General features: G+C 32.0%; 3 protein-coding genes across 3 annotated transcripts; 2 read left to right on the top strand and 1 right to left on the bottom strand.

The window, feature by feature from the left end:
* Nucleotides 1–17,810: 17,810 nt before the first annotated feature.
* On the bottom strand, nucleotides 17,811–20,243 carry LOC123205676 (putative disease resistance RPP13-like protein 3). Its single transcript, XM_044622694.1, has one exon. It carries the CDS (start codon nucleotides 20,241–20,243, stop codon nucleotides 17,811–17,813), a length of 2,433 nt encoding a protein of 810 aa, XP_044478629.1.
* Nucleotides 20,244–46,379: 26,136 nt separating this feature from the next.
* On the top strand, nucleotides 46,380–52,704 carry LOC123205671. Its single transcript, XM_044622688.1, has 7 exons — nucleotides 46,380–46,654; nucleotides 49,578–50,075; nucleotides 50,152–50,304; nucleotides 50,400–50,501; nucleotides 51,149–51,196; nucleotides 51,295–51,734; nucleotides 51,872–52,704. The coding sequence occupies exons 1-7, from the start codon at nucleotides 46,441–46,443 to the stop codon at nucleotides 52,157–52,159; spliced, it is 1,743 nt and encodes a 580-aa protein (XP_044478623.1). The 5' UTR covers nucleotides 46,380–46,440; the 3' UTR covers nucleotides 52,160–52,704.
* Nucleotides 52,705–66,908: 14,204 nt separating this feature from the next.
* On the top strand, nucleotides 66,909–68,141 carry LOC123205689 (ankyrin repeat-containing protein NPR4-like). Its single transcript, XM_044622707.1, has 2 exons — nucleotides 66,909–67,254; nucleotides 67,376–68,141. The coding sequence occupies exons 1-2, from the start codon at nucleotides 67,228–67,230 to the stop codon at nucleotides 67,979–67,981; spliced, it is 633 nt and encodes a 210-aa protein (XP_044478642.1). The 5' UTR covers nucleotides 66,909–67,227; the 3' UTR covers nucleotides 67,982–68,141.
* Nucleotides 68,142–72,089: the final 3,948 nt, after the last annotated feature.

Below are 72,089 nucleotides of genomic sequence, written 5' to 3'. Positions count from 1 at the left end.
AGCATGTTCTACACATGATAAGTGGCATTTTGTTGGGATAAGTTATCTTTAGACATCATAAGTTTATACCATCCTCACTTTGTGTGATTATTGCTTAATACGTGTAGGTTGGATTGTCCTTAGAGCCAATTATACTTTGTATAATGCATATTGATGTAACTCACTAGATGTGGAATAAATTTTGAATGTCAAAGGTTGATAGCTCCAACCTGTAACATGCCAATTATCAGTTTTTTGGTATACTAAATGTCAATCCTTGACCTTTATACATGAGTTATACCTGTAACATGCCAAAATATGACATTAAATAGATGTTGTGTATCTCTTGACCATTAAACATTAATGCCTTGATCATCTAGTCATAGAGTGCACTCTACTTAACCGATACTACATATATGCGAAACATGCACGACACGTCAAAGGATAAAACCTACATTGACGCAAGTTATAATCTAACATGATAAAACTGATTCCTAGGGATGCATTAAAGTGGTCATGTAGGGCATCAAACAGATGTCATTTCATAACTAGAGACTTGTTTTCTATGTTAAGAGGGCTATCCAATTATTGTCATTTTGTGCTTTAGCTTTGATAACACAAATCACCTCGCTTTTTGTAGTTGAACATTGAATCACTGTGTTTGACAAGAGTTTGGTCCTTGGGATCATAAAGTTGAGGTTGTTTCACTTGTTAAGGGCAATTATATGTTTTAGGTAGAGGTTTAGACAAGGTAATCTAAAAAAGAGATGAACTTTTTATGTCAAAAATGGTATTCATAAGTTAATACTCTAATCACGAGTTTAATAAGTTTGGTTGCCTAGTTAGTTGATTAAGGTATCAATACACATGGTATTGAGTAGATAGTATCTCTTAACAAAGAGTTATCATTGCCACTATAACCATGAGTTCGGTAAGCTTGGTTGCCTAATCAGTTGATAACGGTATCAATGCACATGATATTGAGTAGATAGTATTTCTCAACAAAGAGAGAGATATCATTCCTGTTACCTAATATTTTCCTTGATGAATAATTGTATATCCATGCATATCGCATACCAAATAGGACTATAAGATCTATTGCTTGAAGATACCTTGTTATCTTTGTTGGGAAAGGTCTTGGTGGAGGCGACAAGATTAGAATGTGTTAAACCTCTAGGTATTTTGATGATAATAAAAATATAAGTTAAAATTGCTAACAAATCCAAAGAATGTGTTTAAAACATTACAAATTGAACAAAGTATGAAAAATACAAGAATAGACACAGGAATGATTGGTAGTTAAGAACACATGATCAATACAAGTGAAAATTGACTCATTTGTCAATTGTTCATTTGCACGTTCACACTTTTGGAATTTTTGAGAAATTTCAATTTGTTAAGAATGATCATTCCAAATGGCATACCGCTTATTTGGTACCATTTCCAAGCCAAGAATGAAGAAATATATTCGATACTATGCTTACTCATATGAAGTCAATACGGTCAAAGTCAAAAGTTAAGAAAATTAACGTCAAACATTTGACTGACCATTCAAAGGAGCATACCACTTATTCCTAATGTAAAATTCAATTGGTATAAAGCTCGCTCCTCTACTAGTCACTTTTCTCGTTCATGCTTCTGTGATTTTGAAGACTTAAAGCTTAAAGAAATGAATGCCTGTTAATTCAAAGCATACCAAACGTTCCTTAATGGCACAAACATTTAAAGTCAACTATTGGGAGCTCTGACCAACGTTGACCTTTTTTAAAAAATAGTGGTATCGATCATTGCAACTAATGGTACTGCCTTTCCTTCACAGTTTCAAGAGTAAAAGGTCATTTTCAAAAGTCAATGTCTAGTTTTTCAAACCAAACAAAACTATTGCATTTTCCAACCACTCATGCCTATAAATTAAGGTCATTTGAAGTGAAGAAAGGTTATATAACATGTTGCTATATTTTCAAGGTAATTTCTTCATAACTCTAGCTCATTTTCTTTCATTCACTAAGCCTTACCCAAATCATTGAGAGAACTTCTTGTACTCATATTGTGTAATAGTCTTTTAAAAGACATTCAGTCACAAAAACTCTTGTATTTAAACATTTGTATGCAAAATTTCGTATCAACTAATGTATTGGGTGCAATCCTAAATAAACTAAGTTTGAAAACTTTGTTTAAGTGATAGTGGAACTCCAAGGCAATTTGCTTGAAGAAGTGGACATAAGAGACTAACAAAAGAAAACTCCGAACCATTCTAAATATTGAGCTTTTCTTATCTCTAATCTTTTAATTTGTGTTTGCATTTATTATTGGTTGTTTGCGTTATAATTTGTGCGTTAAATTTTCAAAAAACCTATTCATCTCCCTTTAGGTTCCTTTTAGCCAATTTAAGGGTTTTTCAAAACGTTATACACCCAAGATAGGATTCGAGATCCCCTACTCAGGAGCACCTTTCATGCATTGGTAATATGATTTATAAAACTTGAGAAGTTGGGGTTCTTTAATGCGACTTACCATTTAGAGGTGTTAGTTTCCTAATCTTGTTATATGGGTGTTGTATTTGATTTTATCTAGTTTTTTTAGGACTACATATTGTAATTATCATTGTGAGTTGTCAGCTTGTGGTGTGAGTTGTACTTTCTGAATTAACATCATGATGTGAGTAGGCTCATGTTGGAAAATGGCGTGTGAAGAAAGAAAGGATGCTACTCTAGATTGAAAGACCTCTTCACTCTAAAAAATTAGAAGCATGTTGCAATTAAACATTTCTATAGCGTATTTTTCCTAGATTTGGCATGTTAAACTCCAAACCTTGAGAGATATCTGTAGATTAAGGTTTGACCTTTTTATGACATGAGTAGTTTGGAAGCTGTATTAGTATCTGTATGAGAATATGACTGTTTAAGGCCTTCCTTAGTATATGTCTAGGAAGAGTTCTGGAAAGGATACTATGCCTAAGATTAGCACATCAAGGAATTCATTCACCTTTTAGAGGACTTTAAGGGAGCAATTTTTCTTTGATTAACGATCTAATAACATGTTTATTTAGGGCCCTCCTAGTGCTAAATTATAGATTAAATTTTTTTTTTACCAACTAATATATGATATTAAGAGCCTTGGACATGATAGACTATGGTCGTGGCAATGAATTTCGATAAATAAATCCTAATATCCACAAAGTGATAGATAAATGAAATGCAAAGAAAATATAATAAAAAAAATTTTAAAGTGGTTCAATCCATTGTTAGGAGACTATGTCAACAGTTATGTTACTAATAACTCTATAAAAGTGTTCAACAAAGAATTAAGAAAAAATAAGGGTCCTAATGTAAAATCCCTAGAGAAATCCCACATAAACAAAAAACAACAGAGATATTGGTATGTATAGGTATCCTAAGATTGGTTAAATAGCATGTGAGCTTCTAAACTATCAAGATGATGTTTAGGTTGCAAAGCCCAAAAGGAAAATTGTGATAGATTATGTGTCTAAAGTAAACAATATTTTCATAGTAAGTCAAACTATTGGACCAACATGTTAGAAATGATATCAAAGGTACTTCATGTGTCCTCTTGAAAAATGGTGAAAAAAATCTCAATAAGGACATTGAGTCCTATAAGGGAGGTGAATGTAACATTTCTAAAAAATCTTATATCAATAAAACCATGGAAAAATTAATGTTCGGTATGTTTAGGCATCTTAAGAGTGGTTAAATAGTCAATGAGCTACTAAATTGTAAAAAATATTTAGGGCTGTAAAGCCCACAAAGAAAACTATGATAAACTTTGTGTCCAACACAAATAATATTTTAACAATAGGTCAAGCTATTGAACTAGGATGTAACACCTAAGGGGATAGATTGATTTATATGAAAGACTCGTCGTTTGTCTTAGTATGATGGTGATCTAATCCTCCATGTCGGATGTTAGCTATGTAGAGTTGCATATTTGATTTGCTATTTATCTCTTTCCTTTCCCCATTTTTTCCTCTCCTCTTCTCTGCTTTTACTCTAAATAATCCTTTATAATTATAAGATAAAAGTAAGGGATTATAATTTCATCAGCTACATTTCAAATTCAAATTTAAAAATTAACTTACTAATTCATTACATATTGAGATAAGACAATGGGCCAATCTTCATAAGGTAGGAATTTATTATTTTCCATTGTGTAAGAGTGACACTAAAGGAATGCAAACTGATAAATTACTTTTCCTAGATGAGGGATTCTTATCTATAAATCAAAGTGGGGGTAGTTGTTTCTGTAACTATTTTTTTTTTTTAAGTTCAAAGGTTTGGAGTTAACCGTACAACATTTGTGAAGGGCATATGGTAAGATATTTTATGTGATATAAGCAGCATCATTAGAGCTTTTATTGGACAAAAGCAATTGGTATCCCTAACATTTGTGAATTCTACAAGATGCTCCAAAGATTTGGGACATCACAAAACAAGAATACTTGCTGGCAGCTTTCGTTTTTAAAGTAAGATGCTTACTTGATTTGAATGAAAAGAAAAGACGATAGATAGTTTATTTCACTTTACGAAGAGCATATAGTAAGATATTCTATTGATATAAGTAGCATCATTAGAGCTTTTACTGGACAAAAGCAATTGGTATCCCTAACATTTGTGAATTCTACAAGATGCTCCAAAGATTTGGGACATCACAAAACAAGAATACTTGCTGGCAGCTTTTGTTTTTAAAGTAGGATGCTTACCTGATTTGAATGAAAAGAAAAGACGATAGATAGTTTATTTCCAAGCAGGAATATATATATATATATATATATATATATAGAGAGAGAGAGAGAGAGAGAGAGAGAGAGAGAGAGAGAGAGAGTCCAACCGATTTATGCCTTGACAAGATCTTCATGTGTTCAAGGACTAACTTCATTGTGTCATTTATTTTTGGATTATGATGCTTTGTATTACTGTTACAGTTAAACAAAAATGAAAAATAATTCAATTTCTCAATTGACAGTTGATAAAATATTCTAATAATCATTGTACGGGGAAATTCGATATTTAGTTTATTTGAGACAAAAGACAGGTTATGTACAGTTGTTGATTCGAAACAAATCAATCAAAGAGATATATGCTTTAATTGATTTTGAGTAAGATTCGAAGCTTTAAATGATTTTGGGTAAGATTTGATGCCTAAATCAATTCGAAGGCAAAGAAAGACTAGATGCCAAGGGTAGTTGATTTCCAGCCAAGAAAGTAAGCATGGAAGGATACCTCGTGTTACACGACAAATAATTTTAATGTAAGAATTTTGATACACTTACTATTATTGTGTGAATTATTGTGATTATTGGATCCTTTTCTTCTTTCTTAAAAAATTATAATTTAATTATAATGTTGATAAAAGATTTTGTTCTAGACTAGATATATACGTTTTTTTTTAAATCTTTTGAACTCAGTTGTTTTGCTAATTCATAACATTTGCTTTTGTTAATTTGGATTTTCGTATATCAACCAAATACACCGGAGGCTAAGCCAAGTGCAAAAATAAGATATTGGTGGAGGGAATTAGAAGGATAATTTGGTGTGATAAGTAGATAATTATGAGTACATAAAACAATAAAATTATTAGTATACACTTTTAAATATATAATTAAGATCATAAATGTATGATATTATATGATTAAATATTATTTTATCTCTTAAAATTATATGATTGGGTGATTTTAAATTATCAATAAAATAATATTAAATTACACAATAATACATTATTTATGTACTCAAAAGTGTAGACATACAATATCGTTCAACCTAAAATTATATAGGTGAGAAATAAACACAAAAAAGCTTTTGAAGTAGTTTGACCCACTACTTGGGAGCCTACGTCAACAATCATTGTATTTACAACTTTGGGAAGATTTTTGATAGAGTATCTCGATTATTTAATACACGAATGGTTGTTCTCTTTATAAGGGTGTGCAAAAAATGATTCAAAATGTAGAACCTATTAAAAACCAAACATTGCAAACGGGGTGGAAAGTTTAATGAAATGATGTTTATTGGTTCTCAATGGAACAGTGCGTATGAGAGAGTTAATGAAATGGTGAGGAGAAGGGTTGGTGTTGTTTGGTTTTTGAATACAGAATAATGAATAGAAGATGAGGAAGGTTATTCAACAAAAACATTGTTCTATTGCTTTAAGAAATGCAGAGGACTAGAGTCAAGATTGGATGATAAATATGGTTTAGATGGTCATTGTCAGGTCAGTCAGTGAACGGCGGAGATGCTACAGTACAACTGACAACAATTGTAAGGTCTTAGTTTGTCTTTATAAACAAGAAGAAGTCATGTAAAATGTATGAGTTTTCTGGAAATAAAAATTGAGGTATTATTCAGTTGAAAGTTCTTGTGTAAGATCTTCTATTGTTTTTATTCTCTTTCACGGACCAAACTGTTCAAAATTTGTAGTTTGATCTACAGTTTGTGTTGTTGTTTGAGTGGTTTTCAAATCAAGCCAAATCCTAAAACCATTTTTATAGTTTTAAATAACATTTTTAATATGTGAAAATTATAGGTTTCCTATCTCATTGTCTTATTTTACATTTTAAATATAATAATGTTATGCTATTATTGTGGTTTTGTCTATATCGTAATATGATTTTACTTGTTACGAACTCCAAAACTTCATAGTTGGCATACATGGCATGTTATCCACTTAGTTGATGTGGTATCGGATGAATGAGTGTGTACCCTTCATATATAGTCGTTCATCAGCTTAAATATTCATATTAAACAATTAAATTAATTCCTTATTTATGCCATACATAAACATGATCATTAACGCATATGAAAAAATCAATTAGCTTGGAGATGTATATATGGGTATTACACATTGGATAAGGGCAACCCAAAATAACAAACACATGTTCATGCACCATGCACAACTATTCATATGATGTGGCATTTATCTAATTTTCAACCCATCTTTATTCATTTTGGATAAAGTCAACTTCTTATAATTCCATTCTAGTTTGTTCATTTCTAAGTTACTTCCTTTTAATTCTTCAAGTATACATAGTTATACTTTAAGTGTAATAATTTTGCGAGACTTAAAATCAATGATTTGGATACTTGACCTAATTCATCTCAAATAGCCTTCTCTAAAAGTTTGATATATCCTTATTGTGTATGACCCATAAACTCTTTACCTTGTTAGTAATGAATGGATTTGTGTTAAATCTACAATCTGATAGTTATTTATACATGGATCAAGACTGATCTTTAGAAAGACATCATGACCCACCTAACCAATAAAGTATCAGGGATTGACTTTTGCATGTTAACAATACAGTTATCATATAATTCGATCATTTAACATACAATATCTTTTTCTACCTTATGGAATTCTTGATATACGTTGACTAATGTGTGTATCAGTGACAAGACAATATTGGATTGATCAATGACTCATTCCTACTATGGTCACAAATTTCAATGGTCATTGATATTCATCAATAGTTCTATCAAAATTATTATTTCTTGTATTAGAGGGTGATGAATTCTCTATTGATTCACTATAACTTTCGTACATTTCTCAATATAACCAATTATCACAATTTTGGCAACTTTTTCTTTAGGATTACATTAGGCTACTATCAAACCATATCTATCATTAGACAAGATTTTCTGATAATCTCAAATTGAAGGATGCCATTTATCACCTTTTATTAAAGGATATATTTCATAACACTAGGGTAACCATCCATATGAAATCTTCGTGGTGGTTAGTCCGATGGACATGTCTACACAAAGTGCACTCATATGTTGCATTAAGCCATTGGCAAACAACTTCGATATATGAGGTCTGTTGCCACCTTTTGATAGAGTTATTCAACACTATGATAGTCTAAACCATATTAAATATGTCCTTGGTTATGATAATATTAGAACAGTTGACATTTCTAAAATGCCTACATATGTGAACATAGGATCCTCATGAACAATTGACATGCATTGATCCCCTTGTCATGGTTCAACCATACTAAGGATATTCATATACTTTTAAAGTAAAAGGAACTTGATGAAAATATTGCTATTTTATTAACAAAAAAGTTGATTACATTATGAATACATAGATGTAATGATAAATTTGAGGGCACCTACTCTAAAATTACTCTCTTATAAAATTACAAGAGATACTATAACAGCTCTTAAGGATCAGTAAGGGTGGACTCGAATTGAGTCAAGCTAGAACAAAAGGCTGACTCTAACTTGGCTTAAATATGGAATAGTTAGCTCAAGATCAAGCTTATGACTTGATCGATAATAAGTTCATCAGCAAAGTAGTTGACAAGTTATTAGAGAAGAAGAAGGGTCATCATAGATGAAAGAAAAAAAGAATTGCTAGAGAAAAGCCAAAGAAGAAGAGAATCCACTGAAAAAGATGTAAATGTTAAAGTAGGTGATTTAAAGCCACTCATAATTTTGTATGTATTATGGTGTATCATATTTATATTAATAAAATGGGATTATTTGATCTATTTGTGTATATGTTTATTATATATGTTGAGATGAACATGTATAGAATGGTAAACCCGTGATGAAATGATCAAATTATTAGGCTTTTAGGTATTTTCCTATATGGAGAAACCCATATTTATTTTATGTAAAAAGTTTAGCCCACTATATTCATGAAGTAAGGCAAAATAAGGTTCAATATAGCAAAAAAGAAAAACATATAAATAACACACAAAAGTCAGAATACAAGAGAGAAAAGGAGAAAAAAGTTGTCTTGGTTTTTTAGTGCCCATCCTTAGGAGACTTTTGTTTTCTCTCAATTCCACAGTTGGATCGCTTTGACATTTGGACTACATGTAGAAGACTCATTGCTATTTATTTTAAATGGTAAAGATCGTGTTTGGTTCATCAAGTAAGTTGCTATCTATGTTAGAACATGACTCATTGTATGTTACAATTTAGTTTAGACAACTCTTAGAAAAATGTTTCTTTCTTCTTTCTCTACCATTGGATTGCTCATAAACTTTGATAGTGTCTTAGGCACGTCTGGTGCTATGTGTTGGATGGTGGAGATATTTTTTTAAAGCCTCTAACTTGATATATAGGCTTACAAATTTTGCTATGACATTCTTTAATTTTTGCAATTGTGTTATTTCTTTGTTTTATCGTTTTAAAGAGTTGTGTGCTTATTCGTAGGCTGAAATCTATGTAGAATTATTTTGGATATAGTGGATTGGTTTATTATAGGTGATGCCTTGTGGTTTTTCTTTTTATATAAGACAAGTTTTTACATTAAAGTGTCATGTTCCTTTCTGTTATAATTGTTTTTGATTGTTTGGTGTGATAGAATTAATTTTAGTTGATTATTTATTGCCAAATAATTCAAACAAGAAAGGAAGAGTTTGATTGTGGTCTTGTTAGTTTAATCACTTTCTTCCCAACAAGTGGTATAAGAACTTTTGTTGTTATATTGATTAATTGAATTAACTAAATGATGAAGTTGAACTTCAACAAGATGATTTGTTTGAATGACACCAATTATCATATATGAAAGAATAAGATGAAAGATCTTTTATTTGTGAAAATGTTAGATCTTCCAATATTTATTTTTGAGAAATCTAAGTCTAGGAGTGATTTGGAATGGGCATTTAAGCATGAACAAATATGTAGTTTTATTAGACAATGTGTTGATGATAATGTTTACAACCATATTTGCAATAAGACACATGCTCGTTCTTTGTGGAGTAAATTTGAATTATTGTATGTTTCAAAATCAGGTAACAACAAGTTATTCTTTCTAAAGAAGATGATACATTTGAAATATAATGAAGGAACCACTATGGCATATTACTTGAATGAGTTTTAAAGGATTGTTGATCAGTTGTTTGGAATGAATATTAAGTTTGGTATTGAAGTTCTTAGGTTGTGGCTACTTATGGCTTTTCTAGATACTTGAGAAAATTTTTATGTCTCGCTCACTAATTCAACTCCAAGTGGGGTAGTATTTATGGAACCTATCATGAGTGTTATTTTAAATGAGGAGGTGAGAAGAAAGTCTCAAGGTTCATCATTGTAATTTGATGTTCTAGTTTATGAAAATAAAGGGAGAAACAAATAAAAAGATTAGACTTCTAAAGATAAAAGTCGAAGCAAGTTAATATCAAAATGTAAGAATCTTGAGTGTCATCATTGTGGTAAAAAGGGATATATTAAGAAATTTTGACACAAGTGAAAAAGAGAAAACAAAGGCAACAAAAGTGATGATAAATAAGAAAAAAAAAGTACAGAAAATAATGACCACCTAGCCACTGCTAGGTTTGATGATCTCATTACTGTTTATGATGAGAATGTAGTTAATGTTGCTTTCCAAGAGACTACTTGGAGTGATAGACGAAGGTGTTTTTCTTCATGTTACAACCAGAAAGGAATTTTTAAAATCTTATACTTTCAGTGACTATGCCACTTTAAGGATAGGTAATGACGACCAACCACATGTTGTTAGTATAGGAGATATTTACTTGGAAACTAGCATATAGACACAGTTGATAGTTAGGGATTTGTGACATATACCAAAGATTCATTTGAATTTGATTTTAAGTAGCAAGCTTGATGATGGGGGTTATTCTAACACTTTTAGGGAAAGTTAGTGAAAGTTTAGCAAAGGTTATCTTGTTATGGGTCAAGGTAAGAAATCTTCCAGTTTGCACTTGATATAAGCTTTTATTGCTAAAAACAGGTAAATGTGACAAAAGGTGAAATTTTATTAATACTATGACATCAGAGACTTAGTTATATGAGTGAAAAGGAGCTAAACTATTTGACACAGAAGAATCTACTACTTGAAGTGAAAGGTGTAAGGCTAGATTGGTGTGCACATTATTTGGTTGAGAAACAAAAAAGAGTCTCACTAAAGAGTCATTCACCTTCTAGGAAATTTGATTTGCTTAATTTAGTACATTCAAATATGATTTTATCATATTGTTACTATATGTTGATGACATGTTAATTATTAGCTATAATGCTTCTCGTATTGATAGGTTGAAGCTTGAGTTGAGTAAGCTTTTTGCCATAAAGGACATAAGGTCAGCAAAGCAAATTCTTGGCATATAGATAATTTGTGATAAAAAAAACAAGAAGTTACAACTATCACAAGAGAAGTATGTTGATAAAATACGTTACATATTTAAAATGGACATGTTGAAGCTTGTAAGCATTGCTTTTGCTACTTATTAGAAGTTGAGTACTGTGAAATCAGACAGAAGAAAAAAAATAGAGAGAAGGAATTCAAAATATTTTTTTTTTTTTTTTTTTATAGAGAACAAAACATTGCATTATATGCAGTTACAACGAAGTTATAGGGGAAACAAATTAAATCAAATCCCTAAAATATAGATTTTATCCTATATGGCTTGATAGCCTTCCTAATATAACAAAATACAACTCAACACTCCCTATCAAGCTAGAGAATGTAAATCATATGAAACTAATTCGAGGACCTTGAAGAGATTTAGTAAGTATGTCAGTTAGCTGATTATTTGAACTAACATGACTTGTGGAGGTACAACTTGATAGAATCTTTTCTCGAACAAAATGACAATCGATTTCTATATATTTTGTTCTTTCATGAAACACTGGATTTGAGGAAATGTGAAGAACAATTTGATTATCACAAAGTAATGACATCTGTGATAGTTCTGTAAATTTTAATTTTTGAATCAATTGTTTTAACTAGATAAGCTCGCAAGTGACTAAGGCCATAGAACGATATTCTGCTTCTACGCTAAACCTAGCAATGACATCTTGCTTTTTACTTTTCCATGAAACTAGATTTCCTCTAACCAATACACAATACCTAGAAGTGGAATATTTGTCTGATGGAGAACTTGCCCAATCAACATTTGAATACCCAACGATCTGAGTATGTCTTTTATTCTCATATAACAACCCTTTTTTAGGTGCCCTTTTAATATACTTTAAAATTCAAACAATTGCCTCCCAATGACTGTCACATGGAGATTGAAAGAATAGACTAACAACATTAATGGAAAAAGAAATATCTAGTCATGTGATAATGAGATAATTGAGTTTACTAACCAGTCTCTGATATATCCCAGGATCTGTAAGAGACTCCTCCTTTATTAAGGTCCATAGAAGAGTCTATAGATTTGCAATTTGACATTTATGTTTCATTTAGAATATCTAATGTATACTTCCTTTGAGAGATGATAATTTTAGATTTAGATTGAGTGACTTCTATACCAAGAAAGTATCTAAATAGACCCAAATCTTTGGTTTGAAAGCGACTAAACATATGCTTCTTTACTAAAGGTAATTGTACAATTTAGAGAATGAGTAAGTTTGCTAACAGAAAAAAGATTAAATGGGCAATCAAAGAGATAAAAGACATACTTCAAAGGCAAGAGTGGGAGAGGGTAGGCATGATTTACTACCTTTGCATTAACGATAAATCCATTGACTAATGTTACAATAGACAATGAAGTAGAATTAGTAGATTAAAAAAATAGATGAGGGTTATTAGAGATGTGATCGGAGGCACTGGAATTGAGGACCCATGACCCAAAAGAAGAAAAGTAAATAAGATACATAACTAAATTACCCGAATGAGTAATTGAAGTAGTAGAAGATGAAGACTGTCTTACTGTTTAATACTGAAGATAATCTTCAAGATTAGCACTTATGAGTATCAAAGACAGTTGAGGCTATACTCTAGAGGTGTCAATAGGAGAAGCAAATGTACTAGTTTGAACAATATTGGCAGTTCAAGATGCATGACCATATAGCTTATAACACTTGTCCCTAGTGTAACCCCATCTGTTACAATAACTGCATTTTGGTCGATTTCCCTAGCTACCACAATCGCCTAGTTGTTGATTTTGGGAGACAAGGATAAATGAGTCAAAATTGATAATACTAGAAGATCTAGTCATAACACCTGGTAAAGACACATGAAATCGATGAGAAACTACTTCATCAAAAGTTAGGATGATTGTACTAGCAAGAATTTGATCTAAAAAATGAGTAAGGTCAAGAATAATGATAGTCAATATGTGAACCACAAAAAATTTGTCTCCTTAGGCTAAGTCTTTTGTTGTAGTTTTATAAGTAGGTAATAATAAATTGAATTTTGTTTTTAGGGATGCCATCCAATCAAGAAAGTCAGACATGCTCATTCCTTGTTGTTTTAATGTAATAAAGGTCGATACAACAAAGTATAATTGTTGAATATCATTAGTGTATAAGAGTTTGGTTTGAGTCCATATGTCATTACATGTCCTTTAAGCTTTAAAAATAGAATGGAGTTGAGGATCAATGGTATTCCATAACATGTTACATAATAATGCATTAGTCTTAGTCTAGACAATTTTATCAGATATAATATTCTTAGCCTTCTTAGTAGGATGGTTTTCAAGGCCCTATCCTATGCACCATAATTCAACAGATGCAGCCCATGAGGTATAATTATTGCTCTTTATTAATTTTTTCATAGTAATTACTAGAAGAGAATTAAAGGGAAAGATAAAACCTGATTTGGAGCTCTCAATAGATATGTTGAATTAAAAATTAGAGAACGAAAGAAGCTTCTAGAGAAAAGTGAAACTCGAAGCAACTAGAGGCTAACAAACACTGATCAAAGGTCTGTTGGATAGTAAGAGACAACTTCTAGACATGGCTAGTAATGTGAACAATGGAGGAAGTTTCTGGCAGTGCATTTAACAATTAGTAGAGGTGGGCCTATCAACAAAAATGATCATCGACTTCTTCTAAGTCGATTGATGATGACGGTGTAGTCCTATATGAACTGGAATAATAGATCGGAGATCACAATCTGAAGAGAAAAATAACTGACATGTGTAACAAATTTTGGTGTCTGATGATGACAAAGTTACCACAGAAAGACTTGCTAGCATCGTTTGAGTCCAATGGGAGAGACAGTGTCGTCGTATAGTTGCCAGAATAGGAGATCAGCAATAAAATATATTAAGGGAATGGGCAACATGTGGAGGTGCATGAAGTTGTGAACAGCAATGATCTTTCGATAATTTGACAGCGAGATAATCCCGGTCACACTAGTATAAGTACGATAATCGAAAAATGACAAAGGCACAATGGTTGAAGAAATAGTTAGAAAAAGGACTTGGATTCGTTGGAAAAAGAGTTAAGAACATCAAAAAAATTTTAAAGGCCTTATATAGGCCTTGATACCACGTGAAATCAGAGAGAAGAAGAAAAAATAAAGAGAAGAAATTCAAAATATTTTTTTCTTTTTTTTTTAATTAACAAAGAACAAAACATTGCAATAGATATAGTTACAATGAAGTTATATAAGGAAACAAATTAAATCAAATCCCTAAAATATAGATTATATCATAATATGGCTTGATAACCTTCCTAGTATAACAAAATATAGCTTAACAAGTACTAGTTAGAATCCTTCCACCAAAAAAAAAAAAAAAGGAAGATATGTATATAATTCCTCATGTTTCAATGGTTGGTACTTTGATGTGTGCAATGGTTTTCACACATCTAGACATAGCTTATATTGTTGGTATAGTTAGTCGGTTCCTCTCCGATCTTGATAAGGAACATTGTAATGTAGTAAAGTGGATCATGAGATATCTCTGACACTTCTTATTTGAAGCTTTTCTTTGAGAGTTAAAAGCTTATTCTTGTTGGGTGTACATATTCAAATATAGCAGGGGATATTGATTTTAAGAAGTCTCCTTATGGTTATTTGATTACTTCTATAGAGGGAGCAATACGATGGCAATCGAGATTACAAAAATGCATTGCATTGTTTATTATTGAGTAAAAGTTTATTGTTATAATCGAAGCATGTAAGGAGATGTTATGGATATGGAGATTCTTGCAAGAGCTTAGCTTCACATAGAAGTGATATGTGTTGCTTTGGTAAGAATTCACTTTTCATGCAAAGTCGAAACACATCAGTGTAAGGTATCATTGGATACTTAGTGTCCTTAATGACAAGTTGATTGAACTTGAGAAGATTCACATCAATTATAATGGTTTTGATATCAAGAACAAAGTTTGAGATTTGTTGCGTGATCACCGAATTGGTGTCTTCCTCAACATAGTTAGGAAGGAGAGAATTGTTAGGCTTTTGGGCCCTTTCTTATATGGAGAAATCCAAATTTATTTTATGTAAAAAGACCATCCCACTATATTCATGAATTAGGGAAAAATATGATTCATTATAGCAAAACAACATATAAATAACACATAAAAATTGAAATACAAAAGAGAGAAGAGGAGAAAAAATGTTGTCTTGGTTTTTCAGTATGCATTCGTGAGAGATTTTTGTTTTCTTTCCATTTCCAACAACAAGGTATCATTTTGATTTTTGGATTGCTGGTAGAAGACTTATTGTTCTTTATTCTAGATGGTGGAAAGTGCGTTTCGTTTCTCCTATAAGTTATTATCTATGTTGGAACTTAACTGGTTATATGTTGTCGTTTAATTTAGACAATTCTTAAAAAAATGTCACTTTCTCCTTTGTCTACTGTTGGATTGCTCTCAAAATTTGATAGTTTTTTAAGCATGGCTGGTGCTATATTTAAGACAGTGGAGATTCTTTTTTGAAGTCTATAACATGAGATATAGGCTTACGAGTTTTGCTGTGACATTCTCTAATTTCCGTAGTTGTGTTATTTTTTTGTTTTGTTACTTTGGAGGGTTGTGTACTCATTCGTAGGCTAAAAACTGTGTACCATTATTTTGGATATAGTGGATCAGTTTATTTTAGGTGATACCTTGTAGTTTTACTTTACATATCAAAGAGGTTTCTATATTAAATTATGGTGTTTTTTTTTTTTCTGTTATACTTACTTTTTATTGTTTGGTGTGATAAAATTGTATTTTAGTTGATTGTTTGCTACCACATAGTTCAATCAAGAAGGGGAGAGTTTGATTTTGGTCTTGTTAGTTTAATTGCTTTCTTTCCAACATAAACATGTTTTCATCATGAGGGCCCCATAACACATTAGGTGATCTAACTAAAAATATTTGTGGCCTTCATATTATTTTGATCAAGGACACATATTACGATAAGACTATTATTTTGTTGCATGACTCTACTATGAAATAATGACAAATCTCATATGTCAAGTTGTTTGTTGATAGTCTGATGTAACACATAGATGTTGTCTACAAGTTCATCGAACTAACTCATAGAGGATTTTACATAGATAATAACCAATGACTTAGAGTAATTCTATAACCAACGGTGATTTATATGATTCTTAGAATTGAGATCACTAATGTATCTTGTGCACCACTTCGTGTAGCATGATTCTACTTATTGTTGTCGTTAAGGACTATTTGAATGATAGTTATTATCTATTTTAAATAACTTTGGTGATCAGTCTTTGGAAGTTATGGCTGATTGATAAGGAATAGTTGTTGCAGAATATTCTACTTGGGGTTGGTAAGGATAACTAGCTGTTGGGTTTCTTTGTTGTGTTGTTATTTGCACCGTGAGTTTTTTTTTTAATTTTTTTGGTTAGGTTAACTCTTATTGGTTTAGCTGGCTGTGTAATGTTGTGGTGTTTGTTGGAGTAGTTGGCTGCATACTGTCGTGTTGTTGTTGTAGTTATTGGGAAATTTTTGTAACTTTTTTTTCCCCGGTGTTGTAGTTACTCTGGGTGATTGTTTAAAGCAGGAAATATGCGAGGACACTTGAATCATCAAGTAAGACTGATTGTCAAAGTAGCACATTGAGGTAGGAGTAGAAGAATAAAAGAATTGTTAGTAGATGAAGTAATTCAGATGTTCAATACATAATTGTTTGTCTTTGGTTGTGGTTTTTTTGGTATAGAGTTTTATTTTCCTTACCTTTTCAGCAAAGATGGGTGTACGTTGTTCCTTGAGATTTTTCGTTTTGAGTATAGTCTTGTTTCTTCTTTTATACATACATATACAGTAAAAAAATGAATTTTTTATGTATATATAAACAGGTTCAATTTGATTATCGTGGATTTAAACTTGAACTCATATAGGTTGAGTTTGACTCTTAAATTTAGTGTTAGTTAACTCAATAAATTTGTCAGCTCATGACTTGACTTGAGTAATAGATTAATAACCTTTAAAATTATAAATCTTTTATTCACATTTTTTAAATTTTATTTTTTAACTTTGAAAATAAAGGATAATTAATATATAAGTTTTAAGTTTTTAATATAATTTTTTAAAATTAAGGGCTTTAAAGTAATTTTATTAGTCGATTAAGCTTAAATTAACAGAATTTGTCTTAAGTTCAAATTCAAACTTTGCTTTAAAAGCCTTCATGGATTACTTTGCTCATATTTCTTTTATAAAATTATAAATATCAGACATCATCAGAGCACAAAATGTAGTTAAAAGAGAGAAATATCTGACGGAAGCAGAGCCCATGCCAATGAAAGTTATTCTCATGGGAAGCATCACCATATCAAATTAGGGTAAGAAATTGAATAAAATCACGTAAACTATTTATTTTATTGTTTCTTTTAAATATGAAAATCATCAATAAATCAACACATACAAAACAATCCAATGACATGATACAATTTATAAATCAAAGTTTATTCCAACTACATGAGCAATTCTATATGTGTATAGTTTTGAGTATGTATTTAATTATATAGAAGATATATCACTATATAATTAAATATTATTTTATCTTTGATTTAAAATCACTCAATTACATAATGATATATCATTTATGTATTATATTGTATACTATTGTATACTTAAATATGTCTGTACATAATTTTACATATATATATATATATATATATATATATATATATATATATGAATAAAAGAAGAGGAGACTCACTCACTATCATATGTGAGGGACCTGCATTTCTTAATTTGGACTGGCAGACCTTTGTTATGCACAAAGTAAGAAAAACGTGACGGCATGTTTGTAAATCCGATCTCTTTCAAAGCGGTCAAATTCTCCAACCCAGAAATGAATAAATTACGATTGCAGCTTCTAATTTCTAGTTCTCTAAGGCAAGGCATGGAGTTTTTCTCGAAGGTCAAAAACCCCATGTTTAACTTCCAAAGTTTTAAGACCCTAAGGTGGGGGAACTTCTTGTCAGGGTTCGGTGTCACACAAACCAAATTATCCTCCCCCACATAAGAGTCAGCAAAAAGCCTAAGTATTTTGAGATTAGGCAAGTCCCCCAGCACCGGCATTGGATTCTGACTTAGTCTTGAGAAAGACAACGTTAAGGTCTTGAGATTTGGAGGGAAAAAAGAAACCTCAAGTTTAGATTGATCTGAAAGCTGTAGTTGACCCCGCAAATAAAGATCCTGCAGCATTTTATGTCCTTCGAAGTGTTTACTCTGAAAATTCAGGCTTGGTGTAGTATGTTGATCATCTCCAACGTATTTCAACTTCAAAGATTGAAGTTGACTAAGTGAACCAACCCAGCCGGTTATACTTTTTTGGGAACTTGGATCCCATACCAGTAGTCCCAAGTTTCTGAGCCTCAGCCTCTCCAATTTCCGGAGAAAATTTTCCACAAAGAAATCTTTTCTCAAGCATAATCCCCATAACGTACGCAGGCTTATTACTGATGTTGGAGGAAGATATTTAACCACCGCATCATCATCGTCGTTAATCCAGTTCAAATACAGATGTTGCAAAGCCTTTGCACTCCATATACTACTACAAATATCGGTTACGCGAGTGTGCTTCACATCCAAAGTCTCCAGAAACGGCAGCTCTCCCAGGGAATGTGGAAGTTGTTCAATAAAAGTTGCTCTCAAGCCTAGGTATCTCAAATGTAACAGTTTAGTTAAAACATTATGTATATTCCTAGGCTTGTATACTCCCTCAAGATCAAGAACCTTCACCATTCTCAAGCCTCCTTTAGCTATAATTTTTTTGAACATACTTGTTTCTATCGTGGCTGTGCCTCGCATACGCGTATCAAAAGCAACAAAAGAGCGTAGGTGCTCAACATGATGAAATGATTTCGATGTGAAGGTCCCGGCGCCAAAGTGGGTTGCGAATCGTCGAAAAGCCAATCGGGATTTTTCTGGGGTGGTGATAGAACACTTATCAGAAAACTGGTGATTTAGGAATCTTACATTCGCTGCTTTTTGACAAAAAAAATCATACAAAGAATTCGCCATTCGACATGTTTTCGGGCTTCCATCTAACTTCCATCTCACTTGAATCATGTTTCGACAGGCTAGTTCTTTGAGGTACATTTCTCCAAGATCTTCAGGATCCGAGGATGTCACAAATCCCTCAGCACACCATAAATGAATCAACCTCCTCACAGGGATCTCAAATCCTTTGGGGAATAGCATCATATAAAGAAAACATGGCTTCACCTCTGAAGGTAGATCTTGATAGCTCAAGGCCATAATATTACCACCAGTATTATCTGCACAATCGATCACTTTTGACCAATTCTGGTGGTTTCTATATTTCACAGATAATAAGCCTCCAAGCAAGACTATTTGTGAGGGTAAACCACCACATAGTTCCAGGATTTTCTCCCTGCTTTTTATCAACTCTTCTTTTGAGATTCGTGCCTTTTTTACAAACAATTTCCAGGACTCCTCATTGCTTAATCTCCGGACTCGTAGAACCGAATGAGCATCCTCCCTTAGTACGCCCCATCTCTTTCGCGTAATTACAATTATTTTGTTTTCAGGAGAATTGGAGGAACGAAGGACATCTCGGAGAGCTAACCAAACTGGAGGTGTCTCTAAATCTTCAATGACAATAAGATACTTCTTATTTTTATCATTTAAGAGTTTGGTGAGCCTTGACTTGAGTTCCACTTCAGAAAGTGTTGCTTCCACCACCAACTCGGCTGGGTTAACTTGTTTCAGTAGGCTAATCAAGAAATCTCTAGTTTTGAACAAACTAGAAACCTGAATCCAGGCACGGTGGGTGAAATAAAGCCTGACGTCGACGTTATTGTATATACTTCTTGCCAAAGTTGTTACGCCAATGCCTCCCTCTCCAACCACAACTATGACTTGATGAATTGATTTATCTCGATCATCTGTTCTAGAGACCTTCTTAGAGAAATTAGGTACCGAGTGCTTACGACAAGTTCTAGGAATTACTCGATCTAACAACTCCGTTTCCTGTTCAAAAACAATGACTTTTTCCTCTTCTAAACAGGACTCAGGAAAATTTTCATTTTTGAAGCTATCCTTCGGGTCATTATTGACGGGAGAATAATCTTGTCTATCTATTCTGAAAGCAGTGATTTCATCCTGCAATTTCTTCATCTCGTTGGTAAAAACCGTTTGGTCATAGAAAGGCAAGAAGCTCCCGAAAGGCTGCCTGAACTCCTTAAAATTTTTCTCTCTCTCTCTCAGTGAAATTTCGCTCGCTCTCAGTTCTTTTTCTCTCTTTTCTTCTTCCTTGAATTGCTTTTTTCCCTTATTTTTCCTCTGAAACTCTTCTTTTTTTTTCTGCAATTCTTTTCTTTCGTTTTTCAACTCACTGCTTTTCCTCTGCAGTTCCCTTCTCACAAGCAAGGTGTCCATGGCATCATCCACCGAGTAAACTGCCTGCAGAAGCCGGGCGATTTTCTGCTCACTCACTGAATTAACCAGGAAGCTTTGATTATCTGCATGTCGTAAGCATTGTTTGAACGACTTGAGAATGTTGATATGTTTTTTTAATTTTGATTCATCCTGCAGTTTCTGAATCAAACTCGAAGCAATAATTCCAGCATCCATGGATTAAGTATTTCTTAAAGAAACGAAATGAGAGGGATTTTTTTTTTGAATGTTTCTGCTCTTCCTTTAATGTTTTTTGTTTGCCGGATAGATAGAAATGGTTAATTAAAGTGCTAATGTTGTTTTGACTACGATTCTTTACCATTTCTTTTTCCTTTGACATAGAGAGAGGTAAAGAATTTCTTTCTCACTTCTTCATTGTCATTCTTATGATGAAATCCAAAATATAAAATAGTTTAAAATTATAAAATCCTTTCATTAAATTTATTTTTATGTGACTAAGACGGAGAATGAGAGCAAGAATAATTTTTTTTAGCGTTATTTTACCTACATATGTCATCTTTTTATTATTATTTTAAAAAAAGAAAGAAGAAAACCAGTATACCATTTTGTTTAAGAAGTCTAAGGAATATAACAAAAACAATACTAAAAATTAATATAATCGGAAATACAATTATTTGAATTTAATGAGCATAATTAAGTGGTTGTTTGTCAAAATAACAAAAAACCTCCTGTTGGTGTGAGAAATGCGTAAGGTTGTTTGAAATATGGTGCCTTTTGTTGATAAGAACAAAACGCAACGTATTGGTTTTGGTTTAAGTGGTGGATGCTTCTCGAATATAATTAAAAATCCAACAAATTATCTCACCATCTGTCTGTGCTGTTCTTTTCAACTCTTTCTCTAAAACTAATGTATTTTTCTAGGTTTGATTAATAAGAAAAGATCATAATAATTATATGAATATTACAGTCAACACTTTTTTATTTAGTCTTATCATAATTCTGATTTGCTATAATTTCATGTAATTTTGATTCGATGTAATTATGATTTGATTTTAAATTGATCTAATTCTAACTTGATATGAACCTAATTTGATATGATTTATTATATATTGTTTTTCCCAAGGTTTTAAAAACCGGACCGGACCGGCCAGTCTAACCGGTTGGTCCGTGAACTGGTACTGTAGACGGGTTCGGTTGAAGGTAAAACCGTTTTGGAATAAAAATCAGATTGGACCGCGGTTGAACCTCCGATTCTCTCCTAAACCGCGGTCCATGCAGAAACTGGTTCAAGGCTGCATATAAAATTTTTTTTGCATAAAACACTGTTTTTTGTTTTACGCCTCTTCCTTGCAGTGCATGCAGACGCAGTCCTCAGTTGCTGCAGCCGACGACTTCTTCCGACGAATTTTCTGTTCCTTGCCAATGACAATTTAAATACGGTTGCCGACGACGACGCTGCCGCCGAGGGGTGTCGGTTTGCAGGCTTACAAGGTAGCAGTTTCACGGCTATATTTACAAGTTTCACGGTGACTTCCCAGGCTTAGACGTTGGCTGACGACGGCGATTTTCGTTGCTGTTGTGACCGACGACTTCTTGGGCAACGACGAAAAGCTGGTGTTTTGTAAGGCCTTGTAAACTCTTTGGTGGATCAATTGCTTAAGGGTGTGAAAACGTTTGAAAGTTTCAAATTAAAAGTTTTAAATAATGTTGTATGTTATGAATTTGTAACATGCAGCAACTGATCCACCAAAGAGTTTACAAACGTTTTCAAACATGCAGCAACAACATACACATGTAAATTTTATGACCAAATTGTAATTCGACCGGTTCAAACGGTTCAAACAGTTCAACCGGTCCTACCGAAACCAGTACTTAAAATGGTTTTTATCCCGGTCTGGTTTTGAAAACCTTGGTTTTTCCTACTTGATAGAATTAGAATTTTATTTTAAATTATATTGTAATATTATATATTATATAATATTTTATTAATAATATTATTTCAATTCACAAATTTTTTATGATATTAGAGCCCACTAATCAAAAAAGTATTTAATAATTCTTGAATGGCTGATACATTATTAACAACCAATACCTCTTCAACATCCTCTACTTCTCTATCAATTATTATTACTCTTTAAAACGCCTCATCTCTTTACTTTATCAATGTTTTTACTAAAATTATCATTAAACTTGTATTATCCAACTACACCTTTTGGTGAATTTAGTTTCACATTATTTTCGCAGGTTATGATTTAATGGTATTTATTAATGATTCACAACTATGTTCACCACCCACAGATATAGTTAGTTACTCTTTTTGGGCTTAACAAGATCAGATCAGTTAATTTTGAGTGCTATTATTGATTTTATCTCTCCTAATGTTATTTTGTTCATCACATTAGCAACGATATAACATGATGCTTGGACATCTCTCCCTAATACCTATGTCAAACCATCTCATGGGATACTTAATCAATTCAAAGAAGAACTTTTTCATCTTAAAAAAGGCATTAGATCAGTTACCATATATATGCAACAAATCAAGATCTATAATAATGGGCTTGCAACGATAAACACACTAATAGACAATAAGGATTTTTTACTAAAAATCCTTGCTAGTCTTGTTGATGATTACAAGGACCTGTGCTCTGTCATGCCTATTTGAGAAATTCCAGTCACTTTTGATGAGTTTCATGAAAAGCTTATCAACCATGAAACACACATCAAGATTGAAGCGCAAAAGAATAAAAGCTCTATCAACATGTCGGTCTTTGCTAACCTTATCCAAAAATCTCAATCCGAAAATTCATATCAACACTGCCAACATCAATCTCCTCATTGTAGCGAAATTTGCCTATCCTTTAAAGCTGCAAACAACTTATCTTTTGAAAATCCGCTAAACCACCAAAACAACAATTCAAGACCCTACCTTGGAAAATGTCAACTTCGTGGAACTCAAGGACACTCTGCCAAAAATTGCTCAACCTGCAAATATATTCCTTGTAATCAGGCTTCACAATGCAATAACTAGCCTCCTCGAGCCAATCTTGCTACTTCTTCCTTAACAAAATGGCTTCTTCACTTTGGTGCCTCTCATCACATCACCATTGACCTTCAGAATCTTTTTCTCCATACTAACTATCTTGACAATGATAATGTCATGATCAGTGATGGTATAAACCTCTCAATCAATCACATTGGTTTTGCAACACTTTCCTTAAAGTCAAAACTCTTTCATTTGGATAATATTTTTTGTGTTCCTTCCGTGAAACGTAATCTTATTTCTATTTTTCAGTTATGTTCAACTAATAATGTTTTAGTCAAATTCTCACTTCTTTTTTTGTGAAAGATTTTTGCACAATGGCAATACTCTTGCAAGGGGCACCTAAAAATTATGTTTACAAGTGGTCATATCCATCGGCAAATCAAACACTAGTTATAACTTTTTCCTCTATCAATGTGTGTGTTGATCAATGTCATCATTGTCTTGGTCATCCTTCATCCATAATTCTAAGTCATTTTATTTCAAATAAAAGGTTACTTATATTGCCTTGTGATTTATGTAAGTTTTCCCATAATTCCTATCATTGTAATAAAACTCATAAGTTGCCTTTCATTTCACTATTGCGAATTAAAGTAGCAAAGCTATATAACTTTTTCATTGTAATAGAGTCAATTTATAAAAATTGAAGTACCCAAATTCATTTTATTCCTTAAATGTAAGTGTCTATAAGTAGTCTTACAATCAATACTAAAAATGCTAGAAAATCTTAACAAACACCAATTTTTATTGGTACTAATAGTATTAAATAAAAACTAGAAAATCAAAGAGCAAGGATATGATAGTAGAAGCAATATCAAAGACAAAGTCCAATATAGTCATTCAGCTAGTAATTCTTGAATTAACCTTCAACACTTCCCTTTGATTCAAAATTGTACACACCAAGGTTTGATCTAAAGTAGAATTAACCTTTAACACTCCCCTTTGATTCAAAATTCCCCTAAGCTTTCGTGAATATATCTACCATTTGTTCATTTGTGTCATAGAACTTTAAGATAATCAAACCTTTTACCACCAATTCATAAATGAAATGAAAATGAATGTCAATATGCTTTGTCCTTCGAGGGAATGCATGGTTTTTTGTCATTGCTATTATGGCTTTATTGTCATAAAAAATTTCAGTTGCCTCTTCTTACTTCTGATGAAGATCAATAAAAAGTTTCCTTAGTCATGCTTTAGAAGAAGACAATGTTGTTGTAGCTTGTTTCTTTGAAATCCATGTGACAGCTCTTGACCCAAAACTAAAAACACATCCTAAAATACTCTTTCAATCATCCAAGGACCTTGCTTAGTCACTATCAATATAGCTAACCAACTTAAATTTTGGAACTTGTGTGTACTGAATTCCATAATCCAAGTTTCTAGCAACATAACACCAAATCCTTTTAATAGCTCCATAATGATGCTTTATAGGACTATTCATAAATCTTAAAATTATACTGACAGAGAATGAAATATTTGGTCTAGTAAAAGCTAAATAAATCAAACCTCCAACTAAATATTTGAACCTTTTTGCATTAGTTGTTTCAATACCATCTTAATGCTATAATTTTTATTTACATTCATAGTTGTTGCCACAATCTAGCAATTAAACATGTTAAATTTTTTAAAAGATCTCTTGCATATTTTCTTTGTGAAATAAACACCGTCTTTTGCTTGCTTTACCTCAAGCCAAGAAAATAATGCAGCAAACTCATATCTAACATTTCAAAATTTCCTATCATACAATACTTGAATTTAACTATAAGAGAATGTGATGAACCCATATAGATTACATCATCCACATACTAGCAAACTATAAAAAGGTTATCACCTTGATTCTTCAAATAAAGAGTGGGCTCATTCTCACTTCTTTCAAACCCATTTTGCAAAAAATATTAATCTATCTTGTTGTACCATGCTCGTGAAGCATGCTTCAATCCATAAAGTGCTTTCAGCAATTTGTACACTTTCTCTTTTTAGCATTCTACCATGAATCCTTTGAGCTAAGTAACATACACCTCTTCATGCAACTTACCATTAAAAAAAAGCTAATTTAACATCAATTATCATTGTTTCTAATCAAGGGACAGGAGAAATTGTTTCTTCAAAATTGATACCCTACTATTATAAGTATCCCTTTGCCACTAGTCAAACCTTGTGCTTTTATATACTTCCATATGCATGGTACTTTTATATACTTCCATATGCATACTTTAAAATTTGTAAATGGTTCACTGGAGGCTTGGTGCGTCTCTAAGCTTCAAATGGTGTTTGATTCAATATAGTTTTTGTAGGTGAAATATTCAATAGGTACACTAAAATAGCAATTGCTTCTGCTTAATAATGATATGGAAGTGTTTGGCTTTGAGTAGACTTCTTATCATTTCAACAACTGTTCAATTTTGACATTCAACTACCTCATTCTGCTCCAGTGTGTATGGTGCAGCCAATTATTTGCAAATCCCATTTTCTTCACAAAAGTGGTTAAATTCATTAGACAAGAATTAACCACCTTTATTCGTGTAGAGAACTTTTATGCAAGACTCATTTTGCTTTTCAACAAAAGCTTAGAATTTTCTTAAATTCTCAAAAGCTTTTGACTTATGTTTAAAAAAACACACCTAACTCATATGACAATTCCCTCCAATTGATTCAATGTTCATAAGCCCACATAAATTAGAGTGAATAAATTCAAGGCCACTAGAAGCCCTCCAAGCATTTCCAATTGGACATGACTTCCTTTTTGTTTCCTTTATATGCACCATTCATATAAATCAAAAGAACTAATTTTTCATAATCCAATAACTAAACCATTTTGACTTAACAACTTCAGGCCCTTGAAATTGAGATGTCCATACTACAAATGCCACATTTTAGAGTCACTCTTTTCACTAGCAACAAAAGCAAAATAAAAAAAGAGGTTAGCAAAGTTGTTGAAACATTAGAACTTCTAAAAACAAATATGGGTTCAAGTCTCTATTGTGCTTTTGAAACCTTCTAATTAATTACTTATCAAAAACAAAGAAAAAAGTAAAACTCTCCATATTCAAGACTTCAAGTGGAAACATTTTATTTTTGGTTATGTGAATAGCAACCATTGTATGGCCTTTTTTTAATCTTTAATAACACAAGCTCCATCATCCAATAATACTGACTATCCACTAGCCGTTAGTTGCCCCACACTTAACAAATTATGCGCCAAGTAGGAACAAACTGAACATTGTGAATAAGTTTTATGTTACCAAAGCTAGTCTTGATTGCTACTGTCCCTTTTTCTTTAACCTAAATCTACTTATTATTACCAAGCTTGACCTTCAATTTTCATGTCTCATCAAGCTCTCTAAACATTTATCTTATGCCTAAATTATGATTGGAGTAGTTGTTATCTACAAACCACACATCACATGTAACATCATTAGTGTTAAAAAAGGCCATGAACAACTTACTTTCTTCATCATCGTTGTACCAACAATATGTTTTTACATGCCTATACTTCTTGCAATTATGGCATTGAATGCCACTTTTGTTACCTCTATCTCTGCCATTAGAAGATGCAATTCCACCACGTCCTCTTCCTATTATCCTTTCGGTCTCCCTTAGATTAGATGCCTCCCCCTTCACTTGAAAGGCTTTTTCTTCAGTTGTTTCAGTTGGTCCTTTCATCCTTGCCTCATAAGATTGCAAGGATCCTATCAGCTCATGAAATAAGTATATAGATAAATTCTTGGACGTCTTAATAATTGCAACTACATGATCAAACTTTGGAGTTAAACTTCTTAACACTTTTTTGACTATAGTTTGATCAAAAATTTCTTTTTTGTAAAACCTCAATAGATTAACAATTGTAACTACTCTAGTAAGAAAATCTTGCACTAATTTGCCAGTCTTCAAATGCAACATTTCAAATTCACAAGGAACAGTTTGAAGTTGCACTGTTATCACCTTTAAGTATCCTTGTAATTTCTTCTATAATGTTGTCCAAGCTTCTTTTGTTGTAGATGCTCTTGCAATCTTATAAAAAAATTGACTCATGACCTGCTTGTCAAATAAAGAATAATGTCTTGGAATCCTTTTTCTTGTTCTCTTTTAGCCTTGCTTCTTTATCTGGATTAGGATATCCATTTTCAACTAAGTGCAACAAATCTTATGATCTAAACAAAGTCTTCATCTTAATGCTCTAGAATTCATAGCTTTCAACTTTAAAGACTAGTATTGCTGGTTAAGAAATACTCACAATGTTATCTTTAGTTGCCATAGTGTTTTTCTCTCACTCAAGATAGTGCTGAAATTACTCACTAGACCCAGATGAATTTGAACTTGGCTCTGATACCAGAAATGTTAGAAATTAAAGTAGTAGAGTTATATAACTTATTCACTATAGTAGAATAGATGACTAAAAATTGAGAGAAATACTTAAACACCCTGATAACTTTTTTTCCTTAAATATAAGTGCCTATAAGTAGTAGAGTTATATAAATTATTAACTGCAGTATAATAGATGCCTCAAAATTGAGAGAAATACTTAAACACCTTGACAACTTTTTTCCCTTAATATAAGTGCCTATAATTAGGCTTACAATTAATACTGAAAATGCTAGAAAATTTTAACAAAAATCATATTTTATTAGTACTAATCCTACTAAATAAAAACCAGAAAATGAAGGAGTAAGAATCTAATAGTGGAAGCAATATCAAAGACCAAGTCCAACAAAGTCATTAAGCTAGCAATTCTTAAATCAACCTTCAACATTTACAAAGCCTTTGAGAGTTTCCAAATTTAAGGAAATGAGACGAAGGTTTAATAAAGTTGAATGGCTTGCTTTTACATAGTGTGAGGAGATTTATTTTTACAAATCCCACAAACCTTGATATGTGTTACAAAATCTTGATGTCTATCTCTATTGATTTAGTTCTTACTCTCACTCTTAGTGGTGGAGATTGCAACTCTAAAGAAATGGTTGTTTCAATGATTTTAGTGATGTTGAGTTATTTTCAATGATGATTTTAGTATGGAATATGGTGCATCTTGTTTAAAAAAAAAAACAAATCAAAATACAACGTATTGGCTTTGGTTTAAATGGTGGATGCTTCTCGAATACACTTGATAAGTCAAAGAAAAATACATCTCTCTCTACTTCTTCTTTTCTCCAATTCTTTTTCTTAAACTGATGTATTTTTTTGTGTTTGATTCATCAATCGAATAGTGCAAAAAGGTAAGAGATTTGTGTTTCTTTTGTTCATAAGCAACTATTGTAACTGTTTGTTACAAATATTAACAGCCAGAGAGGTCTACTTGTATAAATAGTTTACAAACCCCAATCTGTGACGGTATTTGTTTACTATTGTACAAGATAATGTGAAAATCATGCTTGCAATAAGTTTTGACAAACATACAAAAATTGAAAGAAACATAAACTAATTGACATATTATAATTTATTTCCTTTTTATAATTTTAAAAGTTGAGGACCCATATTGGTTGTCCTAATGCTTTTATTGTTTATTGGGTACAACAGAATATATTTTTATTTTCCTTGACTATATCATCACAGGCTTACTTGCTCCGTCATGGCAAGTATGGTATTAGATTATTTAAATGGAATACTTTTTTCAACCCATTATCCATCCTAATTAACAATCCAAATTACATTTGACCTTTTCTTTACTTCTATTGTATGTCAATATATGTAATGCTTCTTATTGGCTAGGAAAAGTTATATTATTCTTACCTTCTCTTAGTTTCTTAGCAACAGACTGCTTGTGCTTCTTTGTTTAAAGATTCCAACTCAATGTATGGGACAATTACTTTTTAGAGTTGAAAGTATTCTTTGCTCCTATGACAAGGTTATGCTTTACAAGACATGAGGCATCTGCTTTCTAAAAGATGTAACAACATGGCCAAGTTGATCAGGATAAACTTCATCTCATTAACTATTTTTGCATCAATGGGTTAGAAATTACCGCCCATTTTCAATTGATTTCCATCAAATTCATCATATCCCTCACTTTTATTCTTTTCTTTTTGACAAGGATAGACTTAATAGAAATTATTAGAAGTAACATAATAACTTTTAATACACCTACATTCAATTATACTAATCACACAATCAATCAAATTATTGAGAAACAAATGTATCTTTGGAATTTGAAATTCAGAAATGAAACCTTAATCAAGTTTGAAACTAAAGAAGTTTATGTAAATAAATTGTTAGATTAATCGCACAAATTCATGCACAATATTTCATGTTATTTAATCTATTGAATCATAACATAAAACTTAATTCAAACACATACATGTTATAAGCACATATATGTTATAAATTATTTAAAATTAAAAGTTCTGTTAATTTAGACAAATTAACCTGATGCGTTATGGTTGATAGAAAATCAATTCCAAGTCCTATCAATTGTTGGTATAATGAAGTTTACCTATAAAACTCAATTCACTAGACTATATATTTACCTAGGTTTTATTAAATGAAACAATATCAAAATTTTCTAATAACACTTTGTTCAACAATTCAGTCAATATGACAACTAATGACAAATGAAAGCAGTCCATATATCTATAATTTACACAAGAAGTTCATGATCATAATCACTTACGACTATATCTTATAAGTCTCTAATCTAGAGTGTGGCAAATATAATATCTAAAAGTGATCACAAAAAATATACTATATCTATTGGTCATTTTTATGATTTTTTTTTAACCTTTATGTTTATAAAAAAACAAAACAAATCACACAACTTCTAAAAAAGCAAGTGACACACACACACACACACATATATATCATAATCATCATGATCAAAATAAAATTGTCAACTTAATAATAAGGGAACTGTCATTGAGTCAACAAATTACAATACTCTCACTATCACTTAATATTGAAAGACCTTAAACACTATCATGTTTTCGACATAACTTTATGGACTATGGTGGCTTGAGGTTGCTTTGAGAGGAATAAACTTGTCATAGCCAAGTTGATACAAATTTACTAAAAGTTCATCTTGTTAGTCTTCCTTGAACTTTGCTTGATTTCCATGGAGGTCGAATGGTATTGATGGAGTAATCACATAAGAAATGATGAGGGTTGGGTCCAAGCTCTAAGGTCTAAGTCTCATGGATAAGAAGACCTAGGACTAGGCTTATGGACCAATGGTATAAGGCTCAATCCCAAGACTCAAGCCTAATGATAAAGAAGAATAATACTTAAAATTTATAATATTACCACTTATGGTGAAATGTTTTAAATAATATTCATTTATATTCTTTTTTAAAAATAATATTAAAATAATTAACATGCCTAAGGAGTCCAAACCCCTATCTACAACATGAACCAAAGATTGATTTAGGGGAAACAACGGTTGGATCAATCCTTGTCTTAGAAGGCTTGGCCCTCTATAGATAAGTTTTGAGGGCCTAGGTCATGCTCCCATTTTCCCATCTCTGGTAACCTTAGTGTTTATGATACCAAATTTTTAACGGATGATGGTATATGTGATCCTCATAGTTGAAACCATTAGAGCACCTTGTGCATTAATCTTTGTAGTTTGATACTACTTAACGTAGTCCTTAAGGCTATAAAAACAATAGTTATTGGACACGTTGAGATGTGTACTAAGGATATGGTAGGTCAATATAATATTCATTAGTTTCAAGTGTGGGAGAAGATATATCATCATTTGATGGATAACAATGATCATTTAAATATATGGTAATTATAGGATTGAGTTCTTGCTTTATCCATAATATCGGGTCATTATTCCCAAATCATATAAGTAATTCAAATGGACATTCTTAAGTTGATATTACTTTTGTGCTTCAGCTTTGATGAGATATTGACTAATAGAAGGATTCATTGAAACATTCATGTCTTGTACTAACTCTTTGTCATATGAGTTGCCATGATGTCTATCTAGAGACCAATCTTGGTCTATGAATTGATATATGTGACCTATGTGTGTGTGTGTGTGTACTAGCTAGTATACTAGATCATATCAAGTAATAAATTAAGGAAACGTTCAAATATCAGTCCTATAGAGACTAATCGATCTAGATATTGGAATTTACATCTATTATCTAATTCAAAAAAATAAAAAAATCTAAATGAATTGAGACCACACTATTTCAAATGTAAACGATGGGTTTGAATCACTAAGATACAAGTGTAAACCAACTATGTAGCGCAAGCTATTGATTTCCCATAATTGAATGCATTATTTGTTTAATATGTAATGGTGTAACTTATTAATACATTCGTAATCTTATCTCTAGAGTGTAATAAGTCTATTCCTATTTAAAAACCTCCTTTATCTCTATGAGATAGTAGAAAACAAAAGACTTTAGGATTTTTCAAATCTCTAGCTTACACTAAAACTTATGGGTCACTTTATCGATCGCTAAAGGTCACACAAAGAAATTGGATTACGGTGCATGTTAAAAATGATATTAAATATAGTCTATCTCCTTTAAATATTAAAACTAGACATCAAATTATGTGAGTGATGACTAAATGCCCACACATGCATTATAATCATTATCATACAATTTAATCATATTCAAATTATTCAATTAACATAATATCAACATAATAGATCGATCCATCAATTGATATCTCTCAAGATTGAGACATAAATGCATGTCTATCTTAGTTACTCTTCGATATGAATTGATACACATCAATAACCAAATGATTTAGATCAGGCTACAACGCAATCCTACTTTGGCTATAGATCCAAGTGATTATTATATCTTTCAGTATTCTCATGTGAGATATAATTTCTTATGCTCAGTGAGTGATGAATCTTCAATTGATCCACCGTAGTCTCTATATAGATCTTGATATGACCAATCATTATCTTTATGACACTTTTTTTACAATGGCATATTAGATAACAATGAACTATGCTAATTCTTGTATAAGATGGTTCGATGACCTCAAGTCTAATGATCATATGTACCCATGAAGTTGGAGGATTTACTTCCATAAATATAGGAGCAACTATACATCTATAATGTGCACCTATGTGTTACACCAAAATGTTAACTAAAAGTTTTGACATATGACAATTGTTGTCACCTTTTAATAGGATTACTCAACACTATGATAATCTCATCATTATTATTTATGCCTTTACTCATAGTAATATCATGATTATAGAAGTTTCAAGAATGACTATGTAATATGTCATAAGGTTTTCACGATCAATCCTCTAATCCTCTTGTCATGATTCCACTATTCTAAAGACATATTATTCTTACCAATATATTATGTTTAATATTAATGTGCATGAGTAATAAAGAACCATTTTATTAATAAGTAGATAAATTATATAGTCACAAATGTTCAGAATGAATGACTCCAGGGCATGACCCTAACAAGGTTGTGTTATGCTATAGCCTTCCCAATTGGAGGGCCTTGTGGGTCATGTCGACCAGAAGCATGATCAAAGGTGCCTTGTGGCATGTTTACGTAGGCATTTAGTAGGCCACTTGATATGTTTTTATGGGATGACTTGTCATATTATATGTTTATATATATTTTTATTTTTTTTTTTCATGTGTTGGACCTTAAAGCCCTCAACATAGCCCTAGCTCATAGTTTAGCATGACTCATAATTTTATAAGCTATGGCCTCACAAGTCGTGCCAAATAAAAAGGCTACAACCATGTTGCAGGTTTGTCAGTCCCCTTTGATATATCTACTCTTAGGAATGATCGTTCAAATAGCTTTAAGCTCATTCTCCTTTATAACAGTCTTATTCTACTTTACAACAGTCTTCATGCTTGGAACAAATATTCCTTATTATGAACTCCTGTTACTCTTAGGAATTTCCATCTTCAGCTAACTTTTGCCTCATCTATTCAATTTGAGTGCCAAAATCTTCATTTTCAACCTCAACCTTTCTATTTTCTTACAAAAGTGCATATAACCGAAGTTAGAGAAAGTTCAAGGTTGCAATGGACTAAAATTCACTCAAAACTAAGCAATTTAGTATGAGCTTATCATAAATAAAGAGTTGACTGATTGCATATCGGTCATGATTATGCTCAATAATGAAATTATAAAAAGGTTGTTGTTTTGTCGTAGGGTACTGCAAAGTTTTAGATGTGTAAGGAGGCAGTTACAAAGAGAATAACAAGCAACCCTAGTTCTAGGGGAAAAAGTTAGATTTTAAAATAAGGGTTACAACAAGATATTTGTTTCTCTGATACTAAAAGATATTGTGAATGAAATTGTATATTCATTATATGATAATTGTGCAATTTATACAATTACAATATAATGTAATAAGGAATCCCAATTTTATGAAAAAAATTAAATAGATTACAATCAGTTACAATCGTATAAGGAAATATCTATGTGCATATAATCAGACTATAATATTCATTTAACAGTCCACTTCCCTGTTGATGTTTTTATCCATCTTTATTACTCCATGATCCTAGCGCTACCAAACTGATTAATTATAAGCCTTGGTTCAATTTTCATTTCCATAATCACTATGATGGTGACCTTCATTATAACTTTGTTCATTCTACTATGAGAGAGATGGCAATGGGTCTACATATAAGTTATTTCACTAGTTTCAGTCTTAGTGATAATAGTTGCAATGCTACAACTTCCATTTTTCATCTAGATGATTCAATCAGCAAATGGATCTGGCACATTTCCCCAAAGTTGTTGGTAATTCCCTTACAAAAGGTAATTAACTTTTGATCGTCAAATTAATGTGCTCAATTGCGTTCACATCTTTATAATGTTAATTCTAAATCAATAAACTATGTGCACAACTTTATGCATAAACAACAATATGTCATAATATGATCGAGTATTGTTTTATCTTTGATTTTCAACTATTTAATTATATGGTAATATATCATTGTTTGTTTACAAAATTATGCACAAAAATTGTACATATAATATTACTCATTTTAAATACGTATATTGCATTATTGAAAATGATGTGAAAATCTTACGTATAAAACTCTTTTCGTGTACAACATTGACTTGGAACAAATTCTTTTGGCTCATGGCTTGGACTTGGAACAATTTTTAGGGAGTAAACTGATAGTTTTTTAATTTTAGAGGGTTATATTAATATAATATTTAATATTTTGGATTATATGATATTTAATAGGTAGAAATTCCAATGCTGAAAATATTAGAGGATTCTTGAAAATGATTGAAGTAGAATTTTTGGTTGTGTAAGAAGGTCAGTGGATTTCAATGGATGACAACACGATGGCCTACATTGGCAGGAAGCAAAGAATAGTACTTATTATTGAACAAAATATGACATACTAAAGATTAGTGGAGATACTAAGTTCTTGTTTAGAAATAAACCTGAGTTGGTAGTGCATCCATTTAAAATGCAGGTTGAGAACTCCATTCAAGATTCAAGATGGTCATAATGTCCATTGTATCATAATGTTATATTACAAAAAAAAAAAAAATCTTTCACAAGAAAAATAATAATAGGAGGATAAATATCTTGTTGTTATAGGTAATATTGTTATGATTTTTACAATGATTTATTTATACTCTTAATAAAATTAAATTAATTTATACTTTTGGTGATAGATTTTTAAAATTTTTTTGCTAAACAACTTACAAACTCATCATTATAGGTAAGGTTGGACACTCAGCCTAAATTTGAGCTTAGTTCAAATAGAGAGATTTAACTATTTTTTTAAATTGAATCAAATTAGAATTAGAAGGAGTTTGACTCGGTTTGACTCATGAGCCAAAGAATGGCTTGATTCAGTTTAAATTTGGTTTGCAACTTAATTTAATTTAGTCAATAACGAATTTGAACCAAACTAAAACCAACCGGGTCAACTTTCGAGCTAGAGGATCTTTGCTCTCTTTATTAAATTTATCCTTATGTTTGTATGCACTTTAAAATTTTTTCTCCCTTTACATGGATACACACATGCTAATTACATCAATGCGATGCAACTTGCCATCATTTGTTGACTTCATAGTAAATTGTTGGGCATATATACACATGTGATCAGGATGTTTCTAATATGCATAAGATGCATTTTTCATGTATTACGTTGAAAGGAAATGGCATAAATGGTGAAATTAATACCCGAAGAGTTCAGAAATCTTTCAAGTTCAAACAGCCTGGACTTGGAAACCTTGAGTTATGAGATAGAAATGTGGCATAATGCTGCCATCAATACTTTTTTTCTTTTTTAACCTTGAGTTATATTATATATCTTTATGTTTTTCATGAATTTCTCATGATACATTGATTGTTTTTGACATGTAATCAGAACTTTGAGTTAAAACGACCTAAGTGGCACTACCCCTGAAGTCACTTACAGGTCTTTCAAACTTGATCAATATGTAAGTGATTCCAGAAATCAACTGACGCCTGCATGAAGTGTAAATAATTTTTTTCTAAGTTTTTGATTCCATGGTTGAACTTCTTTTCGCAGTCATTTTGATTCTAATAATCTCAGAGGTCAAATTCGTGCACGTTTATTCCAAATTCCTAAGTACAAGTATGTGCAACAGTTATTTGTAATATTTTAATTTTTAACAACTGCTTCATAATATAAGAATGAGATTGTTACGAACCTTGGTTGTTGTTTCCGATGAAGTGGCAGCTACTGCAATGTTTACCACCTCTCTACAGCTTCAGTTGATTTTCAGACCCTCTAGTCTCTACTTAGCAAGCAACCAACCAAAATAAAGCAATGTAATTAGGGAAATTGAAATTTTTACCCTTATTTTAATCCGTGTATACATATATGCCACTTATTTCAAAACTTAAACAAATATACCACAACAGTAATCTACGTTTTCAAAATACCCCTTTTAACGTGACCCATGCAAAGATTTTCTTTATCTCTCTCTTCATCCTCAGCTTTTAAGTAAGGAAGGAATTCCTATAGCATGAAAAAAATACATTTTTCATTAGAGAAAACACATGATTAAACAATAAAACCTGTGATAAAATCATTATAAAATATTCAATTTGGACACAAGGGAGGGAGAGACGAAAACTGCTAAATTTATTAAGAGAATTAACATCTGCTGCGAAGATTTCATAGCAAAATCATCCACATTCAGCTCAGTCTTGACTTAAGCCCATATGCTATGTGTTTTCTTTATGAACAATTGAAAATGAAATAAGTATAGTAAATTTATGCTTATAACTTCATGTAAAATTTAATTTTATTGTGATTTCATGTTGTTAGATTGTTTAATGCTATTATTTCATGTTGTTTCTATTGTTTAATGTTGTAGTGATGGTTATAAAATACCAAATTCAAGCCAAGAAAAATTTCAAATGAAGAGCAGGTTGGTGTTAACACCAACCCCCGGGCCCCAGTGAATTTATTTATTTTTTTCAGTTTTCTTCTATTGCACTCAATTCCATTATTTTTGCTTGTTTATTCCAATTTGGTGCTCCTGTGTGTATTGTTTTCCTTGTCTTAGTAGAGAGTTACATAAAAAATTACAAAATTGCCACTGTTATTTTCTTTTGTTTTTTATTGTCTTGCCTTGATCAATATTTGTACATCACTTGATGATATGATAGTTTAATGTGTTATAAATATGTATGTATGATGCTTGGTTGCATTAGTATTGCATTTGGGGCTTAATTTGAAAATATTGTAAAGTAGTGTAATTTGGAGGTTTAATGTTTTTTAGGTTTATTTTTAGTTAGGATGGAAAACGTTGTATTTAAGATTCACTATAGAGGCCAATAGGTTGACGGTGATGATATGTGGTAAGATATGTTGGTGGGAATGAGAAATGGATGTGTATTGACACAATTGTTGATTTTAAAGGATTCATTGCAAGAATCAGCTATCGTTTAGACTCGATCGAAGTCAATCAAATGTGTGCGTATTTACTTAGGTGATGTGGGTCCGATAAAGATTGCAGATGATAATGATGTAGAGTTTTTGATGGTTGTAACAAGACGTTCACAAGCATGTACAAAACTTTATATTACTGAGATTCAAATTGACAGAAGGAAGAATCAACAAGGCAAAGATGTTCATGAGAAAGAAAGGAAAAATCATCTGACAGATGAGTGGGTACATCTACTAAGTTTTCAAGAGTTTGGTAGGAATTATAGTGTTGATGATGATAATGACATCGACATGGATAAGGATTATAAAGTAGAAGGTAATGAGGAGGATGACGACGAAGAATTATTAGGGTTTGATGAGGACATGTACGGTGTTCCAAGCCACGATGTTGGTAGAAGTCAAAGTCATGCTTGTAATGAGGGGGTTGAATGTAGCACAAGACGTCATGACTTTATGAATATTAGAATATATCCAAGTCACATCCATAATTCAAATCCATTTTAATGGGTTTCTGAGCTTGCTGTTGATGTTGAGAATGTAGTTATTAGTAATTAGGAAACATGGACTTTTATAACTCGAAGGCAAATTGAGAACAATATTTTAAACATATGCCTTAGAGACAAGAATTCAATAGAAGGTTGGTCACTTTGATAACATACGGTATGAGCTTAAGTATGTGTACCCACAATGTAAATGGTGGGCACGAGCAACGAGAGAGAAGATAGAGACTATTGGGTCTTACGACATATGAACGAGACACACACTTGTTCACGGGATCAAATATTGCCCCATCATAGACAAGCTGGTGCAGAACCATTAGGGAATATACTTAAGTCAATGTTTATGGTTGATTATATTTATCGACCAAAGAAAATTATTTCAAACATGACAGATAGGTACAAAATTGACATATCCTACACACAAATATGACGTGTCAAAACATATGCAATAAATGCATTACAAAGATCTCTAGAGGAGTCTTTCAGTCTATTACATAAGTATTGTCATAATTTGAAGCTTAAAAACCCAGGAACTATGACACATATTGATATCAATCCAAAAAATAGGTTTAAGTTTTTTTCCATGTGTATGGAGTGTTTAATAAGAGGGTTCCAATAATTATATCGCCCAATGATATGTATTGATGCTTCACACTTAAAGGAAGACTATCTTGGGTCTCTTTTCATTGCTATTGCGAAGGACAATAATAATCAAATTTACCCACTCACATTCGGTATTGGACATAAGAAGGGAATAGATACATTGACGTCCTTTTTGACATACCTTAACATGTGCATTAGTGATTTACCAGATTTGGCCATTATTTCTAATTGCCATCATTCAATAATTATGTTGGTCGCAAACATAATGCCTCATGACTGTCGTGGGTTTTGTAATTATCACATAAAGGGTAACATGCGTTCGTAGTTCAAAAAGACTAAACATATTGAAGGATTATATTAGAAAGCTATTAAAACATATCGCCTCACAGACTTTCAAGCTACTATGAGTAGAATTACCAAAGTAAATCCCGTTGTAGCAACCTATTTGATTGACATTGGGTATGAAAGATAAGCATATACCCACTTTGGATAATGGTGGTACAATATTATAATGTCCACTATTGTTGAATCCTTCAATGTTTTAACACAGACTCCTCATGCTTTGCCTATCACTATATTGGTTGAGTTTCTTTGAAACACAATGCAACATTGATTTTTCAATAGGTGAAACATGGTTGGTTCGTATGACTAAAATTTTAATGATGTTTCTTTTTTTTCATGGCATTTATTTTAGTTATTTTTTGCAGATGAGAGATCTCACCGTTAACACCATGCGTTGAGGACAAACTTGTTTGACATGTGTTCAAATCAATCAACATGCAATAATATGAAGTTCATGATTCACAACAACAAAAGTGTTCATCATGAATCCTCTATATCGAAAGTGTGATTGTGGGAAATTTTAACTTTCTTAGATTCCGTGTGCACACGTTGCAGCTATAGCAAGGTATAATAACTTGTCGAACTATATAGGCTGGATCAGTATATATTACTCTACTGAATATTTATATAGGGTGTACGAAGAAGATATTAATCCACTAGAGGATCTATCAACTCAGGCACCATTAAATATGCCTGTGATTTATCCTTCAGTAATAGAGCAACGAAGGTCCGATAATTGTTCTAACCATGCAAGAAGACCTTTACAAGGAGAGAAAGTTTGACAAAAAAATTGTAGCTGATGTCGTCAACCTAGCCATACTCGCTTGAAATGTCAGAGTCTAGCTCTAGTGCCCATAGTTGGCTCGTCCTACACATTAAGTAACACATGAGGTCGAGGTCATAGTAGTCACGATGTATGACAGGTAATGTTTAATATAATAGTAATATTTGTTATGGATACCCTTCTGCATCAATTCAACTGTTTTATTTCATATCACTGTCCCCCATATGTATCGACTAAATGCATATAAATTGTCCACTAAATGTAAAAAAAATCAGGTATTTTGGTTTTGTTATCCGCCCCCAGAACATAAAAATAAGTTTTAGTTAAGCTTCCTATCTTTTAATATTTACATGAAGTTTTCAAAAAGATTTACATAACATAAGCAAAATGAGACACCTATTGAGAATACTATATCGTAGCATAACCTTGAGCGAAGTCACAACTTGACACAGTCTTGAAGATGTCCTAGAAGGAAAAAATTCTTTAAATTAAGCTAAAAGCTCAATGAGTGGACAATTTACAAAACATTTCTATAATATTTGAATGCATATTTGAAGGAAATATATAACAATTCATAGTATATTAACCAACCCAAAATACTAAATTTCTAAAAAGAATTTGAACCATTACCACTAAATAAAATCATTTATTGCTAATAATTAAGTTTATCGAGAAACATCGAACTTAAACTATAATTGCAATTCTTACTTTAAAAAATGACTATAACATCTCCTAATAAAAAATTTAAAGCTACAATTACAATTGAATGAAGTTATAACCACTTATAGATTTTTTTTTCAATGTGGTAACATATTCACGACAACAAGTTTGACAACAGTTTTTATGCATTTTTAATATCTTGAATTAAAATTTAAAGAAAACAAATGTTGCATGAGTGATAAAATATGCTTGGGGAAGATCATAATAAATAAAAGATTTAATTATCTAACTCATACATTAATTTCTTTATTTATTATGAACCTCCTACCAAACAATAACTTGAGCTATATACTAATACTAATATTATCAAAGAGAAATCCATTATACTTGGTGGGCATCTTTTTTATAGGTTGAGTGAGGAAAAACTATCATACCTGACATGTTGTAATCTTTCTTAGAGAAAGCACTGAAATTTGTCATACTTGACATAAAATACTATATAGACAGAGCAATTGAAATCTATCATACCTAGCATAAGATACTACAAAAGCAGAGCAGCTGAAATTTGTCATATCTGACATAGAATACTGTATAGGTATAACAACTAAAATTTGTCATTCTTGGCATAAAATACTGCATATGTAGAGCAAATTAAATTTGTCATAGAATACTTGACAGACAAAGCAACTAAAATCTGTTATACATAACATAAAATACTACACAGGTAGAGTAACTAAAATTTAGCGTACCTGATATAAAATACTACATAGACAAAACACTTATCACATGATATGTATTAGCGAATATTTGAATGATATAATCTCTTAACACTGTATTGATAATACAATAACTCAATGATACAATTTAGAATAATCATCATCTTCGGGCAACCACCACAACCAAACCATACTAAATTAATTATGTTCAACTTTACAATCACTTACAACACTAAACTAGGCAAAGTCATTAATATAGTTATACTCATTACTAAATTAAGATTTCCTTCAACACTACAACTACACAAACATCCATAAATAGATTATTCAACAATTTCAGTCATTTATAAAACTGAATTAAAATTACTTGCAACGCTATAGGCTAACAAAACATCAATTCGAATGATATTCAACCATTTTTGTTCCCCTATAGAATTGAATTATATATTTTAGTTCTGTAGCTACACAAGACATTAAATCAATAAACACTTAACAATTTCAATCACTTGTAGAACTTAATTAAAGATATTTCAGCTCTACAATTACACAAAACATCAAATCAATTAACACTTAACAATTTCAATCACATGTTGAATTGAATTAAATATCTTTTAGCTTATAGCTACACAAAACATCAAATCAATTAACACTTAACAATTTCAATCACCTGTTGAATTGAATTAAATATCTTTTAGCTTATAGCTACACAAAACATCAAATCCTTAAATATTCAAAAATTTTAGTTAGGGCATAACTGAATTAAACAACTTTAGCTTCATAGCCACACATACAACATCAATTAATTTAACATTTGGAATTTGTAATAATACACAATATTAGATTTAAGTAGCCTCCAACTCTACAGTTACCCACAACCAAAATTAACAACGTGCTTGAAAATTTCGTTAATTTTAAAGAGATTCCACGAAATTCATAATACTATTTGTCAAGGATTTAAATTAAAGACTATAAAATTTGCATAAAATAAAGCTATAGTTAGAAGTTCATTTGCCACTCAAGATTTGAGTAGACCCAAAATTGGTCCTACAATTCCATACCAACCTTCCTCTCTCCCCACCTATTCACATCAATTTGAAGCAATATAATTAAAATTTTGGAAATTACCATTTTGAATAGTGAAATTAAACCCTATAACTAAATTGAATGAAAATGGAATACCCTAGCCACTTTTCTTATCAATTCTTTCTTCTTTTTCTTCTTCTTCTATTCTCTTTTTTTTTTTTTTCCTTTTTTTTCTTTCTCCTTTCATCTTTTCTCTCCCTTTCTCTCCTCATTCTCTTTTTTCTCTCTTTCTTCTCTCTTTCTTGTTTGGCTTGTTTTCTTTCCCTTAAATGAAGAAGAGGCTAAATGACTTTATTAAATGAATTAAAGGGAATTTACAAGTTAAGGCCCATACTTATACTCTATTTTACATAACCCCATATGTTTTCACACAAGAAATTTTGGCTTTGACCTTTCTACCAAAGCACAATTTACCCCTTGACCAAAATTTTGGGTATTTCATATAATTTCAATCTAATGAACAAATCCAACATTATCTATGTATGGTTAAAATATAGCAATCATTTTCATTAGAAACACTAAAAGTAATTGAACTCAATTAAGCATTCATAAATGAGAAAACCGATAATTTAAATGAAATAAGTTTTAATCATAATACTGATAAACCTTTCTAAAGAAAAAATACCTAATTTATAAATGTGCAAAATGAAGTTTATGTAAACACTGTAAATTTTAATATTTATGAAATTTTTGTTTTGTGTGATAAAACTGACATAAAATATGAAATTTCACTCAATGCTCTTAAAAGCTTTAATAAAATAATGCGTGCACCTAGTTTTGAGTATTTAATTGAATATTTAGTTTATGTGTTATCATATAATTGGATGATTTTGAATTAAGGATATAATAACACCTAATCACATCATGACACTTTATTTGGATATTCAAAACTTGGTAAACCTATCATTGTTCTAACAACTTTGGCAAAATACTACACAAATTGGGATATTAATTATTTTAGCCACTGTTTTTTCCACTATACAAATATAATCACATTTTGGTTTGATTTTGTCTTTAAAAATAGAAGAGTCACCCAACAGTGTTGTCCTACTCCAACAACTTTTTAGCAAAAAAACAAAAGAAAAGTTAAACTCTTGCATCAAAGACAAAAAGATCTAAGTAAGTTTAGATCTACAATTTTTTAATGTTATTTTTTTTGTTAGAGAGCATGTTTGTATGATAATTTATGATTGTTTGATAAAAGTTGTTGTTTCAACGTTAAATTAGTTGAAATATTGATTAATTAATTGAAAAAGTTTAGTAGATCAAATAGAATGACAATGTTTTTATCATATTTATGTGGGAAAAAAATAACTGTTATATTTTGACTTTTGGGCTTAGTTGGATGGGTTGGCCGACCATGGCTTGTAGCTTGGCCTGTTGACCATGGTTGAATAGCTTAGTCAACAGGGCAAGTCCGCATGAATTTATTTTTAAATATTATTATATAAATATTTATTTTTATTACATTATATCTTAGCTCGTATTGATTGCAGGTACTATTTTCATTTCAAAATGGCTAAAGTTGCATTTATGACTAAGTTTGGAGGGCGTTGGTGGGGATGAAAGAATGATAATGGTTGATACAAGAGTTGATTTCGAAGGATCCTTGGACTAAACTAAATATCAACACCATTTACTTGGAACAATAACTCTCTTCTAGGATCCTTGCAGTTATAAGACAGAATAACATTGAGTGCATGCATATCGAGCTATTCTGATGTACTTACATGCTTAAAAATGGCCAAAAACATGTTGCTCTAAACATTTCTCTCTGAGTCATATTGAGGCTAGAGTGGATCTTCATAACTGTGTCTGGGTTCACTCTGACAGTCACCTACCCTCAAAAACTATATGCAATGTAGAAGATAAACTCATCATCCTTCTCATTGATAGGGAATTTCTGAAACAAATCATTAAAAGAACAATTAAGTTAGTGAAAACAAGCAATTTTTGCAAGGAGAACAATTTTAAAATTAAAAAAATTCTAAAAAAATTAGTTGGTCTAGTGTTTGGCCAAAAATAATTGGGCTGGCCCAATTGCTACTGGAAAAAACTAACATTTTCACCTACAAATCAACCAAATCATGCATCACAAACATTTTTCCAACTCACATACATCATTTCTACCAACAAAAACACTATTTCAAAGTACTAAAATCAAATCTAAAAAAACCCATTCAACCTAAGAAAAAACTAGTAAAACCGGTAATGATGAGTGGAAATCTATAAATATTTGGACCAATACTCACCTATCTGACATTTTTCAGGTGTTTAAGATTGAAATTTGATGGAAACCAGCGAAGATGAGTGTAAATCGACTGAGGAACTCGTGAAAGATGATGAAAACCCAGTTGTCCATGAACGACCGATGTTGGTGACAACGATGAAGCAACAATGACATATTGGTTGGCTTGATCTATCCATGAATGGTCAATGACTTGGTTGTGTTGGTGGTGGTTCTCTTGCTTGGCTGCTGATTTTCTTTAAGAGGTTGGCTTGGTGAGCTTGATTTCTTGGCCAAGTTCTGAAGGGTATTTTCAAGTTTTTGTGTTCTGCGCTACATATGTATAATGTGAAAAAACTTGGCTACATATGTATAGGAGTGAACAAATGTGGTTAGAATAATTAATATCCCATGCAAATTAAAGAGGTAAAAGAAACATAATTTCCTTTGTATAATTTTTAACAATTGAGGGGCCTAAATTTGTTGTCCTAGTGCTTTTTTGTTTTGTGGGAACATGAAATATATTTTTAATATCCTTGACGACATGATCACATGATTACTTACCCCTTAATGGCAATTATAGTTGGCCAAAGGACTATTTCCCACCCAAGGTATGTTGTATTCCCACGTTTCCCTCTATTAACTTTGAAAATATTAAATACCCACCCATGAGCAATTAAAATTAATGAAACCCTAACCCCTTAAAATTTTATCTTTTTTGGCCCCCCTAAACTTTAAAAACTAAAAGTTTTCCCTAGCCTAAGTTTTAAAAAATAACAATTTTCCCCTGGGGTTTTGATTCTAGATCTCTGATACCATCTTCGGCTCTATTATTGGCAACCTCTTTCTTCCGAAGCTTTCTCTCCCTTTGGTGGTCTCTCTCCTCCTATTTGGATGCCTGATCAACGTTAGAGGAGTCGTGGAAGACAAAGAACTTTGTCAGAGAAAACGAAGCTCTTCGTCCTCCCAGACAAAGACGAAGTTGTCATCTTCATCTAGGAAGACGATCATCTTCATCTAGGAAGATGAAAAGCTTCGTCTTTGTCTTCCCCAACAAAGCTCTTTGTCTTCCACAGCTCTTCCGATGTCGATCAGATATCCAAATGGGAGGAGAGAGACTGTCGGAGAAAGAGACTGCTAGTAATGGAGCCGGAGATGGCATCGGAGATCTAGAAACAAAACCCTAAAGGGAAACTGTTATTTTTTAAAACTTAGACTAGAGAAAAACTTTTAGGTTTTAAAGTTTGGGGGAACAAAAAGAGATTATATTTTAGTTTATTTTTAATATTATAAATTAAATGACGATTTTACCTTTACTATTGTTAATTTTAACTACTTATGAGTAGGTATTTGAGATTTTTAAAGTTAAAGAGAGAAAACTTAGAAATGTAGCATACCTTGGGTGGGAAATAGTCCTTTGGCCATTATAGTATCCAATAAATTATTTGCATAGAATATATTTTTCAAACCATTGTCCATCCCAATTATTATTCCGAATCACTTTTAAAGATTCCTACTCAAAGCATGCGACAATTATTCTTGTGCTCGTTTGTCAAGGTTTTGCTTTACAAGACGTAAGGCATTTGCTTTGTAAAAGATGTAACAACGTGGCCCAGTTGATTCGGATTAACTTCATCGCATTACCTAATTTTGCATCAATGGGGTTGCCAATCACTGCCCGTTTTCGATTGATTCCTATCAAATTCATCATATGCTTCACTTTTATTTTTTCTTTTTGACAAGAATAATCTTAGTAGTAGTTACTAGAAATATCATACTAACTTTTAGAGTAATACTATGTACATCCAATTTTAAGTATTTAGAGAATATATCATGAAATAATTGAGTGTTACTTTATCTTTAATTCAGAATTATCTAATCATAAGATGATATATCATCTAAATACCTAATCAGATACTTAAAATTATATATACATAGTTTTTTATATATTTTTTAATGGGAGTTCCAAGGCTAACTACGTAAAAAGCTAACTACGAAAAATACAGTCTTGCCCTTTGAATTTAACAACGTAAAACCACATTTATATATTTTTTAACGGGGAATACATGATTTTTTTAAAACTCATGCAGTGACAGGCTTTCTCGCTGTCGGCTGCAAGCAGCTTATCACAGGCACCAATTCAAGAAACAAAGACAAAATGGCAATGCAGGAGAGTATTCTAGCACCAGCGCCGTTAGATGCAGATCCCTACTGGCTACCGAATCCTAACGCAAGTAGAAGCTCACAATCACAGCATCCACTTGATGACTCCTACATTGAAGCTCAGCCTCACTCCACTGCCACTGCTGGGGATAATTCTGCAGAAGCACAAATATCACAGTCTCTGGCAAAAGCTGCAGCTCATCAACTTCGTAAGCAGGAATTACTAATTACATGCTCAGAAATATTTTTCATTTCAAACTCATATTTATTTTACCTGTAAAAATATGTATACATATTTTTTGGTACATAAATAGGTATATAAATAACATATCATCATATGATTAGAGGATTTTAGATCAAATATAAAGTAATACTCAATCACATCATTATACGTCATCTATATAACTATTTTATGTGTTCAAAATATTTATACCTAACATTATTCTTATTTTATATACTTTTGTGATAAGAATGGCTAGATTTTGACTTGCTCAAACATGAATTTAAGTTCAAATGGAACTAGTGGAGTTGAAGTCAAAGATTGAATTCTTTTTAATAAACAAGTCAGTTGGAATATTAGGATTTTAGCCAACTTAAATTAAATTCAAAATAAAATTCTTTTTTTATTAAATTCAAATCTCAATTTGTGAATATGGAATAAACAATTTTTTATTTAAATTTATCTCAGACTAGAATCCAACCTTAGAAATCAGATCAAGTTAATGTAAGTTAATTGTTGAATTTTAAATTTAAAAATAAGAAAAACCAGAAGAATAAAAACACCACAAAATGGACTGATTGAGTCACATTGGGCCAATTGCTTGCGTTGCAATTGATTAGGGTCAAGAAAGCCCAGTGGCATAACCTATGTATTGACCCTAAAAGAATGTTTGCCACCCATTTTCCCACCGTCCATCAATTTTGTTAAAGAAAACTGTTAATTGATAAGACAAGAAGGTTATTTGACTAAAACATTCTGACATATTCTAGCATTTACTGAAACTGATAAGCCGCCAAAATCACATGAACAACCGGAGCCTAGTTGAATCCTTTTTCTTCTTCCAATTTTTTATTTTTATTTTTTGAACCTTTTGTTATGGATGGGCTTCTTGCCATGACTGGGAAGTAGCTTCTGCCCTCAGTGATCCCCAACTTTTTTATACACTTCATGTGAGGAATACTTACACTAGGCCCACTAGTGAATTTATTATGCACTTCCAAAAAACTATGACACAAGTCTTTTAGTAACTTCTTTCACATAAACTTGGGACTCCACCTTTTTTGTCGAATATAAGATATTTATACTCCAAGTATTTCAAAACTTAGTCAAGATAAGTGGACATGGTAGCGTTGGCGAAGATGAGGGATGGGAAAGAGGACAAGAAGAAATTAAAAAGAAAAAAAGAAAAAAAGATCATGATAAGAAAAGAAAAATAGAAAAATGTAATTATAATTGATATTTAAAATTAGTTTAGGGTGTTTTTAAAATTTTAATAAAAAATAATAGCTCATATTTCATAAATATAGAGTGGGAGTCATATTTCATAAAAATTAGTCATATTTTTTATGGGTGAGATCATTTCAGTTATAAAATTATAAGTACCATAGAGCTTCGCTAAGGTTCCAAATATATCATCTACTTACAATTTTCACAACTTTCATGAATAGACCCTTGAAGTGTTAAAATCATATTACGAATACCTTTTAGCCCTATCTATGTTATGCTGCCATCAATATTAGAGATCTAAAATGACAACTCTGTTTTTATAAAAGAATGTTTTAAATTTTTGTTTTTAAATGAAATGTTAGTTTTAATACTCGAACTTGCATGGGTAATAGAAATGCATGTTTCAAAACCAAGGTATTACTATCAACATGTAAAACATTCAAGGTAAAATAATTATTTTTTACCCAAACTATATCAAAACAATAACTTTTTACCCTTAAAGTTGAAAAATGATATTTTCCTATGTTATATCAAAAGTCAAACATTAATTTTAATGGTTAAAAAGAATTTTCGTTAATTTATAATATATATATATATATATATATATATATATATATATATATATATATATATATATATATATATATATGTATTGTGTGATCAATATCATTAACACCCTTAAATACAAACAAAATATTTTTTCTCACCAATCATAAAAATTATCATTTAAACCTCGATCTTCAATTGAAAAAATAAATCTTAGCTCTTACTCTAACTAATCCCAAATCGGTTAAAATTAAGGTTAGAATCACATTGGAGTTACATCGAAATAGTGCAATTCTAACAAAATCTCATTGAAGTGGTATAACTGTTTTGAAATCACACCATATTGATGCAATTTTAACTAGATTTGTAAAATTTTGATGCAATTTTGGTTGGATTTGCAAAATTTTTTATTCCAGTTGAAATCCAACCAATGTGGCAAGTGCAATTTCAACTAGAATAAATTATTTTAGTGTGATTTTGTTTAGAATCGCATTAATGTGGTGTGAATATAGTTGGTGGCATTCCATTGCTAATGACTGTTTTAGGTTTCAAAACTTATTTTTTGTAAATAGGGGTGCAAATATATTTAGTGAAATTTGGAGGATAAAAGTTATTTATCCATAAGAAATATTGAAAGTTACAAAGGGTATTTTTATTTTTCTGGTGTGTCTATCTGAAAATTAATTAATTCCACTAATAATATTTGATGGAAAGTGAGAAAATGTCATTTCTTGACTTTAAGGGTGAGAACTTATCATTTTGAATTAGTTTGGGTGCGACAGAGTAGTTCTCCCAATATTAAAACACTTGTTATTTTTTAAATTATATAATCTACGTTACTACCAAATAAAAAGCAATAGTCTACTAACTACTAATACTTCTCTAAAATCGTGGTTGCGTTGTGTGTGTATATATATATGTTTAAAAGGTCTAGTTTTCCAAAAAAACTATGCTTATTTCGGCCCTGTTGTGGCCAGATCTAAGCCAATACTATTTCCCTGGCCATTGCAGCAGCGGCCTATTTTTGTGGGATTTTTTTTTTTTCAAATTCGATATTTTGAATTTAGGTAGTTAATTTGATAGTTACTTATTGCATGCATATTACTTCCCAGTAAGCTTAATTTAATATATTGCAACAGGGACGACAGCGAATCTAATGTATTCCTACCTACCTTTGTACAATGCTGCGAAACATGGTGACTGGAAAACTGCTACAAGTTTGATTGGGGACAACAGAAATTTATGGATATCAAGGATGACAACCAGCGCAGAGACTGTATTGATGGTTGCCGCAAGATCATTGAAATGGGAATTTGTTGAGAAGCTGGTGGAACTTTTAACTCCAGATGAGCTTGCAATGCAAAATATATATGGTGACACGGTTCTCCATTATGTTACCTTTTCTGAAAGCATAAAAACTGCCGAACTTCTGGTAAGAAAATGCAGTGAGTTAACACAAATTGTCTCCGAAAATGGAGCAACTCCACTACTGGTGTCTCTCAGACTGTCTCTTTATAAGGACATGATTTGGTACCTTGCTTTGGTAACAAGACTTCAGCTTAATAGCCCTACCTGTCCCTTCACTGGGACTCTATCCACCGAGCTGTTTTGTAATCTCACTTATTCTGGTTTTAATGGTAAGAACTAAAGACAATTTCATTGTTTTCTTTAATGTATAAATATTGCTGATTGATTATTTCTTCCAATCAACAGATATAACCTTATATCTACTTCGGCAGTATCATGAGTACGTGGGATATCCTTTAGACCAGACTGGGCATTTGTTGCTTTGGTTGTCGGCAGTGCCTTCGAACGTCCATATTAACAAAAACAGCCTCACTTTCATTGAAAGATGGTTATATAAATGTTAGTATTTCTGTTCTTGGACAAGCTTTTAGGATCGATAATTTCCTGTCTTTAAATAATAAAATTAATTATGATAATTTCCCTCTAATTTTAAGTTATTCATGTGGAAATGGGAGTACCACCCCATTCACTTAGAAACAAGGAAGGCGTGTCATCATTGACTCTCCCGGAACCATCAAGGAGCTTCTTATCTCAAGGTTTGAATATTATTAAATGTTTATCTTTACACATATTGATATTGGAAGGGTTATAACAAAACCTTTTCAATTAAGGAGAATATTGATGGCTTAGTTTCGTTTTTGGTTTCACTATGAAATTAGAGTCTGTATTTCTTGAGGAAAATTTGTTCTAATAGAAATACATTTAAACACCAAATAACAATTCTACAAAAATGTTAGGAATGTATCTCCTTGTATGAATTGTATTTCTCAAGTAGCCAATAAATATAAGATCATAAGAATCAAGTAGTTCATAGGAAAAAAATTGTCAATTTGGGATATCATATAATGTGTTGTACTCTGGCATCTTTGTGATAGTAATATATTCCTCTATCATACGTGAATGTAGACCGGAAAGGAAAAAATAATGGGCTCTTTGTATGGTTGATGATTTATTTTATGTTTTATTATCTTGAAACTTGTTATGATTCCGGGTATTCCTCATAGAGAAAAACTTTTTTCTCTCATTAGGATACAGACTTTCCTTACCAAACCAAATCTGTTCCACTAAATATTATGGATGGTAATCCTAGCTACTAAAGTAATTATTCCTAGTTTCAAAATGAGTTAAAGCATGCAAAATTAATCAAGTATCGATCTTTATTATTATTTTGCTTCTGTTTCAGAGCTTCATTGTTTGAAGATGTTACTTTGGAAAGCTTCCGAAAAAGTGGGTAAGCAAACGTACCTTGCATAATTTTTTATTTAATTTGGTATGCAAACATTCTCCGTCAGATTACTAGTACAGCTTTTACATAATTTTCAATTGCAGTGCCAAGTTTAAAACGAGTTCGAGAAGCCAAGTTGCAACAGAGATGTGTTGAGGAAATAGTAGAGAAGTTTTGCATTGAATTTGGATCTAACTTTACCTTTGACCGCGTCAGTTTTATACTTTTGCCGGTCATGTATTCAGCTACACGTCTTGGGAATGTTGAAATTGTAAGGATTTGTCTTAAACATTTTCCGGATCTGATTTTCGGGCGTGAGGAACCTGGAAACAGACACCTATTGCTTGTTGCAACTGAATGCAGGCAAGAAGAAATTTTTAATCTGATAACCGAGATCCCTATAACTAGAGCTTTTTTGGCCAATTCAAAAGATAATTATGGAAACACTGTCTGGCACAGTTCAGCAAAATTGGCACCTTCCTCTAAACTCTTATCGGTTTCTGGTGCGGCTTTACAGATGCAAAGAGAGTTACAATGGTTTAAGGTGATGGATCCACTAAATTTCCTCATATTTTCTATTATTTTATTTTGTATTTGCTCCTGTAAAATTATATCATGGACCTGTCTTTGAAGACCTTGTTGATTGATGTATACTAATTGTCAATTTTATTATTCTTGTAGGAAGTGGAGGAATTAATTGACCCTGCAAAAAGACGCCTGATGAATATGGAAGGTAAAACAGCTATGGAAATTTTCATGGAGGATCACAAGAAGTTGGCTGAGGAGGGAGAGAAATGGATGAAAGATACTGCAAATTCTTGCATGATTGTTACCACGCTCATTGCCACTGTAGTGTTTGCTGCTGCTTTTACTGTACCTGGAGGCAATGTAGGTGATACAGGCATTCCAGATGCACTAGCTTTGTTTTCTTCATTCACTAGCTTTTTCTGCAGCGGACGGATTTCTTAGTGTTCGCCATTTCAGATGCACTAGCTTTGTTTTCTTCATCCACTTCTTTATTGATGTTCTTGTCTATCTTGACTACGCGATATGCGCCCGAAGATTTCCTCCTAAAGCTACCAAGGAGGTTGATTATAGGTCTCGGTTCTCTCTTCTTCGCTATCATCACCATGATGGTGGCCTTTGGTGCAACTTTGTACATGCTACTCAAGGACAGATGGGAATCATTTTACATCCCAATTGTTGCCCTGAGTTGTATACCGATACTGATATTTGCGAAGTTGCAAGTTCCGTTGTTCTACGATATAGTCCAATCAACATATGGATCCGGAGTTTTTAAGAAGAAAAAGACATGGCGATTCCCCATTAAGTGGAAATTCCCCTTTTGGGTATCTCATTAGAATATTTAATTAGCGTGAGTGCAAGCGATGTGAAAGATGTAATTTATTTAGAATTTATGTAAATGTTGTGGTGTGCATTGAGAGATGGTTGTGTTCTTTACTAAAGGTAGTCTTAATTACTGTATTGAGAATAAAGTTTCATCGATTGTGAAAGTACGCATTTGGAGTAGGCAGAGGTTCATAGATGGGATTAGAATATTATAAATAAATGGCTTGGGATTAGATGAAGGGAAATAAATTCCCCAACAATACAACAATTGGAATAAAGCTCAATAAACACTTTGTTATCTGTAGTTAGAAACATTTGAAGATTCTTTTAAAAATAAGAAAAATGAAGAACTCTATTAACTATCAAAAGAATAAAGCATCTGTCAATATGGGGAAAAAAGAGTGAGTGGCTATAACCATCTTGATGAAGCTTTGTTTTGCCTATGAAGTTAGCTACAACTACAAAGAGTTTGAATCTGTTAACTGGAAATGAGGAACAATATTGATCTTCTTTCGATGGAACAAAGGTCCAATAGTGCATTGCTCTTCAAACCTTCTTTTGAAACTTGGTTCTTTTTCCTTTACAACTAATTGTTGCATAAAGAGGTTTTGTGTCATCTTCTTATCTAATGGTATAATACATCGAAAATCATGACCATCTTAAATCTCATATGGTAATCCAGTAATAGAGTTTTCAACCTTCATTATGTAGATGCACCTCTGCCTTAGGTTTATTCCTAAATAGGATTTCAATATGCCTGCATTAATCCTAGTATCTTGTATCTTGTTTGATAATCACAATTCTTTTTTTTGGTGAGTAAATGCGTATAAAAACCAAAATAAAACCAAAGCCTTAGAAGGCCAAGGAGAGAACAAACTAGGCTCATCGAGTCCAATTATCTTCACAAAAGCAACATAGTGGACAAAATAGCAAGGATCTATATATCACATATACAAATACCGGTGAGACAAAGCTTTCTATCCCAAGAAGAATAAATACAAAAGTAGAAAACCCACGAAAACCAAAAAAAAAAAATTGTTGGAATCTAAGCACAGGCAGCAGCTGGACTTCTAGCCAGAGAAACAAGGAGGCAGCAGAGCAAATCTGCAGACCAAACAAACACACCAAGGGAAATCGGCTGTAGGACTGAAAAACTCCAGCTGAGGAAAGCAAACCGAGCTAACACACCAATGTAACTCAACTTAAGGAAATGAAAAGCAACCAACTATAGGAAAAAAAACTCTAGCAAAGCTGAGATAGTATCGCCCTCCAAAGGAACAAAAGGAGGACAGTGAGGATTTAGCTTCATGATAAAAAGGTTAAATCAAGGCAAAAAAGAAGGCCAAACCCAACCAACTGTTAAATAATATATATTTTCCCAATTGGTCTAATTTTGATTGGATCCGATTTTGATTGATTTGATTTGATCTGATTTTAATTCAATATTATTTTGATTTGATATACATTATGTTCCTATTTCGTAGGGTTAGATTTTCTTTTTAGATACACTATAATACTATAAATTGTACATTATTTCCTTAATAATATTCATTCAGTTTATGACCCAATTCATAATTCTTAATGGTATCAAAGTGGCTAATATCCTCTTGTATTTTTCAATTTTAAAAATTGCCTCCCTCCCTCCCCCCCCCCCCCCCCCCCCCCCCCCAAAGATTGAGCCTTTGTCAGCCCAACAATTGTATCCAACGAGTTTGCCCTCTTTTGGCATAACTGTGACGTGCTTTTTCTCATCTACTGTGCAACCCTGTTGAGTACATTTCCTCTCTCGACTAGCTATGATTTCCATCGAGATCAAGCAAGTCCTCTGGTGCTTCCTTTTGCCAACACCGCGATAGTATCACTCTTGTTGTCGTTGCCTATTCTAACCATCTTTTTCACGTGTGTGTCTTTTATCATTGTGAAGTTTTTGCCAAGAGCGATGCACCTTCGACCGATCAATGTCCATTCTATGGTTGACTCAAAGATAACTCTAGTCACAGTCTTTCTTGATAGTCCACCACTTGGTTTCTCTAATGACCATCGATTCTTCTTTTTTGTTACCATTGTCATTTTTATCAATCGTTACTACCTCTGCTACGACGACTATTGATTTCTTGTTGTCCTTGCCACTTACAATGGTCAACATCAGAAGTTATTTTTCTTTTTTTATGGTTTGTTATACTTATCGTGGGTGGAAATCTCAATTTCTTGATGTTCTTCCATTCATGTTTTGCAAAATCTGATTACAAATAGTGCGCGACCTCTATCACCCCTCATACCCAATGACATTCCTAATATGAATCATTCTCATTGGTTGCGAGTTGACAAATTAGTGTTAACTTGGATTAGATCCACAGTATCACCAACACTTGTTTAGTCCTTGTTGTTACCCTATGTCACTACTGCTAAAACATGGGCCCTATTTGATTGCCATTTAGATCTAGTTTTTGGGATCCACCTTTAGTTTATTTGTGATAAGTTGCACACTCTCTAAAAAGCTCCCAAACAAACAATGGTTGATTATCTCATTGATACCAAGTTTATCTTTGATTCTTTTGCTACAATCTATTTTCCGATTCTAGATGTTGATTCTGTAGAGTATGTTATTGATGGTTTAGGTGTCAAGTACCAATCCTTCATCACTAACTTGCATTTTTGGTCATCCACTACATTTGATGACAGCTTAGGTGCCAAGTACCAATCCTCAAACGGTGTGGTTTGCCAGCTTTATATAATGTTAACCCACATCAAGAAAGTTTAACATTCTACCACTTGGGCAATTATTTTTATGTTTTTTTTTTATAATTTTGAGAAAATAAAAAACAAATTTTGACTATTGAGTAATCAATATTTTAACTTTAAGTAGCCACCATTTTAACAAATAAAATAGTCCAAAGATAAATCACACATTAATAATCAGTCTTATTAATATGATCACTAATAATAAACCAAGATATTATTTATGTTTTCTATCGATATAATATTGTCCCTGATCACAATTACTAATAATCAAATCAATATGGATCAGAATTGGCAGTGTGAAAGAAATAACACCTAGCAAGGTGCTCATAAGTAGTGTTATGTGTTTGTCAGTTTTATTTATGATTTATCTTTAACCTTTATATTTTATAAAAAACAAGAGAAATCTTTTTACTTTCAATGAAGGTTGTATGTTTCAACTGTACTCAAAACTCATGAAATATACACATGCAACTATCATACTAAAAAGAAACCTTATTTTGATAAACATATTGTACCATAGCAATATAGATGCGTATACATCTATAAACAAATAAATATACCAAGATGATCATGATGAATAATAAATATAAACATATAACAATACAAAACTCCCACTAACCTTAAATATCAAAAGAACTTATACACCCTCATGTTTTCAACATAACTTTATGGGCTACAAGTTTTATTCCTTTGATTAGGAGCTTAACCTTTATCAGCTTTGCATTTTTGTACTTTACCCAAATGTATTATTTCTTTATAAGGTTGTTGACTGTAAGATATTTTATTTTTTATATGTTTCAATCTACTGGTAGTCTTTTCTCTAATTGTATTGTTATCATAGTAAATAAAATCGATACCAAGTAGTCCAAAATTGTAATTCTTTAACCACACCACTTGAGAAGTTGCCTCATAGCAATCTATGAATCCAATGTTCATGGTTGAGACTGCTACTAATGACTAGTTAATACTTTTCCAAAATATGACCCATTCAGTAACTATTACAATATATCCAAAAATATATTTTAGATCACCTTTACAACTACCAAAATCTTGAACTTTAACTCATTTCCTCTTAAACTACAACTCGATAATCAAAACTTTGATTTGAGAGGTAAGGATTAAAAACCTCAGTAGTAGAAGTTACATCACCCTCATGCAAACCTTTGCTTGCATTAAGTTTTAGTAGTGTCATCATAAGAGATATTTCAAATGGATTCTCTTTCAACCTCATTCTTTAGACACAGTTTGATGCTAAACTTATCTTTTTTCACAATAGGCACACAACGTACCTTTCAATTATGCATGTTGAACTTCTCAAGCACACACTGTAAGTATGCATTTGAGACAAGTCACTAAGTCCACGAGTCTTTTCACAATGGATCTCGATACCAAAAACAATTTGATGCACTTCCAAGATTTTTCACACCAAAAGTCTTGGATAAAGGTGGTTTGATCTCATGAAACAAGTTGATATCACTAATACTAATATATTGAACCATACCATGAAGATAAACTTACTCCTATTGATCCAATTTGTTTTCTATCAGGTCATGAGAAATGTATTTTATTAAATCTAAAATACCATTGTCAAGAAGTTTATTTTAATTATAGATAGACATCTTAAGATTGCATACCAAAAATGTCATTCCTTATGCTTTTGTTAAACTTGATTACATTATATAGACTTCTTTACTAAAACTTTTATTTAGAATGACAACTTTGGCATTTATCTTACACAGTTCTAATCCAAATGATTTATTAATGCCACTAGGTTGTTACTTGAGATTTCATACTTTATCATGATGATTCTTGATAAATTCTTCATAATTCATTGGATTCAAAATTTTGATCAATCATATAATTATCCTTACAGAGATACACATAACAGTATTTAGTGATAACAAATCATCTTTTCATAGTAGATTTTCTTATCAGGGTTTCCATAACTACGCCAATCGTATTTGGCTCATCTATTATGAGATTAACTATCAATTTTTTTTAATAGGAATATCCTCTAAAGTGATCTCAATTTCATGGGAATTTGTAAACCATATTAACTCTTATTGTTATTTTAACCATGACACTATTATACTGGACATTTCAAGTAATAGATGGATCTATTTCACCTTCCTCAAAATTGAAAGAGTATTAGCTTTGCTAGTCTTAAAACATAAAACCTTTACTATATCAAAACCAATTTCTTTTGTACCTTGATCAGAGCAATAAATGTCATATCATTTGGATTTCTCCAGATGATAAATGCCTTAGCAACAATTATTCTTTGATCCAGTTTCCTCTCAACATGACAATAGATCCTTATATGGACTATTCGTAAACTCAAATTGCCTGAAAAAGGAAACTTTACACATTCACATACACTTCTATAAGATTTTACTTTTTATTTGCACCCACTATAAGTTGTTACTTATCTATGGTGATAGCCAACATGCCAAAATAACCCTTTCATGTGCCTTCAGAAGCATCTCACATGTCAAAAAGCACCACCAATACCCTTCACGTGTAGGCACATGTGTAATACTCGCAAGTAAACCCTAGGGGTATTAATGTCTTTTTAAAAGTTTCCATTCTAAATTGAGTCAGAATTGAAGATATTATTTTTATTAGGCTAGAATTTGATATGGAAGTCTTGTTTGGGCCTAATGGTTGAGCCGAAAGTTTCAAGTTAATGATTGAACTCGTTTGTATAAACAAGTCATTTTGAATATTAGAATTATTCAAATTCAAATTTTGTTATGATTGCTAGAATAGATGAGTTCAAAGACCCAGAATGATTTTAGAACCCCTTTTCTTCAGCCTCTAGCAAAACAATGACCCCTAACATTTCTATACACTTCATGAGAGGAATGCTTTATACTAGACCCACTAGTGAATTTATTATGCACTTCCAAAAAACAATCACACAAATCTTTTAGTAACTTCTTCACATAAACTTAGAAGTCCAAGATTTTTGTCTAATGTGAGATATTTATGCTCCAAGTGTCTTAGAACTTAGTCAAGATTGATGGATACGGTGGTGTTGGTGAAGACGAGGGAAGGGAAAGAGGAGAAGAAAAAATGAAAAAAAGAGATCATAACAAATAAAGAAAGCTTACAAAATATTAATTAATTATTATTTACAATTAGTTTAGGGTATTTTATGTAATTTTAATTTAAAAAAGAACAAATTAGTAATTGAAATTTGTATTAAGTATTAAGGGTATTTTTATATTTTTATTGAAAAGGTAAATTATTTAGTGTGAAACTAAACAATTTTCATTAACAAAATTGAAGAAAACGAATTTTTAAACTTGAAAAGGTAGAAAACTATCATTTCATTAAAGTTTGGATCAAAAATAGTCATTTGGCCAAAAATAAATTTAGACTGGTAGTCATATATCATGAACTTAGTCATATTTTTTTTATGGGTTAGAATATTTTAATTATAAAATTATAGGAAAATATAACTTCAGTCAAGTTCTAAATATTTCATGGAGTCATAAGTTTCACAATTTTCATGAACGGACTCTTGAAGTGCCAAAATCATATTACAAATACCTTTTTGCCCTAACTATGTTATGTTGCCATTAATATTAGAGATCTAAAACGACAACTTAGTTCAAATAAAAATATGTTTTAAATTTGAGTTTTTAACAAAATGTCAGTTTCCATACTCAAACTTGCTTGGTAGTAGGAATGCACATTTGAAAACCAAGGTATTACAATAAACATGTAAAATATTGCAGGAAGAAGAACTATTTCTCATCCAAATTATACCAAAATAGTCACTTCTCACCCTTAAAGTTAGAAAATGATATTTTCCATTATTCAATCAAAAGTAACGGTCAAATGTTATTTTCGTTAGTTTACAAAATATATATTTTATGAATGATATCATTAACACCCCTAAAATATAAACAAATTATTTTGTCCTACTAACTTTTAAAATTATCACTTAGACTCCTATCAAAAGTAATGGCCACATTGGAAGGAAGGTAAGGTGCCCACTAAGGGGCTGACATAAGGGCTTGGTATGGGGAAGGCACCGACTCGAGAGATGGAATAGGGCTACCATACTGATCCGATTCATTTGCATAACTCGTGTATTCTAAAGCTTCTTTGTACTAGTATGATTCACTCCTCCCTTGTAGGAGTCAAAACAGGAATGATTAAATCCTATCATACATCATAAAAACTAAGCTAGAATTAAATACCACATTTTTTAAACTAAAACTGCAATAATATTCAAAACATACTGAAGATGCCTCAAAGATGATATGGTGTGCTCCCACCTTGGACACTCAGTAGCCCTCCATTTTAGCATCCGGGGGAGCCTGTCTCTAGCCTTGCAATCCACGAAATCCCATAGATTACTCAGTTTTGTATATCCACAATTGCATTTGATAAAAAGGTTATTGAGTTAATAAATTTATTATAAATAATCATAATATGTAAAAACAATACATCCCAACAATGCATAATAAGGTTACTTGAAATGCTACCAAATATCTCATTATTGCATAATTTTACAACTCAATGTCCTTGGTGTGCAGTAAATATCTAAGCAAAACATTCTCATATCTGTTTTAGATCTCCTGGCTCATAGACCTGGTGGTTATTGTCCATACCACCATTCTCCATGGAAACATATTGAAAACATCCCAATTATTAATTAGGCACAGGATGCTATACGATATCACTTTTTATTATCTACTCCCATCATTCCAAAATGGAGCAAAGACAGTGCAACTAATTTAACCACATCCTCTTCTTGGTTGTTGTATGACTAAGACATAAATGCTGAACCCAGACAGCCATATGACACATGTTGGTGCTTGGGGAGTTCCTCCCTCTAAATAGCACTATCCTCACCAATGTTATATATTTATCTATATATGTCTGCCTATTAAATCTCAACCAAGTCATCAATGCTAATTCAATGGGGTTGAATCTATAGTCCACCCCATTGAGCCTAAGCAAAAAATCATGTCCTGGCTCCTCCCTATTTACTTGCTAGAAGAGTACATAGTGCATAAGGACCACACTATATCCATGTATCTTAAGATCCAAATATAGCTTAAAGCATGTTTACTTGAATATTTCTTTTTGGGCATGATTTGACTTAGCTCTAATGTGCTTTTTATTGTCCTTATGGCTACAAACATTTGTCTTAGACTTAAAATTATGAGTATCATGAAACCACCTCTCCCCAAGCTCTTCATCGATTGAAAGTCTCTGCAAATACAAACATTGGTTGGTTATTTAATTAATTAAATTAAATTAATGCAAGCAAAAAAAAAAAAGTCTATTATTAAAAGCATAAAAACCCTAAACCGTTGACAAACACGTGACACCAGAAAAAATTTATCTCAAAGCATCATATCCTAATCAACAACACAAACCCTTAACAGTATTACCATCCAACAACAACAAAATCATAGCGAAAAATAAAATCAAATCAAAACATAGAAATGGCAAAAAAAATAAATAATAACAAAGAAAGGGCACACAAACGAGAAACTCTACCTATTAATCCATTTGCTTGTGTTTTGGTGCTTGTTTCCGCTAGATTTGCAGAGCCTTCGACAGTCGCTAATGATTCTCACGGTAAGTGTGTTTCTAGCGTGGTGTGTCTTTTGACTTTTGGAGTTGGTGTGCAGTTTTGGCTTTTCTAATTTGGGCGTTTGGATTGCACAATGTTGAAGGTAAAATTGGTAACCGAAAGCTCAAATGCTTAGAGAATTTTAATAAAAAATTTTTTGCCTAAAAATGTATAAGTGGTAAAATTTTTGCTTATTTTAATTAATTTCCCTTAGTATTTCAATCAATGTGGAGCAAAGAAAAGGAACTAAGCCCGTTCCATAAGTTCGAATTATAAAGTCACAATGCGTGAGGATAGTTTAAATTGGCAATTTATAGCATACACATTTATTTACAATCTATTAATATTCAAAATTTTATCTTAATATTTATTACACAAATGCTTACAAGTTGATGTCATTTGTTTGGTATATAAGTTTCATCAGAAAATCAACTGTTGTTCTTCTTCCTAGTCAGCAGATTGCTTCTAAGAGTGTTTCTTGAGTTTTAGCTTTTTTTTTTTTCGGAATTTAGGTGTGATTTGATATTGTTGAGATGAGGAACTTTGTTTGACAGTATTTGTTTGCTGTTGTATCTGATATTGTAAAGATTATGTTTGCAATAAGTTTTGAGAAATATACATCGAGCTCAAGCTGAGTAAAAATTCTTATCTCGAACTTGATTTTAGAACTTAAGCTGGTCAAGTTTGAACTTGAGCTTTGCATCCACCTTATCAAACCAATCTCAAACCTATCAGTAGACTCAATTAAACATACATAAATGACAAAATTGATTATTTAATTGAGATAAATTTTAATGATAATACTTGTATACGTTTTTAAAGAAAAATATCCAATAAATAATTATATTATAAATGTGCGAAACAAATTTATATGACAATTGTAAATTTTAATGTTTATGAAATTTGTAAACAACATGATATACCTTTAAATTTCATTCTATTACTCTTATAAAAGCTTCAATGAAAGTTTTAAGTATTGAATTGAATACTCGATGATATGTTATCATGTAATTAAGTGATTTTAAATTAAATATAAAATAATATTTAATTATATAATGACAATTTATCTGATTATCCAATTTGATACTCAAAATTTGTTGCACATAGCATGGTTCTAAAAACTTTGACAAAACACAACACAAAATAAAGAGGTGTAAAAGAAAATAAGTAAATTGACATATTATAATTTATTTCCTTTGTATAATTTTTAAAAGCTGTGGGCCTAAATTAGCTGTCGTAATGTTTTTTCGTTTTTTGGGTACACGGAATATATTTTTGATATTCATGACTATGTGATCACAGGCTTACTTGCTCCTTCATGGCAAGGATGGCATCCAATAAATTATTTGCATGGAACATTTTTCAAACCTAACCTAACAATTATTCCGAATTACATTTAAACTTCTCTTTACTTATATTGTATGTCAATGTAATGCTTCTTATTGGCAAGAAAAAGTTAAAATATTCTTAACTTGCGCTTTTTCTTTAAAGATTCCTACTCAATGCATGGGACAAATATTGTTCAGATTCTTTGCTCCTATTACAAGGTTATGTTTTACAGGAGATAAGGCATTTGTTTTCTAAAAGATGTAACAACATGACCCACATCGCCAGCTTATGTTTTGCACAATGGGGTTACGTATCACTGCCCGTTTTAAGTTGATTCGCATCAAAATTCATCGTTTGCTTCACTTTTATTTTTTCCTTTTGACAAAAATAAACTAAATAGAAGTTACTAGAAATAACAGATAATTTTTAAAGTATTTTTATGTTTATTTAGTTTCAAACATCTAATTAAGTATTTAAATAATATATTATTATATGGTATTATTTTTTTTTTTAATTTCAAAATTATCAAATTAAATGATGATATATTTTATAAGCATCTAATTAGATACTCAATATTGTGTGTTTACAATCTTATTTTATTTTACTTTTTAACGTGTTTTAAGGTTAACTAGGAAAAATACACTCTTGCCCTTTGAACTTAACCGGATACTACCGGGGTGAGTCTTACGGGGAATACAAGATGATTTTTTTTTGTTAAACTTATGGATGAATTTAAGAATATTTTAAAAGAGTAAGAGTTGATATGTAGTTCGCTCCCTTGTACATAATGTCTTATATTATTTTCCCCCTTTCTCGCTACCTGCAGCAAGCCTGCAACTAAATCACAAGCACCAATTCAAGAAACAAAAACAAATGGCAATGCAGCATAGCACCAGCGCCGTCTGATGCAGATCCGTACCGGCTGCCGAATCCTAGTGGAAGTAGAAGCTCACAAACGGCATTGTCTGAGGCAGAAGCTGCAGCTGTACAACTCCGTAAGCAAGAATTACTAACTACATGATCAGAAATAATTTTCATTTTAATCCCATATTTATTTTATCAATATGTCATTATGTGATAGAAAAATTATAAATTAATATTAAAATAATACCTAATCACATGATTACATATCGTTTGTGCAACTATTTTGTATATTCAAAGTGTATAGAGGCAACATTACTCTAATTTTATATGCTTTTGAGACAAAAATAATGGCTAGATTCTGAGTTGTTTAAACTCGAATTTAGGTCAGATTGAACTAGTTAAGTTCAAGCCAAAGATTGAACTAATTTCAATAAACAAATTGATTCAAATATTAGGATTTGAGCCAATTCAAATCAAATTTAAGATTTATTTTTTTAATCAAATTCAAATATTAATTTGTTAATCTCAAACAAACTCTTTTAGATTTGAACTACTCTCAAACTATAATCCAACTTTAGAAACGAGATCAGGTTAATGTAAATTAATGATTGAATTTTAAATTTAAAAAATAAGAAAAACTAGAAGAATAAAAAATACTACAAAATGGATTGATTTAGCCACACTGGGCCAATTAATTGCATTACAATTGATTAAGTTAATGTATATTTCTACTAGAATCGATTATTCCAGTGTAATCTCGGTTAGAATCACATTAATTCAGTGTGAATATAGTCATCATTGGTGATATTCCAATGCAAATGATGGTTTTAGGCTTTAAATTTTATTTTTTATGAATAGTATTGAAAATACATTTAACCTGTCATAGGTGGGTATTTGGTATTTTCATAGTTAAAGGGGGGATATTTGAGAAAACATCAAACCTTGGGTGGGAAATAGTCGTTTGGCCTTGTAAATATTGAAAGTTATGAAGAGTACTTTTATTATTATTTTTTTTGGTGTTTATATCTTAAAAGTTAACTAAAGTCACTAACAGTGTTTGTCAGAAGGTGAGAAATGTCATATTTCAACTTTACGAGTGAAAACTTGTTAGTTTGAATTAGTTTGGGTGGAAAATAGTCATGCTCTCAATATTTAAACACTCTATTTTTGAAAATTATATAATCTATGTTACCAACAAATAAAAAGCAGTAATCTAAAAGCTACTAATACTTCTCTAAATTTGCTGGTGTGTTTATGTTTGGCTACCTCTAAGGGTGTTTTTATATACAATAAAACTATGTATACTTATTTTTGGTACACAATTTGTGTACACATATGAAGTGTTATCATGTGATTGAATGTTTCTTTATCATATGATCACACATGTTTTAAAATCACCTAATTATATAATGACACATTACTCTGTATATGAATTATGTATCAAAAATAGGTACACATAGTATTACTCTTTTATATATTGATTTTTTTTTTTATCCACACTCAAAACCATTACCCTATGATCCATCACATAAAATGCTTTATAATGCAAACTAATACATATAAACACGTCTACCTAGAGTGGGGCTCCGAGTCAAGCTGTTAGCAAGCTATTCGTAGATTTTTTCTTTTTTAGTCAAGCAATAATTTGAATTGAATTTGAACCCTTATAATTCAATTTGAGTATAATGCAAATAAACTTTTAACAGTTTAAAATCTTATACTTACACACTTAAAATATTGTTTTGTGATTTTTAACATGATGAAAATTGATAATATATAAGTTAGAGAGCTCAATTGTAATTTTTTCAGTCAAATTTTAGTTGGTAGTTTCTATATCTCAAGCTTGAGGTTAAACCTATCATTCTCAAATTCATCAATCTCAATCTTTGCATAAATCTAATTGAATTGAGTTCAAGCCCAACAATACGTATCTTATCTTCGATAAAATTATGCATATACACTTTTGAGTGCACAATTAAATGCATAGATAATGTGTCGTATATGGGAATGAGTAATTTTAAATTAATAATAAAATAATACTTAACATATTATGATATATTATTTATATACTTAATCGTATACACAAAAGCGGGTACAAGTAGTATTGTTCAATCGTATTCTATGTAATACAATTTTTTTTGTTTGGAGCAACATTGGATTGGGCAGTATTTTTTTTTTTTAATTTCGGTGCTTTGAATTTGGGTAGTTAATTCATTTGTTACTTAATATTACATATTGCAACAGGGAATACACAGAATCTACCGTATTCCTACTTAACTTTGTACAATGCTGCGAAAAATGGTGACTGGAAAGCTGCTGAAAATTTTGTTAGGGAGAACGCTGCACGTTTTGTTGGGGAGAACGGAAATTTATGGCTTGCAATCCTCACTCCCGTCACCGAAGACACTGCATTGATGGTTGCCGCATGATCATTTCAATGGGAATTTGTGGAGAAGCTGGTGAAAGATTTAGATGAGAAAGACCTTGAAACGCAAAATGCAATTGATTACACGGTTCTCCATTTTGTTGCCTATTCTGAAAGCGTAAAAACTGCCGAAATTCTGGTAAGCAAAAACAGTAAGTTAACACAAATTGTCTCCAAGGATGGAGCAACTCCACTACTGCTGTCTGTCAGACAGTCTCTCCATAAGGACATGATTTGGTACCTTGCTTTGGTAACAAGATGTGAGCCTGATAAGCCCGACTGTCCCTTCAAGGGGAGACTATCCGAAGAGCTGTTTCGTAATCTCACTTTTTCAGGTTTTCATGGTAAGAACTAAAGACAATTTCATTGTATTCTTTAATATATAAGTGTTGCTGATTGATTACTCCTTCCAATCAACAGATATAACCATATATCTACTTAGGCGGCATCATGAGCACGTGAAATTTCCTCTAGAGCCGACTGAGCATCATTTGCATTGCAAATGCCACGTGTCATATCTACTTTGGCGGTTACGTGAGCGCGTGAGATTTCCTCCCAATGAAGAGGATGATCATTTGCTGTTTTGGTTGTCGGGAGTGCCTTCTAACGTCCATATTAACAAAAACAGCCTCACTTTTATTGAAAGATGGTTATATAAATGTTAGTATTTCTCTTCTTGGACAAACTTTTAGGATCGATAATTTCCTGACTTTAAATGATAAAATTAATTATGATAATTTCCTTCTGATTTTAAGTTATTCATGTGGAAACCGGAGTACCACCCGATTCACTTAGAAACAGGAAAGGCGTGCCAGCATCGGCCTTCCCGGTACCATCAAGGAGCTTCTTATCTCAAGGTTTGAATATTATTAAATGTTTATCGTAACACATATTTATATTGGAAGGGCTATAGTAAAACCTTTTCTATTAAGGAGAATACTGAGGATTATGTCTTGATTTCTTTTCTGGTTTCATTTTGAAATTAGAGTTTGTATTTCTTGAGGAAAATTTGTTATAATAGAAATTCATTTAAACAACAAATAGCAATTCTACAAAAATGTTAGGAATGCGTCTCCTTGTATGAATTGTATTTCTCAATTAGCCTATAAATATAAGATAATGAGGATCAAGTAATTCATAAGAAAGAGAAATATGTAAGAGTACCACAAAGTTTGTCAATTTGGGATATCATATAATATGTTGTACTCAGACATTTTTGTGATAACCACGTTAAATAATGTGTTTTTTCTATGATTGATGATTTATTTTACATATTATTATCTTGAAACTCTTATAATTCCAAGTATTTCTAATAGAGAAAAACATTTTTCTCTCGTTAGGATACAAATTTTCCTAACCAAACCAGGTATCGATCTTTATTATTATTTTGCTTATGTTTCAGAGCTTCATTGTTCGAAGATTTACTTTGGAAAGCTTCTGAAAAACTGGATAAGCAAGCGTACCTTGCATAATTTTTTATTTCGATTGGTATGCAAACATTCTCTGTCAAACTACTACTACAGCTTTTACATAATTTTCCTTTGCAGTACTAGGTTTAAAACGAGTTCGAGAAGCCAAGAAGAAATTTTTAATCTGATAACCGAGATCCCTGCAACTACAGCTAATTTGCGCAATACAGAGGATGTTCATGGAAACACTGTCCGGCACATTGCAGCAAAACTGGCACGTCCCTCTAAACTCTTATCAATTTCTGGTGCGGCTTTACAGATGCAAAGAGAGGTGCAATGGTTTAAGGTGCTGGATCCACTAATTTTCCTCATATTTGAATTTGCTCCTGTAAAATTATATCCTGGATCTGTCTTTGAAGACCTTATTGATTGATGTATACTGATCGTCAATTTTAACATTCTTGCAGGAGGTGGAGAAATTATTTGACCCTGCAAAAATAGGCGAGATCGATGTGGAACGTAATACATTTATGGACCATTTCACGGTGAATCACAAGACGTTGTCTGAGGAGGGAGAGAAATGGATGAAAAATACTGCAAATTCTTGCATGATTGTTAGCACGCTCGTTGCCACTGTAGTGTTTGCTGCTGCTTTTACTGTACCTGGAGGCAATGTAGGTGATACGGGCATTCCAGTTTTTCTGCGGCGGGCAGATTTCTTAGTGTTCGCCATTTCAGATGCACTAGCTTTGCTTTCTTCATCCACTTCTTTATTGATGTTCTTGTCCATCTTAACTGCGCGATATGCGCCCGAAGATTTCCTCCTAAGGCTGCCAAAGAGGTTGATTATAGGTCTCGGTTCTCTCTTCTTTGCTATCATCACCATGATGGTGGCCTTTGGTGCAGCATTGTACATGCTACTCAAGGACAGATGGGAATCAATTTACATCCCAATTATCATTCTGGGTTGTATACCGGTACTGTTATTTGCCAAGCAGCAAGTTCCCTTATTCTACGATATGGTCCAGTCAACATATGGATCCGGAGTTTTCAAGAAGAAAAAGACATGGTGATTCCCCATTAAGTGGAAATTACCCTTTTGGGCATGTCGTTAGAATATTTAATTAGCATGAGTGCAAGAGATGTGAAGGATGTAATTTATTTGGAATTTATATAAATGTCGTGTGCATTAAGAAATGGTTGTGCTCTGTTCTAAAGGTCGTCTTAATTATTATGTTGAGAATAAAGTTTCTTCAATTGAAAAAGTATCCATTTGGGTAGGCTGCAGTTCACGCATGGGATTGGATTATTATAAAGAAATGGCTTGGGATTAGATGAAGGGAAATCAATTCCCCAGCAATTAAACAATTGGAATAAAGCTCAGTAAACACTTTGTTATCTGTAGTTTGAAACGTTTGAAGATTCTTTTTGAAATTAGAAAAATAAAGAACTCTCTATTAACTATCAAAAGAATAAAACATGTGTCAATAGGGGGGAAAAAGAGTGACTGGCTATAACCATCTTGATGAAGCTTTGTTTTGCCTATGAAGTTAGCTACAACAACAAAAGAGTTTATATCACGTTAATTGGAAATGACGAACAATATTGATCTTCTTTTAATGCAATAGAAGGTCCAATAGTGTATTGTTTTTTAAAACCTCCTTTTGAAAATTGATATTTCTTTCCTTACAACTAATTGTCAAATAAAAAGATTTTGTGTCATCCTCCTATCTAATGTTATAATACATAGAAAATCATGATCATCTTGAATTTTATATGATAATCAAATAATTGAGTTTTCAACCTTCATTGTTATGTAGATGCACTTCTACCTTAGGTTTATTCCTAAGTAGGATTTTAATATGCCTCCACTAATCCTTGATATCTTGTATCTTGTTCAATAATCACAATTTTTTTATTTTGGTAAGCAAATGTGTATAAAAACCAAAACGAAACCAATCCTGAAAAAGGCCAAGGAGAGAACAAACTGGGCTCATCTTGTCCGACAATCTTCACAAAAGCAAGATAGGGAACAAAATAGCAAGGATCTATACATCATATATACAAACACTAGCAAGACCAAGCTTTCTATCCCAAGAAGAACAAATACAAAAGCAGAAAACCCACAAGAACCAAAAAAAAAAAAAATTTCTGGAATCTAAGCGCAACTAGCAGTTGAACTTCTAGCAAGAGAAACAACAAGGCAGCAGAGCAAATCTGCAGACCAAGCTAACACACCAAGGTACCTTAACTTCAGGAAAGGAAAAACAGCCCAACTATAGGAAAGAAAACTCCAGCAAAGATGAGACAACATCGCCCTTCAAAAAAGCAAAAGGAGAAGAACAATGAAGATTTAGCTTCATGATAAAGAGGCTAAATTTAGGCAGACAAGAAGGCCAAACCTAACCAACAAGCTAGATCAACACAGTCCAACCAAGCAAAAGGCTGCTAAAAAAATATACCAGCACTTAGAGGTAACAAACTTGAAGCCAACATCAAGGATAAGAAACAGCCATTGCCAAAAAACTCATGGTGAAAGAAGAGCACAACTAGGTCCCTGAAGGTAAGAGAAGATAACCGGGGGGTAAGGAAAAAACTCCTCGCTTGAGAAAACATGGCACCCTTCATACATAAACGGATCATCCTCAAGGTCTCCACTATGAAACCTTTTACATGAATGACCACCCTAAGGCAAGAGCCTGCAAAACAAAAGCGTGTTAAATAATATATACTTTCCCAATTAGTCTGATCTAGGTTTGATCAAATTTTGATTGATTTGATTCTAATTTACTATATATTATTTTTTCTATTTCATAAGATTAGATTTTCTTTTCAAACTACACTGTAATATTATAAATTGTACAGTATTTCGTCAATAATATTAGTTTAATTTACAACCAAATTGATTATTTTTCACGATATCATAGTGGGTAAAATCCCCCTGCACTTTTCAACTTTAAAATTTTCCTTTTGAAAAAAAAAAACTTAATTTTATTAAGTCTTGCCAAAATGCATTTCCCCCTCTTTTTTAGAGTTTTTCTTTGCACCTTGACAAATCTCAGTTGCCACCCCCCATATTTTTCTTGCTTCTAGCCATCACCAACTTTTAAAATTGTTTCGGTGCACTCCTCTTCTCCATAATTGCTGCTCCCTTTTTGATGTTCATCCTCCTTTGTCTTCACTTGCCTATCTACTAGAGACCGAGTCTTCGTCAGCCTAGTATCAATCTTCAACGATTTTACTCCCTCCCAAAATACTTGTAATGTGATTCTTATCCTCCTTCATGTTGTTGTTAAGCACCTCTTTTAAGTTTTGTCATTGACTTTCACCAAGATCGAGTAGGTCCAATGTACTCCCCTTTACTAGCACTGCAACAACCTCGTCCTCTATCACTTCTAACTTGCTCTGGCAAACTTGATGTGCACATATCTCCCTCTACCACAACATGTTTTCTTCACTTGGACCATTGTACCTTTGATTGTTTGACTTCCTTTCCATGGTTGGCTCGAAGACAACCTGGTCACAATAACTCTTGATAGTTCACCCCTTCATTTCTCTCTATTGATAGCCTTTTTTCACACCATTAATCATGGTTCTCCAATGGCAATTGGCTTATCTTCTTTGTTATCATTGCACTTTCCATCGGTCACTACTACATCTGCTATTATGGCTTCTAATTTCCTATTGTCCCTATTACTAACAATGGTCAACATTAAAAGCTATTTTTCTATGCTTATGGTTCATGTACTTGTGGTCTATAGAAATCTCAATTTATCGATGTTCTTACCATTCATGATTTACAACATATGATTGCCAGAGATGTGTGATCTCCACCACCACTCTTACTCAATGGCACTCCTAATCTAGCTTATTCCCATTGGTTACGAATTCATAAATTAGTTTTAACTTAGATTAAATCCACAGTATCACCCATTTGTATTCAATTTTTGTTACTACCCTATGTTACTGTTTCTGAAGCATGGTCTTTGTTTGATCGTCCTCTAAATCTAGTTTTTGGTATTCACCTTTAGTTTATTTGTGACAAGTTGCATACTCATCGAAAGCTTCTAATCAGACAATGATAAATTATCTCATCAATACTGAGTCTCTCTTTGACTTTCTTGCTATAGTTGGTTTTCCTATTTTAAATATTGATTTTGTGGAATACATTGTTGATGCTTTAGGTCACAGTACTAATCCTCCACCACTTCCCTACATTTTTTACCATCCACAACTCTATGACCTTCTCATTTGTGATGTGCATTTTCAAAAGAAACTCTCTAGTATATCTCCTCCAATTGTTGCTATGGTTGTTACTCACTCTCCACAATCCTTAAGTTTGTCCAAATCTTCTAGTAAATGCAAGCTTTATGGCCACAATAATCATGGTCGTAGTCATGGTAATGGTGGACAATATACTCCTCGCTAGCAATCTCAACCCTTATATCAACCTTTTTTGATCCATACTTTGGCTAGTGTTCTTCCTCAAGGTGTTTGTCAGATTTGTAATAAACATAGGCACTCCACTCTTGTTTATCCTTAGCAAAGGAATTTTGTCTATACAATAGATTTAGTGACTATTTCTTTTGTCACTATGTCCATATATGATTCCTCTTATTTGAATTAGGTTCTAAACAAAGTGTTAATGGAAACAAAAAAAGAAGAAGTAACTAATAGTAGCCCTATCCATTTTTCACCCAACCCAAATACTATATCATATAATCCAAACCCAATCTCAATTTCCAAAAATCAAACCCAACCCAAATAAACCCAAAACTTGCTCAAAACCTAACTCAATCTTCCTTTTTTATTAGCTACCCCACTAGCCCAATCAAAATTTATGACTCAGACTCAAATTTCAAACTCATTTCCCAGTCCAAAGCCCTCATTGAACCAAAAACTTTTACAATTAAACTTAAACCTAAATATAATATCCCGAATATTTTTTCCCCACCCAAACACTTACCAATGTACTCCTTCTCAACTATTCTATCTGGCTCAAATTCTAGTTTCTGACCTCCATTATCTTTTAAATAGTCCCAACCAAGGTAGCTCAAAAATTCAACTAGGTAAACCCATTCAACCCAACTCACACACCAACTTGCCTAGACCATTTACATAAAAAAAAAATCTAATCCACACTTTTCAAATCACACCCAACCCAATTACATAAATAACTCG

The sequence above is a fragment of the Mangifera indica genome, unplaced genomic scaffold (genome assembly GCF_011075055.1).
Source record: "Mangifera indica cultivar Alphonso unplaced genomic scaffold, CATAS_Mindica_2.1 Un_0012, whole genome shotgun sequence".
Lineage (NCBI taxonomy): Eukaryota > Viridiplantae > Streptophyta > Magnoliopsida > Sapindales > Anacardiaceae > Mangifera > Mangifera indica.
The sequence above is the reverse complement of the archived record's forward strand: the minus strand, read 5'-3'. Positions and strand labels throughout refer to the sequence as shown.

Excerpts from the sequence above, each read along its gene's own strand:
- LOC123205676 (XM_044622694.1), bottom strand. The coding sequence starts at position 20,243 with ATGAAGAAATTGCAGGATGAAATCACTGCTTTCAGAATAGATAGACAA.
- LOC123205671 (XM_044622688.1), top strand. The coding sequence starts at position 46,441 with ATGGCAATGCAGGAGAGTATTCTAGCACCAGCGCCGTTAGATGCAGAT. Across the intron at positions 46,655-49,577 it reads AGCTGCAGCTCATCAACTTC|GGACGACAGCGAATCTAATG; the intron begins GTAAGCAGGAAT and ends ATATTGCAACAG. Across the intron at positions 50,076-50,151 it reads CACTTATTCTGGTTTTAATG|ATATAACCTTATATCTACTT; the intron begins GTAAGAACTAAA and ends TCCAATCAACAG.
- LOC123205689 (XM_044622707.1), top strand. The coding sequence starts at position 67,228 with ATGCAAAGAGAGGTGCAATGGTTTAAG. Across the intron at positions 67,255-67,375 it reads GAGAGGTGCAATGGTTTAAG|GAGGTGGAGAAATTATTTGA; the intron begins GTGCTGGATCCA and ends ACATTCTTGCAG.